General features: G+C 39.2%; 5 protein-coding genes across 7 annotated transcripts in view; 1 reads left to right on the top strand and 4 right to left on the bottom strand.

Moving 5' to 3' along the window:
* Positions 1–8,182, bottom strand: part of dlgap3 (discs, large (Drosophila) homolog-associated protein 3) — a 116,312-nt gene extending 108,130 nt beyond the window's left edge. The window contains exon 1 of the mRNA XM_067611363.1: positions 8,073–8,182. The gene's annotated coding sequence lies outside the window, so the exon portion shown is untranslated. The remainder of the gene's footprint in view (positions 1–8,072) is intronic.
* A 15,856-nt stretch (positions 8,183–24,038) lies between these two features.
* Positions 24,039–28,965, top strand: gja4 (gap junction protein alpha 4). Of its 2 annotated transcripts, XM_067611362.1 has the most exons (3): positions 24,039–24,444; positions 25,695–25,846; positions 26,724–28,965. In XM_067611362.1, exon 3 carries the CDS (start codon positions 26,730–26,732, stop codon positions 27,888–27,890), a length of 1,161 nt encoding a protein of 386 aa, XP_067467463.1. In that variant the 5' UTR covers positions 24,039–24,444; positions 25,695–25,846; positions 26,724–26,729; the 3' UTR covers positions 27,891–28,965. The 2 variants fall into 2 exon arrangements, with proteins under 2 accessions (XP_067467463.1, XP_067467462.1); XM_067611361.1 differs by lacking the exon at positions 25,695–25,846 and having other exon boundaries at positions 24,042–24,444.
* A 6,257-nt stretch (positions 28,966–35,222) lies between these two features.
* smim12 (small integral membrane protein 12) lies at positions 35,223–38,585 on the bottom strand. Of its 2 annotated transcripts, none has more exons than XM_067611359.1 (2): positions 38,495–38,585; positions 35,223–36,747 (listed from the first exon to the last, which is right to left on the bottom strand). In XM_067611359.1, exons 1-2 carry the CDS (start codon positions 38,577–38,579, stop codon positions 36,458–36,460), a joined length of 375 nt encoding a protein of 124 aa, XP_067467460.1. In that variant the 5' UTR covers positions 38,580–38,585; the 3' UTR covers positions 35,223–36,457. The 2 variants fall into 2 exon arrangements, with proteins under 2 accessions (XP_067467460.1, XP_067467461.1); XM_067611360.1 differs by having other exon boundaries at positions 38,501–38,525.
* Positions 38,586–41,038: 2,453 nt separating this feature from the next.
* On the bottom strand, positions 41,039–46,482 carry pef1 (penta-EF-hand domain containing 1). The gene is made up of 5 exons (XM_067611358.1): positions 46,381–46,482; positions 45,083–45,320; positions 43,378–43,533; positions 42,586–42,729; positions 41,039–42,359 (listed from the first exon to the last, which is right to left on the bottom strand). The coding sequence occupies exons 1-5, from the start codon at positions 46,399–46,401 to the stop codon at positions 42,130–42,132; spliced, it is 789 nt and encodes a 262-aa protein (XP_067467459.1). The 5' UTR covers positions 46,402–46,482; the 3' UTR covers positions 41,039–42,129.
* An 815-nt stretch (positions 46,483–47,297) lies between these two features.
* On the bottom strand, positions 47,298–52,877 carry gjb9b (gap junction protein beta 9b). The gene is made up of 3 exons (XM_067611992.1): positions 52,789–52,877; positions 48,901–49,391; positions 47,298–48,370 (listed from the first exon to the last, which is right to left on the bottom strand). Exons 2-3 carry the CDS (start codon positions 49,288–49,290, stop codon positions 47,942–47,944), a joined length of 819 nt encoding a protein of 272 aa, XP_067468093.1. The 5' UTR covers positions 49,291–49,391; positions 52,789–52,877; the 3' UTR covers positions 47,298–47,941.
* Positions 52,878–72,089: the final 19,212 nt, after the last annotated feature.

Here is a 72,089-nt window from a genome sequence, read left to right as displayed (position 1 = left end):
GTCGGCTTGAAATGAGAAGCCTGCTTTTGTTTACTCATTGTTTCAATTCAATTTTGAATGATAGATCAGTCAATGTTATTGTAATCTCCTATTTGAGAATGGAAAGCTCGCCAGGTGTAATAATAGTAAGGGAGCGGGGGTTAGTGAACAGCAAGGAGATAGCCTACATCTATTTAATTTTCTAATACTGACACAATAACACTTAACCATTTTATCACTAATTAAAAATACAAACTCATTAAAGACACTTAATTTCTGTCTTGATAAATAAGAGTCATTTCATAAAGAAATCGTGTGTCCTATTAATGCAATCATGCAGAAAAAGAATGTGTATTTCACAACTGGGTGCCAACTGCTTATTATATTTCTCCTTCACAGAACTGACATGGGAAACAGTGTACAGAGTGTGTGTAATCCCCTTGGCAATTACTTATATACAGTTATATGCTATAAAAACACATCTCCTGGGGTTTTCAAGCACATAACACAGCAGAAAGCATGTTGGATATATGCTATTGTACTTTTCTCAGGGTACAGGGGCTTACATACACACAAACACACAAAAAACCACACACAAGAATGGAGCTATATTTTTCATACTATATGACTTGTTGAACTCTAATGCTCCCCTGTGTAACGAATGGCTGTAAGTCATGGCCATCAATCATGTAATGTATCAATTCATCAATCATGAAAGGGGGCAATGTTGAAAATACACACCCTCCCACGCTAACAAACACATTCCTCTATCAATATATGAATGAACATGTTAATACAGTATGTTTTCCTTTCCAGAAGCACTTGAGCCTCCTAAAATCAGCTTCTCTCATAGTCTGTTTTTCACTCTCTCTCTCTCTCTCTCTCTGATTTTAGCGTGAAATGCTCAGTGATCATTCTGCCGCAGTTCTCCATGCAGCCCATAATCATTGCAGCGCTCGCTCACTTATTCTGTCAGTCAGAGAGGAATGGAGAGGGCCAGCTGACACCCAACACCCACCCATCCGCCGCTACCCCCACCCCTTCACAAACATACACACACACATCAACAAACATTCAAATAAACACTCACACACTCATGTGACCCAAGGCAACAGACAACCCCGGCGTGCAAAGACACACATATGCAGAAAGGCCAGCTCGCCTGGCTAGGGATGGGCGATGGACTTGGGTTTGGAGCTTGCTAGGGTGGAAAGGGGAACAATTTCATGCCCAAGTGCATCAGAGAAGAGTACACTGGGAACACGAGCAAACATTTTTCCACCCAGATAGGTTACAGCAATTACCCTCGCCTCTTTAACCTTGCCGCTTGCCTGCAAGCTCTGTTTCAGGTCCCCACGACAAGACGATTCAGACACAGAGTTTGTATTGGGAGTATTGGGGGTTGGGTGGGTATCTTTCTCTACATTACATCATTTTGAGTATGATGAGTGGTCCATAGATCTACTGTGAGTGTGTACTGTGTGAATAGTGATCATGAGTTTGGATCGACCCGTCATCCTACAGTAACAACAGCGAGTGTGATTTAATATTCATCATTCTATAAGAAATGTGTCAGAAAAAGGTGCTAACTATCCAGAAAGAGGGAACAATGAAGGTTATATGAGGGGGAGAGCTGAGAATGAAAAGAGAAGTGTGATGGATATGACAAAGCATCCATGTGACTGTGTGCATGTGGATGTGATGCCCCCACCCCACCTATCCTGGATTAACAATACGGGCCTCACTATTTTATTAGTGTTTGTCTTGTCGCCAGTACTCCAAGCCTGCCAACAGAGAGAGCGACAGAGAAAGCCCTTTTGACACAGGAGTAAAGATTGGTATTAATATTACTACAAACACACTTAGAAAATGTCAGGGTGGTATTAAGTGCAATTGGAACAGCCTTAACCTCTGCCTATAGGAATATTATATTGACCATACCAACGTGAATTATTTTACTTAATCACTGTATATGTAGTTTGCATAAATACCTCCAAAAGCCAATCATCTTCATAAGGATTTGCTTTTAATTTCAGATGTAATAAAGCTTAGTGAAAGTTCACTGTCTTTTTTTTTTTTTTTATCCTTTCCCGCTTCCAATTCTATCAGTGAATGTTTCCTTCACTTCAACTGATCAAATGTAACCTCGTCCTCTGTGAGCCATTCATCTTGTTGCTGTCAGAATTTTAAAACAGTCCCTTTATTTGCTGCTTTCAACTGCCAATTCAGTGTCTGATTGAAGTGACCCACCTCCAGTATTCATCAAAAACTGCCAATGGGCCCATCCATTAAGCTCATCAAAAATCTCACTCCAGATGATAGCTTATTTGTCATAACCACAATCTTTCCCTAACCTTAAGGGAATAGTTTGACATTTTGGGATATACGGTTATTCACTTTCTTGCCAGTTAGATGATAAGATTGCTTCCTCAGCCAGGCGCAGTCACTGCCTGAAGTCTTGTCACTTTTACACTTGAGTTTTTGTACGGATTAAACAAACGACTTGCTTTGTTAATTAGTGAGCTTTTGAAGTGCTGGTAAGCAGATTTTTTTTTTTTTTTTACCTTTGTACATAGCCAGACAAGCTGTTTCCAGTCTTCATGCTAAGCTAAGCTAAGCTAATTGTCTCCTGGCTGTAGCTATATATTTAGTGTACAAACATGAGAGTGGTATCCATCTTCTTATCTAACTCTTGACAAGAAAACAAATAAATAAATCACCAAAAATGTTGCACTGTAGCTTAAAGTGTACTGCGGTTGCTATGCAGAGATATTGTTGAAAGCAAGAATTCTAAAAATGTTGAATGTCATTCAGGCCTTAGCAGAGCTGACCAATGGCAATGGAGTTGCAGTTTTTCACCACCGACAGTATCTAAACTTCACCAGGGGATATCTCCATCGAGCAACTATCCTCGTGAAAGAAATGATGTTTCCACAGTCTCCTAAACACTGTGTACACTATGTTACACCATTGCAATTTTACATTATTGACATGATTCATTCCACCTTTAATAACTGCCATATAACAGTAATGCTCCTTCAGTTAACCTTTGTTAAAATGCAGCCATCACTGCATATATCATGTTCATGACTAATGTCTGTCTACAACAAGTCTGTGGATTGCAGATTTTTCATCCACTGCAACTAAATGTTGCAGTAATGAATAACTTTTTCCACTGTGTATTAGAGAAAAAAACTGTATGTACCTGATTATTTTAGCCTCAATAATGTCTGCAACACTTAATCATCTCATCTCTGCTGGCGTGTGTTTCATAACGACAGTAATCTCCCTCCTTCCTCTGTTTGGCTCCGTGAGGAAGATACAGCTGCAGGACAGGCAACATTCTAAATGACTAATGTAACATCCACTGATTAACTCAAAGGTAAATGTTATACTGTTAATTACCACAGGGGTATTAGCAAGTAAGTCAAATTAAACCATGAGTCAGTCATGGAAGTCTCTTCAGAACTTGTGCTGAATATTACACTAGAATAAAAAAAAATCTACATCTTAATCACTCAAATTGAGACTCATGACCATGCCTCCTGTGACTTCAAGCCGCAACTGAATTTCATCAGATTAGTATAGTTTACTTCACATCTGTCACTGTTATTGTACTTTGATTTGCTTCAAATCTAGTTACCATTATGGGTTTAGTGATATAGCTGCCAAACTGCTGCTCCCATATCCATAAAAGTTGACTGGTTGATCTACCAGACAACATCTTTAAACTAAACCTCCATAAAATGCATAGATGACAGAACATGGTATGCTTATATTGTGCATGCATGTCCTCTGATCTAAGTCTGTGAGAGCCCAATAAAGCTCGAGAGTTGACTGCTCTTTATTGATATGCAATATGCAAAATGGCCTCTTGATGGCTCAACATTGAGTGTGGTTTACAAGAGTCTGGGCTGAAGGGGAAAGAGAGGTAGAGAGATGAGCAGAAAGCATGCAGGGAGGGAAAGATGCTATCTGCGTAAGTACCTGTATATATGTGCATGTGTGTGTGCTCTTAAAGCTGCCCACTTCTTCATCATATCGTTCTCATCGGCAGCACCCATTCATCTAGATTTTAAATGAATGCACTATATCAACATGAAAAGCTTTTCTTTCGAACAACACCATCCTCTATGCTCTATGTTTCCATGCAGCATTCGGCTTTAGAGGCAACTGTAACAATATGAAAATTCTCAAAGCCCTTCCCCTGGTCATCCAGACTGCTATTGCTTTCCACTATACTGCAAGATTTCAGCATGGAGCTTTGATATACTGTAGAGATGATAATAAAGTGCTTTGTTGCAAAGGGATACTCTATCAGTGCCAGCATGCATTGGGGGAATGAAGTAATGGTGGATCTGAAAGGTTTGACTCTAAAGCAGCTATTAATGGTGAGGAAATCTGATATGTAATATTGTTCAACATTTCGAAGATGGTCCACGAGCCATTACCTTCCTCAATAATATTCTGTTTATTACATTAGGTATGAACTAATCTCATATCGAATCCAAATTAAGTTTTCCTTTTAAGTCTGGAATCATTTGATAACATTAGATGACACGTTAGCAAATCTCAGAACTCTCACTTACTGGCATCACTTGGGTGGTTGGGGGTCATTTATTGGACCCGTATGAGCAAAGATGAAATTAATTCGGAGCATTCACAATCAGCAATGTAAACAATTTCGTGAATTACATATGATTTGTTCAAATCATAATATTCCGTTAGATATTGGGCATTGCTCTACTTTGTACAAAGAAATAGTTTTTTCATTTCATTTCATACAGGAGACTTTAAAGTTATAATCATTGAGACTGTCATGAAACCAAACCTTGTTTTTGATACTATTTATGATTGGCTTTTTTTTTTTCAGAAATAGCCTTTCAGTGTATTTACATTGTTTAATACCTCACTATATAGTCATTATATAGTCATTTGTATTAGTGGCAGAGTCCACCATCCCCTGGATTCAAATTACCCTAACACGCATAAGGGGTTTACAGGAAATGATGCAGTGTGTAATCTTGTGTTACTGTTTTTAATTTTTCTCACTAATGTTAGCCTCACTGTTTACTGTTAACACTCTCACAGCCATATCAGAACTGTATTAAGTTACTTCTAATGCAAACCAAATATTTCCTCCTTCCTCTACTTCACATTAAAAGCATTAAATTAGTGAAACACATGGTGACTTTTATTGTGAAGCAGCCATGTGTAATGAAATAGATTTGTCACAGCGGTTAGCACTGACCGCAATTGTTCATCAAACAGTCATTTTTGGCATTTTTGTGTTAGCAGGTCATTCTACTTCACCTTCTCAGCAAGGTAACCAACTCTGTGCCCTGCCATTGTGTGGGAAATTATTCGCACTGTGCGCAGCATGAAATCAGATCATGGCTGTAATTATTATTGACCGGCTTCTTTATTTAAACAATGTGAGTTTGTTTAGCTGCACTGTAAACCGATAGTTATATTCCTGACAAAATAGCTGCTCAGAGTGTTTGCTGTTATTGAACCACACTTCCTAAGACCAGTAAACACAGGTGTCACCAAATCAACTGGGACTGAAATCTTACAGTAGGATTACTACAACTTTAATGTACTGATACCTGTCAACATCTGTCTTCTTTCTATCTACTATCATAGATCAGAAATGCTTTCCCCCACTCCCTGCATTGCTTATTCCTCCGAGAGAACGGGGTGTGCAGAAACCTTAAACAGACGCCAACATGACACTTAATCTTCATGCACCCATCGAGACAAAGCATCATTACCGAGCCTCGTATGTGATGGTGAAAAGAAATAATGGGATTTGTGCAATGTGTGCTGATGCACCAAAATGAGCCCTGGCAAATTCAACCCTACACACCGCAAAAAAATGTTCATCCCACTGAGCCCCCTTTTCTGTTGCAGTTTTTTTGGCTCGGTTCAAGAAAAGAAAATCAATTTTAAGGTTGAATGAGACTTGATAAGTCACAGTGAACCAGCATTTTGATACAATCTTTCTCTCTTAATATGCTGTATTTTCTGGTGAATGAAGATGACAAAGATTAGACAGAAGAGGTTTCAGATTGTTCCAAATCTGCACTCAACAATTTGCAGTGGTTTTGTTTGCTTTTTGGAGTTTTTATTTATGCCTACAGCACAGCAGTTGTAATTAAAAATGCATTGTTTTCCAGTAAATGGAATTTTAATATAAAAGTACTGTAATTTATTCAGTGTTTATGGCATATTCTGTAAATGTACTGTATACTGTGATAAGAGTATATTAGCTAACAAAGTTTATTTCAGTGGAACAATTTTTTTTCTGCGTAATTGTTTGCTGTCCTGTGTGACCCTCTTAACCATTTAAGGGACAAAACGAGCAACATGTCCTGCTGTATGACAGAACATGCTGTTTCAACACACCATTTTCACATCTGACAGATTCCGGGCAGAAAAGTGAAGTTGAATGAGGGTGTCTCCATTGGAAACCATCTCTTTCTGCAAACTGGGTGTGCAAGCAGGAAAGACTCAAGAGCAAAACCCAGAGGATGTGGGAGGGAGAAAGCTGGATATGGCACATTCACTCAACATATGGGTTCATGCTTTCAGGACCAATGTTCTATTTGAGGGTTTGATGCTCTATACTGTAGCATTAATAATTTATTACACTGACACTAATAACTACAGTATCTGGTCAGTCATTCAACACTCCATTTTGTTATCCAATGGTATTTATTTCATGCAACCAGGTTTTGGAGGCACATGAATTTGTATGCGAGGATGTTTAGGTAATGTACATCACACACAGCATCAAAGCCCTTTAAAGCATTAACTATATACTCCATAAAGGCAATCCCCCACCCACACACACAAAGGCACCAACAGACACATGCACACACACTGGATGCAGCCTGGAATCCCAGTCATCTGAGGCAAAAAAGCTCAGGTTGATTCAGTTATAGTCTGGGACAAAGATTAACACATTTTTAAGTCAAGCTTTCAAGTTTATATAGTCTCTAATTTACCCATAACCCACAATAATTCTTTATATCGAATGTCACATAACAGGCAGTAAACCACGCCTGCCTGGTGTGGATGAGCCATGCTCTATTCCTGATCCATCTGATCTTTTGACATTATCAGAATGATCCAACTAATATCATAAAATATAATAAGGCGGTGCCAAAAGAAGGACTGCACTGCACGGATGTGGGAAAAGGGGAATGGGGCGGCAACTGAGACAATTTATATGGAACCAGATGTTAAGAGGGAGATTTGTCACCATCTTTCAAAGGAGCGCAAAACGTGATATTAGAGCGTCACGGTTTCACTGTGATAGCTGTCCTCCTTTAGTCATCCAAGTGTACACAGGTAGAATAATAAATGTGCAGCATCCTAAACTACCCCCTCGCCATCAGCAGCACCCCTGGAGGATTCCTGGGACCGGGGTGGTCCTGAGGAATCATCTCCTCGCTGTCCCGCGCACCGTGCTCGTTGTGCGCGCTTCGCGTGTGATTAATTAAGCCGTTGTGCACCTCTACTTTGCAGTGTAAACGCGATACTTCTGCAACCAACGCGAATTCCTCTCCGGGACCCACACACACACACACACACACACATACACACGCATCACAAACACGCACAAGCGCGCTTTCACGGTCAGCGAACATTTACGCACGAATGAAACTCGGTGATCACCAACATCTCCCAGGGTTTTCCATACGTGAACTGCCTGCCAAAGACAATTTGGTGCTTATGTGTTTGGTTGTGTGTGCGTGTGTGCGTGTGTGTGTGTGAGTGAGTATGTATGTGTGTGTGTAGGGGGGTCGTCCTGCGTTCGCAAATGGCGCAACTTCTCTTCTTTTTTTCCCCCTGTCAAGTTGACACAGCTGGGAGCCCCACTGACAGCAAACCGACCAGTCCATGGTGTTTATTGAAGGGCTGCGCCAACAGAAACCAATATCTAGTCGTTATCTACACCGTACAGTAAAATGACAAAAGCCACATGACAGCCTACTTAGACTGCATGCACGGATGCTGTGCGTTCAAAGAATATTTGCACCTGCCCCCTTCAGCCCCCCATTAAACCGCTTCACGAGCCTCCTTACCTTGAAGTGGAGGTTTCTCTACGACGTTTTCACTGAACGTAATCTTCGTTGGAGTGACAGAAACACACGCCTATTCCGCAGCTCCCCGATCGCTGTGTGGAGGAGAACGGAGGATGGAGACACAGCAGTGAAAACCAGCGGTGCTCTCTCTCTCTCTCTCTCTCTCTCTCTCTCTCTCTCTCTCTCTCTCTCTCTCTCTCTCTCTCTCTCTCTCTCGCTCTCGCTCCCTGGTTAACAGGCAGGGCTCCCCACTGAAATATTACCAGCAACCGATTGGTCCACAGGGTTCCTCAGCGGCCCCTCTCCGCTGCTCGAGGAGGGGCAAATAAGCCAACACAGGCCTACACACTCGATTCAATCTTGCAGGCCTAATATAATTTTTTTGTGTTTGTGTGTCTGTCGATGTTTTATTCAAACTCAAATAGACAATACGCCACGTGTTTCCAATGTGGTTCCTTTGCTTCACGGACTTTCTGGAGTATATTGCAAAAATCCAATCCAAGTCATATGATAGTAAAACGATTTTCTTTTTTGCTCTAAAATGGCAGTTTATCTTTGAAAAAGCAATATTGGACCGTTCTTCGTTTATTTTCACATTAAATGCCCTTAACTCGAAAATACAAAAAAATGTTTGTTTCATCTTTTAGCGGCTGCAGAATAAGACAATAATATAAACTACAATGTTCAACATAAACACGTATATATCATTATACAACCAACATACTTGATATTAATGTAGATAGGATACTCATTACTGGATTCTGCAGATAGGTAGATAGTGTTTAGGGCAATGTGATACTTAGATAATATAATTTTAAAATATACTGGGACAAGAGACTGCTTCTCATTAAATGGTTCTGCACCAATCACCTGCTCAGGAATCAAATTAATTTCAACTTGAAATATGGGACATAGGCGCATGACATCACTGAAGGTCTGAGGCAAATAACTTACCCATGATGTTTTTAGCAGCGTAGCCGCCCATTCTGAATACGCCATCACTTCAAGCACTTAACTTAGACGCCACTGTAAATGGGTCAGAGCTGAGAGAGAGAGAGAGAGAGAGAGAGAGAGAGAGAGAGAGAGAGAGAGAGAGAGAGAGAGAGGGCGAAACAGTGGAAATAAAGACTCGTTTTCAATATGCCTTAAGGCCATTTCATGATTGCATGAGTGTTTTATTGCATGATTGAAAACTAGATGGGACTATACTTGCAAATAATAACCTAGATTTACTATTCCCTTTTTCACTGTTTGACAGGCCTTCCATACAATGAGAGATATCAGGCTACATTAAAGGACCAGTGTGTAGGATTTAATGGCATCTAGCGATAAGGTTGCAGATTGCAACCAACTGAATATCCCCTTCCCCTCCCCTTCCAAGCGTGTAGAAGAACATAAGGTGGCTGTGAAACTTGTGAAAAATATGATACGCTAATTAAAACATACTAATGAATATTATATTCCATTTCTTCCAAGTCCATTCTGCTAATTGCCACTAAATTCTACACATGGGACCTTTAAGCTCTTATCAAGCACCAGTCAACTACAAAATGTGCATGATCTGATATCGCCATGTTGGTGTTGTTCCTACAACATCATAATTAATGTTGCTCCAGGACCATCATTGCAACTGACAAATCATGTTGTTGTGATGTCATAGCTTTGTGACGCGGGGAAAAAGACTGGAAAAATACAAAAGCACGACTCCTTGCCCAGTATTAATTAGGGCTTTAAAAAAAATGTTTTTTTCCGATTCAAATTGATCTTCATTTGAATGATCCAATATTGATTCATAAAATCTCGAGATCCATCTTTTAGTATATGCCTTTTCCAGTGGATGCATAAGCTCCAACTTAACCCCATTAATCTTGGCCAGCCTTAAGACTGACTCATTTATCTTTATTTAACGATAATTTACCACATTGCTGTTCCTGCTGCTGTCAGACTGTTTGTTCCAGCAGTTTGAGCCGCTGACATCTGCCATGTGGACCAGGCCCCTAGGAATAGCACCAGGCTTTGAAGCCAATTTGACATGCTAGTGGGCCCAAAAAGACTTTTTCCCATAGACTTACACTGTGAATGAGATGTCTGTTAATCAGCAGATACATTTTTTTAAGCATTACAACCCCCACAAAATGACCCATTTAACTATCAGAATTTGATCCATTTGGTCCGATCACATTTTGAAAGTTTAGAAGAGCTGCACAATTGAATTGTTTTATCCCAATTCAAGTTAGCAGGAGGGCTAAACTGGAAGTTAGCAGTCTCGGCTGGCGGAAGTCTCTAGTAAGCATGTTCCATGGATGCATTGGGCCCATAGAGCATGTGCAATATGTTTTCATCAGGGTAATTTTTTACATTGGGAAGTGGCTTTTTTGGCTTCATGTGCACTGAGCAATTTTCATAGGAATGAACAGGGCCCTGCCTCCGACGCTGTATCCAGTTCTCTTTATACATCCATGGTGTGGACACCACAACACGGATTACAGAGCTAACAAATAAAAAGTACATTAATGTAACTGCTTTGGGGTCAATTCTCAATGTAAACATGAATATTTTTAATAATGCACCAGGTTAGAGGGTTCCTTGTACAATTTACAGTATTAGTTCTCTGAGAATCTCTTTCATATCCAAGCAAAATTGGTATTGTAAGTGAAATATCACTAATTGAATTGATACTGATTCAAATCGAATTGGAAATTGAATCGAATTGGGACATTGGGTTTTTTTAATGAAATTTGAGGAATTTCAAATGGTGACTATAATCTTAAACCTTTGCTCAGATATACAGTAAGGCTTAATATTGTTTCCAGAAGGATTACTCATTCAGGAAAAGATGTTTTTATTGATAATGTCAGGTATGTTATGAAGTGACCGACTAATACCAGCAATCTTACCCTGATTCTACAAGATTCATTACGGTAAGATGTTCAGGTAGAAGGTTAAGGCTGGAAATATTTAATTTACTAGAAGTGAAATGTGGCAAAAGAGCCCAAATTTGGACTTGCTTAACCCTATCTGGGTTTCACCAGACCAATATATACTGTCAAGAGAATTATTGTAAGTTCAAAGCCTTCCTAATGGAGCATGAGTAGCATTTAAGAAAACAAATTTAACAGACAGATCATACATTATTAAATGTATCATAGACCATAAAGCAGGCATCAAGTGTCACAAACATCCCTAATTTTCTAATGAATTCTTTCTCATCTCCTCTGCCCTACAGAGGATCAACAAGAAGGGACTAAGTATAATACAACTAGCCTAATGGTTCCCACGCTTATGTAAAAGTTTAAACCAGTTTGTCATATAAATCAATTAATCATCTTTTCTTACAAACTCTGTGATCAAAAATGATTTAAACTCATAATAGTGGAAGATCACATAGTTTCCAGTGATACATTCTACTGTATAACATGTTGGCTTTTTGTGTCATTTAAGTATCCGTGAAGTGTTGAAACAATTCAGTGTATATGTATATATTATACATACAGTAAGCAATACTATCATACAATTTGGATGTTTTTTTTTTCCTTAAATTGAAGTAAGGTTAAATGTCCCTGTCAGTCCTAACCTCACTGACCTGCACTGAGACACTCAGCTCGTTGCATCTTTGCAGTGAAATGTGATCAGCATAACTGCCTACTCCTTACTTGGCATACCAGACTCTCCAGGTCACACTGGACAGGCTGTGTAACTAACACATTGTTAAAATTCTTAGCATCTTATCAGTTATTGTAATACATTTAAAATACTTTAAATCTTACGTCTGGTAATTTGCATTGAGTTGTATTTATATACAACACAACTGATAACACCTAAACAATGTGATGACATTATGTGATACAAGGAATTCTGAAACAAGCCAACAATCTCACTATGACTGTACTAAACATTGAGGACCTGGATCTGGTTTTCATACTGTGAATGTAGTCATGCTTTATGTGCTGTGTTCAGAGGACTCACCTCAAACTGAAACATTAGAATGTAAATTGATAACCTACAGTTCCTTTACGAGACAGTTTCAAAATGCCTTAATGTGGTGATGAGTTAATTCAGTGAAAATTCAAAATTACAATAAATCATTTGTGTACTTACTGCAAATGTATTGAGTGGAAAAACATCATTCAACACATAATTATGTGAGTAAGTTAGCAGGTATTTATAAATCTCTCCACTTACTTAAGACATTTAGCATTTTAATAGGCTTTTAACAATGGCAAGAGGGGGCATAATACACAAGTAAAATTATTTTACTAACAGAATTAGACGATGTTGTGTACACCATCACTGATGAATATAAATACAACAAAACAATAACACAGTGATTTATAATGAAAAATTCGTTTAACCAGTATGAGCTACATATTTCATGTGTGCACTGTACAAAGATTAACAATCTCTTCTAATCATCCAGTAAATTAAAAGACAGTGCTTAAATCCAAAACTAAATCAATATATTCTTACACATTACAGCATCTGTACATGAAAAATGTATTTATTCCACTCAGGACTCAAATTGTCATGAATTTCTTACTTATTGTTCACAATTATTTGTACTGATATCACATATCTTCTCATACTTTGATAAGACACTTGGCATTAAGCTGTGTGGTTCCTCTCTGGATTGCTGCATTCTTTCTTACAGAAGAATGTAGCAGATGTCTTAAATAAATATGACAAACTTTCATATAATGTCCTTGGACAAACATGTAAGTTAAATCTGGGCAAATACAACTTGCTACATAGGTAATCGTTTATTTAAGCCAATTTCCACATCCATGGTCCAGTTCATTATATTCATGGTAATTATTTTCATTCTCTGAATCAACCCACAACATGGGTCCCAATGTGATTCGATTAAGATTTGATTAGATTCAATATCAATTTGGTTAGGGATATTTCAGCTACAATATCAATTTTGCTTGGATATGAAAGTGATTCTTAGAGAACTAATGCTGTAAATTATACAATGAACCTTCTAACCTGGTGCATTATTAAAAATATTAATGTTTAACTTTACATTAAGAATTAACCCCAAAACAATTACATGAATGTACTTTTTACATACATACATACTTTTTTCATTAGCTCGGTTATACGTTAGCTCTGTTAGCCATGTTGTAGTGTCCACACAGTGGCTGTTGGCGGTCAAACTGGTGGAACAATCAAACAGCATTGGGAGAAGCGACGCAGTAAATTACTGTTACATAAAGATAAATTAGTCGGTCTTACAAAGGTTGGCCATGCAAGACTAAGTTTGAGCTTCAGGCATCCACGAGAAAAGGCATATTAAAAGATTGATCTTGGGATTTTATGAATTGATATTGTCAATCATTCAATCAATCAAATGAAGATCAATTTCAATCGAAAAATTGATTTTTTAAACCCAGTCCTAATTAATTCTTATGTTCTCTTCCCCACTGCGTACATTATATGTGTTAGCGGGAAAGGAGTTGCACTTTTGTATTTTTCTACATAATAATATCCACAGGCCACCTAAATACTGTGCAAGCTTTTTTGATGACTTTGCTGAATTCCTGTCTATAATCTGAATTGACTTTGACTGTGTAGTTATTGTTGGTGATTTTAACATTCATGTTGACTACCCCTCAGGACAGAGGGACTAAAGAACTGTCTTGTGTTCTTGATAACTATGGACTGACTCAGCCTGTGATGGAGCCCACACACAATAAGGGACACACTCTGAACTTAATTATCTCCAAGGGTCTGAACATTTCTAAGGTTGTGGTGACTGATGTTGCTCTCTCTGATCATTCCTGTGTTTTCTTTGAGAGCGCTATCTCCGTGCACACCAATGTTCAAAGAGAGGTAATCACAAAACGGTATATCACTGAAAACACCAATGAAATATTTATTCAGGCTTTCTCTTCCACACCCGCCCTCTCTTGGGTCTCAGTCAATGAGCTTGTAGATAATTTCAATTCTAAAATTACAAATGTTATTGATGCCATTGCACCCACTAAGAGGGTCTCTGGTAAGAAAAGATCTCAAAGGAGAAATGCCACGCTAGTCAGAATAAAAAAAAGAGAGTTTAGCTGAATACAGCTGGTGAAAAACAAATCTCCAGGTTCATTATGAAATATACAAGAGAGACTTTGCATTTATAATTTAGAACTGAGAAATGCAAGGCAGTCCTTCTCTGACATCATCGCCAAAAACAATAATAATGCATGTGCCTTGTTTGCTACTGTCAACAGGCTAATAAACCCTCCTGTGTCAGTAGCCTCTGAACTTCTGTCCACCAGGGCCTGCAATGAGTTTACCTCCTTCTTCACTGACAAAATTCAGAAAATTAGACAAGCAGTCAGTGCCTCCATATCAGGTACAGGGTATGTGTCCCTGTGTCCCTTCAACAAATTCAAATATCATGACACAATTTTATCTGATCAACCATATAAACCCCAAGGACATTATACAACATCTGAAATCCTCCTCCTGCTGTCTTGATATTCTACCTACATGCTTTTTCAAAAATATCTCAAATTGCATGACCTCAGGTCTTCTACAAATTGTCAACACGTCTCTTCTCTCGGGTGTCTTCCCACAGGCCCAGGCCACAGAAAACTGCTGTCATCAAGCCGCTCCTAAAGAAAACAATCTAGACACATCATTAATGAACAATTATAGGTCCATTTCAAACCTCCTGTTTTTAAGTAAAAGCATTGAAAAGCTGTTTTTCAACAGCTGAACAACTTCTTGGCAGCTAACAACTGTTTTGATGTGTTCCAGTCAGGATTTCGACCACAACACAACACTGAGACTGCTCTTGTTAAGGTCTTCAATGACATACACTTAAACACTGACAGCGGCAGAATTTCAGTCTTACTGAATCTCAGTGCTGCGTTTGACACAGTCAACCAAAACATATCACTAGACAGACTGGAAAACTGGGTGGGATGTTCTAGCACAGTACTAAACTGGCTTGAATCCTACTTAAAGGACGGGGACTACATTGTGTCTGTAGGTGATTACAAATCTGAGCAGACAAAAATGAGTTCACCAGGGCTCCATTCTGGAGCCTCTTCCATTCAACATCTACATGCTTCCACTGGTTCAGATTATGGAAAACAACAAAATATGTTACCATAATTATGCAGATGTCACAAGAATTTACGTAACCATTTCACCAGGGGACTACGGTCCAATACAAGCACTGAGTAAGTGCATTGAACAAATCAACGATTGGATGTGCCAGAATTTTCTTCAACTGAATACACAAAGACAAAAAGAAGTAATTTTCTTTGGAGCGAGAGAAGAACGATTAAAAATCAGCACGCAACTTCAATCAGTAAACTGTAGGTCTGCTACAATTCTCAGTTCTTGTAAATCAGGGCTGAAGACTTTTCTGTTTGCTGCTGCCTTTGATTAAATCAAATAATTAATCATTTTTAACACTGCACTGTAACTTTTATTCTTGTATTTTATACATGTGCTTTTCTATTTTAGCTTATTTTTGTTTTCTGTCCTTTTCTCTCTTTAATGGCTTTTTGGTTTTCGGGTTTTATTTCAGCATGACATAGCCCATTCAATCAGAATCAGAATCATTTTTACTAGCCAGTGCATCATAAAAAGAATGTGTCTTGGCGTTTGCTCCCAAAAAAACGCAACTCAGAAGAATAAAAATAGCCAAAAGTAATTTACTATTATAAATGATGAAATAAAAAAAAGTAATATTAAAATTGAATTGAAATTTTAAAATCTATTTACAGAATGGAATAGTAATAGTTTTGAAATGGGATATAAAACTCAAAATTAAATGTTGACTGTACTAAGGAAATATGGACTGTGCTGTGGACAAAGAAATGAATATGCATAAATAATTAAATTATGTAACAGTGGAGGTTGAATGCAATGCACAATGTAAAGTCCAGTCTGATGAAATATATGAAAGTGACAAGTGCATGGATTAAATGAGAGATATTAACACACGCACGTGCACGCGCACACACAAACACACACACACACACACACACACACACACACACACACACACACACACACAAACAATGTTGGAGTGCTTTATTGGATGGCATGGCTCAATAGCTCAATATTAATTGAGGAAGACTATGTTTTAAGAAAGATATTTCATATTAAATATTAAATGAAATACCCTCAGACACATATATTTGGAAATATAAAATGAAATGAGCAACTTCCCATTTTACAATCACAGGCTATAAAATGCCTTTTCTTAACAGAGATTGTGGCGTTTGGATTGTTGTTGTTGTTGTGGCAGACAACCCAACCCAAAAATTGAACATGCCAGGTCTGCCCACAACACAATGCTCTTCCCTAGCCACCCACTAACAGAGACTGACAAAAAAAAACTTTCTCGAGGAGAAGTATTGTTGAGTTATCAAGGACACTTTTGTGTTTTTGTGTTGAGAAATGTTAAATATATCATTAAAAGAAAACCTTAACATGGTGAAAGTAGGAAAATACTTCCATGTGGTGGAGGGTCCTCCAGTACACTCAGACTGACACAGACTGATAAAAATAAATAAAGAAATAAAAACAAGGGTAAAATCTCATAATTAAATGTTGATTAATGTAGCAGTTATAGTTAAAAAAGGAATAACAAATGATCAAAACAATACAGCTTATGTGCTCCTGAGTCCCGACTGACAGAAAAAAAACAACAAAAAAAACGAAATTTACTTCGAATTGAAATACATTAGTTTGAAAGTCGGTTGTCTATGTACACAAATCTATACATTAGGGATGTATTTGTTGTATTTATATTTGTTGAGGCAGCAAAATTATTTGTATTTGTATTTGAATAAAAATGGAAATAGGTGTAAAAATAATTTTTTTGTTTTTATTACGCTTTTAATTTTAGAATATTAAAGTGTTAAAATAAGTGTTGATGAATAAACGATCTTACGAAGGAGGTCCCCACACCGGGTCTAGAACTGGAATCTCCCAGATCATAGACGACTGTGCTGACTACTGAGCTAAAACCAAATGCATCACAAATGCACAGCCAAAGCTCTACTTATTTATACACTCATAACAGAGACAGCACAGTGTGTAACATGTAGGGAACAAATTCTTGCTTTGCACTTTTCATCTATTGCCAATTTTTTACAACCTAACTTTTTGGAAAGGAGAAGGGGAACAACAGGTTATGGAAAGTCCCTTGAGAGCACTTCACGTGCGTCAGTAGCTCAGTTTTATCTCTAGGGAACACCCCCAACTCTGGGAGTGATGTCCACATAAGGAAATGTGCGTCATGTAGCAGGTGGATGTGACTCCCATCGTGGAGACTTGCTGATAGACATAACAGTGGAACAGAGGAGAGAGACTGAGATTGCGATGTAACCAACCTGTGCGCTGGTATTTAACAGTTTTTTTTTTCTTCCCAAAAACAAATAATTTTAAAATTTTTTGTATAAAATAAATGTTCGTAAAAAACCCACTGTTTTTGCTTTGCTGAATAATATATTTGTATTCAGGCACACCCTTACTATAGATTAAATTTCATGAATATTTCACAAACTACCGTGAGACTGGATTGACATGGCCCTCCAAACATCATTTTGCTGCAGGCGTCCATGTTTTTCTGAGCAGATGTATTGGGACACATTTAAATTGGAAGTCGGGAATACCGACTTGGAACTACTGACTTGCGACTTGTAATGGATTGCAGCATTTTTTCCCCGAGTCTCAAAGCTATGACATCACAACAACGTGATTGGTCAGATGGTCCTGGACCAACATTAATTATGATGTTGTAGGAATAACACCAACACAGCGATATAAGGTTCTGCTATGTTAAGTCAAATCTTGCCCCTGCAAAGGCTTGTTGTATCAGCTGAACTGCTGAATACGGGTGAACTTGACATGCCTGTGCCAACATATGTCTCATTATGCGTGTGAGAGTCAGAGAGAGAGAGAGAGAGAGAGAGAGAAAGTGGGCTATATTAATAGGTTTGTTTATGATATGTGCATATGTAACCAAAAGGGCGTGAGAGCCTCCAGGGGATTTTTTTTTTAGGTTCCTAACGGGGACCATTTTCACAGGATCTGCAGAGCCCCTTCAATGTTCATTTCTCATGATGCTGCGTGAATGAATTCAGCACTGCTGTGCCCACAGAGACTCCTCAGAAGTCAGTGCAGTAGGATCCACCTTAAGGTTTCTTTGCTTCACCAGTAAAGCTCTTTTTCAACTGCAGCCATTCTGTATATGTTTTGAGAGAGCCATTTGAACACATATAGGATTAGATGACAGCTTCCATATTATCCCCTCTCAGTACTGTGCAGCCACTGTAATACTATCCAGTGAGGGATGTACAGTGTAGACTATATGCTCACCCAAACTCAGCTCCCTCCTTGTCATTTGCAAAACAGTTTACCCTCTATCAGGGATGATAAATATTCATGATTTATTAAAGTGCTTTCATTTTGAAGATACTGTGTATGACCGTGGGGTCTAGTAAAAAAGCATTATTTTTCTGAAAATATAATAAAGTGTTCTATAGAACTTGTTGTTTGCCTCATGCCAGTGGTGATTATACAATAGTTCACCGACATTTTCAGATCACTGCTGCAGCATTTTTGATGACATTTCATCTTTTAATTGTTGAGAAAACTTTATAATTACGAGAATTGATGCACAAGCAGGTTATAGTTGTCACCAGTATGTTTAATGCATCATCATTTGCTATTTATTTATTGATAGCAGTAGTAGTTGTGGGACAGGAGCAGCTTGGCTACACTGGCAGCCTTTCTTTTCAGCACCATGGTCAGTGACACTAACACAGGCCACTGTGTGAGACTGTCTGTTTGAGTGTGTTAAATTTTTAACTGTTAACAAAAGACCACTGACAATAGAGATCAATGTGTTGACTGTCAGGATGAAAGTGGTGGAACTGGTAAGTCAACCTCAGATCAGAGTTGAGACATCAGTTTTTAACTTTTTACTCCATGACTTGGATATCACACCATCTGCCTTTTTGAACACAGTGATCTACCGATCATGAAGGTTACTGAGAATATCCTACATGGGAAGGATGTGCGCCTGCATACCATAATACACACATGCTCCCACACACCATCCCCAGTTGTCACAAAGTGATTGCTGAAGGAGATGGTTATGTTTATTAAACATGCCAATGCCAACATTGACGTTGTGTACTAACAACATGCGAGAGCAGGCCTTAATCTTTGCTATAGGCAAGTGTTTCATTCATATAGTGTTAATGCTCATGCAAAGTATAATGGAGAGTATATTAGCCGCATTATCTTTGTGTTGTCCCCATCTCTCCTCATCAGTTGCACTTGAGCTCAGCCATGGCACACCATTTACCAACATAACAAGGCCACTGAGATGTAACTGCACACTCTTTCGCCACCCCTCTCTCTCAATATAAGGCAGCCTAATGAATATTTATCGGTTCACTGGGTCAAGGTGTAATATCCGCATTTTCAAGACGACACAACACACGCCCTCACCTCTCATGTATGTGGCAGGGCATTCATCATGAGGGAATTGTTTACGGCTTGGCCTTGCTCCACCTGCTTCACACCCTGCCAGCAGATCTGTTTGTATCTTCATTAGCACTCGTCCGAACTACGCTAAAGCCAGATGTCAGAAGATGTCTCACTTCGAATACAGTCAACCCACTGGTTGCAATTTGCAATTTTTTTCTGGCAAAACCCGCTACTTTTCTGCTGCTCTTGTGATTGAAGTCCTGAATTGCTGTGGTCAGAAAATAAATGGGAAAGGCTATTTTCCGTTCCACAAACATTGTTATTTGAAAAACCTATGACCTCTCTTACATATTTTCACAGTTCAGGTGTCAGTAATGCAGGTATTTGCCATACGAATCAATCTCACAAAAACAAATGGAAGTCAATGACAAAAACACATACTAACCATTCTCTCTCACAGGTTCTCTGTGAGGAAATGCAAAGTAAATTTAACTTGGTGCAACCATTCCCACACATCCCATCAGCATATATAAATATACCAGCCTATGCATCACAGTGAATACAATAACTGGCATATATATATAGTTTTTCTTTGCAAAATTGCCATGTTTAAAGGTAAAAATTAAATCAGAATAATTACTAAACAAGTCAGTTTGAAATACTGCCAATTACAATATCACATAAATACCCAACATAGGGCTTTCCTTCTGCAATGACTTAGGTTTACCTGTGGTTGGAGTGCATTATCCCCACTGGACAAAACAAATTGATCACCTTCAAAAAACAGCCACTCAATTGATCCCCAAAACAAATGTGATGAGCTCTATCTGTGGTTCATCCCCTTTGGGCCTTTTGATGCGGGGAAACTTGCTGATCTGCGTGTCCTCCTTTTCTAATAAAGCTGTCATCAGCTGCCAATGTGCACTTTCATGGCGTCGCTCCAATCTGGCTGAGATCAATAGCGCCTGTCAGGGAGCGCTCCCTGCGAGTAATAAGGCTGGGAGACACATGGTAAGTAGACCACAGGGGGGATCTAAGCAACGCTCTGATTGGATATGAACCCTAATTTTTAACAGGCAGACATGGCACTGTGTCCCTGCGTGTGTGACTGTCACTGTTTAAGACTAACACTAACACTGTTTAAGACTAACACTTCAGCTAATTGCGAGCTAATGCAACTTCTGTTACACAGTCAAGAGCCAGTGGTGACATTGCACTGGCCACTAAAAGGGAAGAAACCTGATGTAGAATGTATAAGATACAATGTATAACTGCGTTTAGTTTCTGTAGGCACAGCCGTGATGTCACAAGCTGGTGTACTTATATATAATATAACATATATATTAGAATATCCCATTACCCATTGGTCTACTAAGCTGGAATACATACTACATACAATATATATATATCCATCACTTCAGAGGATCTACAGCTCTGCCAGTGTCATGCATATTTCATCAAAGAACATGCGAGACTGTGGAGCCCATAGCTCATGTAGGTTTGATGTCTTTACTAACCAGGCACCTCTGATAGACACACACTGCTCTCTGTGAAATGGGAAATTTACTGTTAACGTGCCAGACTGATAGAGTGAGAGCCATTCTTGTGCTGTCCCATGCAAACACACACACACACACACATACACACAATACAGTCACACAGTCATATATTGCGTGATGTAACAGCAGAAGATGTAGTGGTGTTTCTTCTTATAGATTAATTTTGCATGATATAACATGTCACAAGGACTTTTCTGATACTCAGAGACTCCCATGGATGGTTGTCAGCACAGTGTTGTTTGGATATATGTATCTTAATCTATTTTTGACCCGAAGACAAGTTCATTTTATGTAAGAAAGTGCATCACCCCATGCAGTGTTCATGTGAATGAAGCCTAACATAACTCTATTCCCCACGGATAATATAAGGAAGCCGATCATCTAGGGAACAGCAAGCTGAGATATCCGTTCATCAAACTACTGGTAAACAAGAGTCTCTAGCCAAATGTGAACCTCATGGTAATGCTGGAGGAAAACTCTGGATTTCAGCGATCATTGGATTCATCCTCTGGTGTCTGTACAGCATTTCATGGTAATCCATCCAGTAGTTGTTGAGATAGTTCAGTCTGGACCAAGGTGATGGACTGACCGATCACCAATCCTTGAACCACGGCGCTCGCATGACTAAAACACCATGGGTCTGTGACATAAAATTTCTGAAAAACTAATTTTCAACTCCATGAAACCACCTTCTGTCAGAAGCTAAAGAGAGATTGGGTAGAAGGTGTTCCAGCTTGTTTGTCTGCAGGCGATTGTTGCAGTTATTCATTTAGCAAAGCAAGCTAAGGTTGATTTAACACCCTCCCCCCCATTATTTATTCATGTAAAAAAACACATCCATAAGAATGATTTGTTGGCTATCAGTACTTTCTTTTTTCCTAAAGAGACCTCAGCTGTCAAGTAAATGGATCAGTTTATTCTGTTGTTTTAGCTTCTGTTTCATTCAAGCCTATGTGACTACACCTGTCTGTATGCTTTTACCATGTAGCCTTATCAGATGGAAACTGACAAGAAAGATTTTTCATCCCCGAACTCACAATTTGGCGTTTTAACTCTTCTCTGAATTAGTGTTCCTATTCCACATTCAGATCTCCATTATTGAGTTCACTGATGTACACTCAGGACTGAATCTGTCATAAAATACAATAGTGCATGTTAAAATGTACCCAGTGGTGAGGAATTGATTGAAGCTGAAGCTGGCAATTAGTTTCATTGATAACTGTTACGGCAGGGACGAACACACAGAACACAGCAAGGCATAACACATCTCCTGAATGAAAACAGTTCCATTACTGTCGGCTGTCCTAACTTCCCTCCTCGCCATTCATCTGCGGATGTAATGACCAAATGATTCACTGTCAATTTACTGGGCTTTTTATAAAGCTCAGCTCGTGCTGCAAACAGGTAGATGGAACCAGCCTCCTAACTCTTTTTATAATCTGCATATTGACACATATGATCTTCCAGCACTGATTGGGAATGACTGTGAGGAGATGACTTCTCAGCAAAGACTTTAATTTGACTGAGTGCGGTGTCAGAATGTGACAACTGGAGAGGCCATTAGTAGTTGGATTGGCATAGACTACATTATGACGTGATATGGTGATGAACAGTATTATGACTAGCGAGGTTATTTTCTAATTTGTGTTATCATGCAGTAAACGTATTTGAATAAAATGCTCGTTTACAATCATTCACAGTTTCAATTTCTTGGTGATATGAAAAAGCCACTGGGTTTAATGCTCATAGCAGTGAGCAGCGTAGCTTGTGCCAAAATTGATTTGAGATATGAAATCTAGGCTTCCAGCAACCTTTTACTTGTACACTCTGTTTGCATATTCCAAAGGAGCAAGGCACATTTTTGAAAATGCACACTTTCCTTTATCCGATATTGCAGAGAAGTGCCTCAAGGTTTTGCATTATCTCCATGGACTTCCAATGTGTGAACAGAAAAGCTGAATTACAGCAACATCTTGGGGTTGTTCAGGTTCACATCTCCAAACAAAACCTGTGTTCAGCAGACTGGCTGTCTGGGCCTTGACTAAAAAAAAAAAAAAAAAAAAAAAAAAAAAGACGTTCCTATGAGCATGACAACAACATCTTGTAACAAGACTGATTATTTTATTATTTGAATGGGTAGATCTGATACTATTAAAGCTGGTACACACTAAACCTATTTGTGCTTCCAGTATTACACAAAATACACTTATATGTGAACTCAGATCACTTGAATCTTGTATATATACAGTGGGCCTGTAAGTTTCACAATAGCCTATATATGTAAATATCTAATTGTAGGCCTAACATTGTAAACCTACTATATATGAGAGGCAAACTCAAATAAACACTCTATTTAATTGTCTCTGTGGCATCTTTGTATTGATTAAATTTCATCCTGGGTTTGACAATGATCTGAAAGAACTCAATTTGACCAAGATTGAAGACTTTGAAGTTTGACAGTAGCAGAAGTGATTATTGATGCAGCTATTGAGGATGATGTTACCTCAGCAACAAGCTGTGAATTTGGTCTAATCATGCAGGTGATACAAACCGTAAGAGGTCAACAAATCGATTCTACAACTCAAACAATAAGATACACATTCCTGGGTAATTACGGGGCGTCACTGGTCTGAGCATCACGCACTTCTCGGAAATAAGGTGACTGGCGCCATTGCGTGGCATAATGGAAAATTACAAGAGTCTACTAGACAGTCAGTCCCGTTAAGTATCAACTGATGAGGAAAAAAACCATGTGTGTGATTTGAAAGGAGGAAGATTACTGAATGGTCAAAAGAAAGTAATGTAGATAAATTCATATTGATTTTTTTTTTTATAGAGGATTGTGTAAGGGGATGAGCTATTTTTTTTACGGAAAAAACGGATATATATAACTTCCCAATGTCGTCACACTGTGAATCTTTTTTTCACTGTAAAAACATGACATTTTTTCTCTCTCTTTCCAGTCAATTGTTCATTCATGCCTCGTTTTCTTTACGAGTATTTTCACCTCTATAACCTTTAAATAACCGAAGGCAGGCGACATTCCCGTGTAATTAATGCAAATTGGACTTAAAACAAAGTTAAACCCGAGAGTAGTTAACCACATCAACTTCGAGTTCATTCATCCCATTTCCTGGACAGAGTTCCTGAGGGAGGGACAACAACACAAGCATGGGAAAAATTTTCCCCTAGTTTTTCCGATTACATCGGTTCTTTTTAAAGAAGGCACACATAAACCGACGGGAGCCTTTCAGACCACCACTGTGAGGAGCGGACGAAGTTGACTGTAAGTACACTGAGCGCCGCTGAGACTCGTGAGCCAATAAGGAGACAAACCCGCTTCACGAGAGAGAAAGGTAAGAATTCCCTTCAATTGGGAAAGTTGTCTTGTTAGCCTCTGACAAACAAAATTCACTTGTATTTGTGTAATAGCCATTCTTGTAGGGATATAATCTTATGTCCCCACAGTACTTAAACGTTCTCAACAAGTTACTGTAACTGTAGACTACTGTATTTTTTTTATTTTTTAAAGTTTTTAAACCCCCTATGTATCAGAATAACATTTCTATAAGGGGCTATTTCCTTTAGTTTATTATGCCTTTTAGTATCTGTACTTTTTTTCTACTTCCAGAGTTCTACAGTGAGTTGAGGTCTGGTGGAATTTCAGCTGTATTCTATTAGTATTTCAATAGAGATCATAGTGAATCTGTGGTCCTCAATATTCAGTTTATTATGATTATTTGTGTATTAGTGCAACCTGCTTGTCTTTTTAATCCCATAAGATCACTAAAAGAATTTATATTTCGCTAAATAGTAAACCTAGTGTGTTTGGAATAACTTAAAACATGAAAAAAAATCTCAGTTCTTTGAAAAAGCTTGTAGGATTTTTTTTTGTTTTGTAGATTTCCTATATTTCATGATGTCGTTGTTTGGTATGGACATAATCGTTCTTCTTTATGGTATTTTTCTTTGTAGACTATTGGTTTTCTGTGGTATGTTTTGAACAAATAAGATAGTACTCTAATCTCAAGATAGTACTCTAATTCAAGATCCAGAAGTGGATCAGCTCAGTTGTAATTTTTATTCTTGTTAAGCTGCCCAGAATGCCTGACAGTCCATTGTCCTGTCTCATCCTGTCACAGGAGTTTGTGTTTTCGCTATTAGGAAAAGTTATTTTTTCTCAGAGGGGAAGAAATAACAAAAAAACAGTCTAAACAAATAGACAAGACGTGTCACAGCAGTGTCTTAACCCCCCCTACACAGGATGTTTATTCAGATGTGTGTGTGTGTGTGCGTGCGCGCACGCTGAGCTCCCGACAAGCCACTGACTGTCATTTATCATTAACAACTTACAATTACCCCACTTCTCCCCAAGCCTCACGACAACACTTTAATGAAATCAATAACTTTGTATAAATTGAATCAGCTTTCACTGAGTCTCAAATCTGTCAAGAAAAAATAATGTACATGATGCCCCTGTACAATATAAAAGTTTGAGTGGCCTCTCTTGGACTCATACACTCCAGTTTTACTGTGAACAGTAAAAGTATACGCTATTTCCATTCATATTAAATGTTAACGTTGCTGCCATGTGTTTTTGTTTTAGTTCACTGTAGTGTATGGAGGCCTTGTTTTTCACATCTTGATGATGGAGAGTTGGAGCCCACCCTAACAACGTTGTGAGCTCATGGAAGAACTAATAGGGGGCTGCAGCCAGATATACATGCTCCCCAGTAAAAAAGACGCTATTATAATAAGGTTGGAGAAACATAACTCATTTCTTGCTTATAGAAATAATTAAACATGCATTAGCTTTGCATTTATGAAAACCCTCAAGAATTTTGTAGTGGAAATCAAATACACGAATTATGTGATAAGTGGTACATTCAAGCCAATCTGTTCAGAAATGCAGCAGTAAATGAAAATTTGGGCAAATTATATGAACTTATAATAAGTAAAACTAGACCAGCAGGCAGGTATCCAAGAATCTGATAAAAAAAAAATCTGATTTTGAACATGCAGAACAGGCTTTGAAAGGGTGATTTAAAGGTGTTATTTTACTAAAAGTTTTGCTCCATCTGGTCCATTCTGACACTAGTTCACACAAATACATTTGCATAGGATTGTAGGAAAAAAAACTGGTGAAAGAGTGCAGTTTATGAAATATTGTCTCTTCAAATCAATTTGTGGTTTGGAGTCAATGTGCAGGCGCTACTCTTTTCATCAAGGAAACAGTGGTGGACATGTGTAAGTGAGAAATATTTGAGGATTATTTGGTGAGCCAGAGTTTTTCAAAGTGATACTGTGAGAGTGAAGAATTAGATTTTAGTTTGAAAAAAAAAAAAACCTGTCTTGAATCTTGAAATGATTGTGGTGTATCAGGATATTTAACCCACTGTTTGAAACGGAGGCCTGTGAGGTTTTTGTAGGTTAGGATGTTACAAATGAGTGCAAAATTCACTTTTCTACCATGAACATGTTCTGCTGCAGAACCACTTGTAGAGGCAGAAAAATATAACTACTATAACAATTGCATTGATTTGTTCATCATCCTTAAAAGACCCCATCCTCATTTAATATCCTCAATTATTTCCTAAATAATAGCTTTTTTTCCTCTACCATCTCTCCGTCATAGGATCAGATGATGTCCAGAGCTGACTGGTCCTTTCTTGAGAACCTGCTGGAGGAGGGCCAGGAATATTCAACAGGAATTGGTCGTGTCTGGCTCACCGTACTCTTCTTGTTTCGCATACTGGTACTCGGAACAGCTGCGGAATCTGCTTGGGATGATGAGCAAGCTCAATTTGTCTGTAACACGGCACAACCTGGCTGCACTGCCGTATGTTACGACAAAGCCTTCCCCATCTCCCACTTCCGCTACTTTGTCCTCCAAATCATCTTTGTCTCCACGCCAACCATCTTCTATTTTGGATATGTGGCTATAAGGGCTGGGAAGGACAAAAGCAAAGAGGAGGAAAAGGTTGAGAAGCAGGCAGAAGAACGAGGTGGTGGAAGTAACAGAGGAGAAACTGTAACCGAAGGGAAGAATAACAATGCAGCAAAAGACAATGCACAAGAGAAGGGTAAAGAAGAGGATGTTGGAAAAGGTAGAAAAACTGACAAAGTTCTTCCTGAGGCTCCTAAACTGAAAGGCAGACTACTGTGTGCATATGCATTCAGTATCCTGTTGAAAATCTTCCTAGAAGTTGGCTTCATAGTGGGGCTGTGGATCCTTTATGATGGCTTCGTCATTACACCAAAATTTGAGTGCACAGCGACCCCATGCCCTCATACAGTGGACTGCTTTGTCTCTCGACCCACAGAGAAGACCATCTTCACCATCTACACTCAGGTGATCGCTGCCGTCTCTGTGCTCCTCAACCTTATGGAGCTCCTCCACCTCCTTCAGCTTGCCATCACTCATGGGCTGGAAAAACGCTACTGTGCCCAGCAGGTGGACTTCCTACCTCGATCAGAGCAGGTACCAGCCCTACAAGAGACTCCAGGACTCCAAGCAGAGACGCCACAGTCTTACAGAACTGGGAGCCATGTTAACCGCCCCGTGCAGAGTGAGGCTACAGGCTCCCACAACCCATGTGAGAGCTACAGGGATCTGGCAATAGAGGTGAATTGGGGACCTGTGGAGGCTGGGAATGACTTGCTCCCCAGTTATGTGAACTGTATGGAGGCTATGAGGACAACACATTCCCCTAGAGTCCATTATAAGAAACACGCACACCACACTGGGAAAAACACTAAGAGTGCCCATAAGGGACATTCAAAGCAGAAACATTATGTATGAAGAGGTTAGATAAGATGACATGTTGATTATGATTATGAATGCTTTGTTTGGTTTCAGAGCCTTAAAGTATTTTTTTTACAACTGCTACCCTGCACATGGGTATCAGGGGTGCACAGTGAGAGCTCAAATGAGGGAGAAATGAAGAACAACTATCGTACTGTGAACTCAATGCCTCAAAGGCAGGCAGACATTCAAACAAAGATTTACCAGATAAATGGACCTATTCAAAACAGAACATTTTGAGAACACTCCCCAAGGCAAAGAAAATGGACTCCACAATGAGAGAAGATTATAGTCATAAGATGCTTTCATGTTACATTTAATGGCTTTTAGTGCTGATGTGACAGTGGAAAAAAACACTGCAAGGGGGGTCCGCAGAGGGGATATTGTGTGAGTGTGTGTGTGTATGGGAGGGTTTGCAGTAGAACTAGATTTAAACCATTTCCCTTGAGATTTCCACCATAACCCCTGGAGTTCCAAAGCTTCTTCCTCTCCCAGTGGCTCTGTCCACACTGTGGAATGTACTGGTCTCTGGATCCTGCTCAGCTCCCAAGAGGATAATGACTGTGTGGATGCAGGCATGCATGCATGCACACACACAATGTATTTTTCCCCTTTCACCCAGTGAGTTTTGGTCACTCGAGTTGGGGTTATGGACTTGGAAGGCAGGGGTGAAGAGAAGGGGAGGCAAACCACTGGGAATTTTGGGGCTGTAAAGGACTTATCATTGCCAGTAACTATAGTACTCAGCTATGGAGAGAGAGGGAGAGGGGGAAAGAGAGGACCACTGCGTTATGAGTGATGAAAAATGGAGGAAAGACAAGCATCCAGTTTGAAAATCAAAACTTTTGTGGAGCTTGAAAGAAGAATGAAAAGATGCGCTGGTGATTGCACACTGAATGGACTGAAAGCGGTACAGAATGTGCAAATTCAATGAAAGAAAGTGACTAATTATGTGAAATCTGTATTTAATGTTAAAGTTATTCATAAAGAGATACCGGTGTTCATATTTATTATTTTGAGGAAAATAAAGTTTAAACTATCATAAATAAATGATGACACTGTCAATCCATTATGTAAATGTCACATGATCACTCAGCATCATCCACATACTATACACAATGTACTATAGAGGCTATACAGAGTCCATTGCAAGATGCAAGATACAAACTGTAATGTTTTTATTTCCTTTCTTTTCTGTCTCTAAAGTGTGTATTGCTTCCATGTCCAACCATACACTTTTCTCTATCCAGATACTTTCACAATACGGAGGCATTGAATCGCTCAAGAGAAAGAGCTTTGGGAATAGCAGAAAGACTGAGGTGTGGAGAGGTGGATGAGCCTTACAGGGTATCTAGAGCATAAACCCCTGAGGGGAAAAAATGGAGGGAAATAACTTTGATTTAATGACTGTTTTCAAATCCGTAGCGCTGACTGTACAGGGGAGAAAGACATCAATTATATACTAGTTCACACAAGGTGGAACAGCACTTTATGCTGGCTCTATTTAATATCCCCTTGGGAGTCCTCGCTGTTAACGCTGTTTTCGTGGAGGGCAATTGATAAATTCCAGCACCTTCAACAAAGGTGCTTGCCCAGGATCTGAACAAATGTACCCATATGTCTTCTAAGAACTGCCGCCGCAGCGCTCTGTGATATGGCAGTCATTTCCAGCAATTTACAGAACTGTCTGCATGATGATAAGCAGTTATCTATAGCAGGAAAGGGGGGTTTATGGGAAATTTAATTGAGACAGGTTCTCATAAAACAAACAGCTTGAACTGTGTGAGGCCAAACTAGAACTGTAATAAGCAGCTAAAAACAAAATGTAAAACGAATCTGCATTTTTTTCTTTTCTGGCAGTTTTATGGATATGTTTTATGATTTGATGATAATAGGAAGACTATTCCTCAGTCCTCAGAGTGGAATGTGTTTTTATTTTAACCGGCCTCTCCCTGTGTCAAGGATAAATTGGCAGATATTGTTGAGTGAACAATCTAAACAGCCTGCTGAAGCTGCCCAGTTCAAAGCCTGTTCAGAAGAACTTGGCTGGCATTCCTGTGCAGCCTTGTTATCTCAGTCCAGGTGGGTGGGTGCGTGAGTGTGGGCTCGTATGCATGTGTCCATGTGATTGCTAATGTGCGTGTTTTCACAAAGCCAGGGGGTCATGGAACAGATTGCATGGGGCGACCCGGATCGGCCCTCTGCTGCCAACCAAAGCTAGCAGCGGAACAGCGGAGCTCCCTGCATCCATCTTCCTTTTAGCTGATGAAGCCGGAGAAGTCCAAAGCCCTTTTCTATTTCCACAGAGTAAACTCTTACTTCCTGTTCAGTGAAGCCAATATAAACCTCCACAAAGAAAATAACAGTGCAGGTTATTTGCTGCTCCAAAAGACATTTTTTTCCTATGGTCAATATCTGCCTACCAGAGAAACTGCGGCCCTCCTATCCAGCCCCATAACAGCGCAGATGAAAGTGTTTTGGCTACATGTTCCAGGAGACACTCAGTCAGGACAATAGGACATTAATAAAGTGTTCTCCTATTCAATGGTTTGGACACCCATGATTTATGTCTAGACTATTTCCTATAATCAGTGCAATTATATCAGACACACCATGCTTTTAAAGGATAGTCCGATAAAAGGCTCAACAATGGGAATATTTGTTTGTGTAAAGGCTGTGCAAATAATATAAATGGTAGTGATTGGATGGGAAGACCCCTTCTGTGCAACAGGTCATCCTTAACGGTTATGTATGCAACCTTTGGGAACGACTGTGTCAGCGTTTCCTGACATTGTTGAAATCACTGCTGATGCATTTCCTCACTATTGGTGAAGCTGGGCGACGCCACATGCTCCTGATCATACACAGAAAGGCAATCATGCGTACAGTTTGCTGAATTAGTGTACACGTCTACAGATGTACACACATACACACCACCAAGCAGCTTAAAGTACACCAAGTCACCTCTGGGCTCCAGCGAGTCTTAAAAAAGAACAATTGTCATACCTCAAAATAACAGTCCCTTAGGTAAAGTCTTACAGCCATGTCAGGCACCAGGTTCTAAAGGGTTCTGAAAAGTCCCCCTACAAGTGCCTGGCCTAGAATGAGAGGGCTGATATGTTGTCATACTTCCTGCCAGCTGTACTGCCGACAGCCTTTCGTATCTCTAGGAAGCACCCTCACTAGACAGAGAAGGCCCTCACATACAGGGGCGGACTGGTCATCAGGAAGTTAGCGAATTTTCCCATTGGGCCAGTCTTGTGAGGGCCAGTTTTTTCTATTCCAACCCCGGCATTATATAGTCTATATACAGGCATTCAATAGGTTATCTTAGCTGCAGTGACATGGCTGGTGCAATCCGTAATAGCAGGTAGTACTGAAAGTATCTAGAACTCGGGCAGTTAGTATCAAGCACTCATTGCTGAAACCTTGATAGAAAAAGAAAACCTGTGCGTGGTGGTGCAGAGAAGGTGCGCAGAAAAAAGAAAAAGGTTTTTCTGGCTGACGCTGCAAAGTGTGCTAAGATAACAGATTTATTTGAGCAGTCTGCAGGTGATGATGAGGACATTGGTGAAGAGGCAGAAACATCAAAGGGGAGTGAGCAAGGAGCAGGTGCTTTGTCATGCTTACATGCTATGTGCTGTGAAATAGCTAAATGAACTAACTAAAGAACGAAATGTTTTTGTTAACCTTGGGCTTTCATTGCTAGAGTCCCTCTGCAGGTTTGACCATTTCCAAGGTTTAACTAGTCAGACTCAGTAGGCAAACATTTAGAGAAGATTATGCTAAATTTCACTGTAGTGTTTAAAAAAATGGTCATCAATTTCAACTGTAAATGGGTAAATAAACATGTAAATTTGATCATTTTCTTTTAGACTATTCAACAATTATAGCATTATAGCCTATAAGACATATACTATTTGATAGCCAGCCCAGCAATAAAAATGATTTGTTAAGTACTTACTCTACAGTCTAAACAAACAGGTGAATGTTATTGTGTGACTGAAGTAAATTAGAGCATAGATATTTTTTGCGCTCTTACTGATTGAATACAACTAATTACTGGTCATCTGGAAAATTCAGGTGCAGAGTCAGAAATGGAGAGGTTTGATACAAACATGTTGTGTCAGTTTGAATTTGGTGTATCAACTTGGTGCATGACAGCAAATTCCCAGGCTGCTTTTTGTTGCCAGTCTGCCCCTGCTAAAACACACATGAACACACACTCAAGAAGTTGAGGAATGACCAACGTGACCTTGCTTCACAAAACTCAGACTTTCACACACACACACACACACACATAAACAAGGGACCGGCAAGGCTGAAAATAGCACACTGCAGGGTGAATGAGGTCGTATATGTTATGCAATATCTCTTTATTTGGATGTAATTGAAAATAATGCCTTGCGAAGCAAAGACCACTTTTTAGGATTTCGTTTTTAAGTTATAGTGTGTGTGTACGGTAGGTGTGGAAGGAATATAGTGCTTTGCCTGCCAACTCCCTTTGTTTCTCTCAATGTGCACGCTCACAATACCGACACACGACTTTCTCTGCATCCATAACAATGTCACGTTCAAGCATCCAGTCTCCAATTTGGGCATTTTGCTACTTAATAAAACAATACAAAACTGCTTTGACCAGTACCTAAATTTAAACTCTGGACAGGAAGTGGGTCTGTATCTGTTTCCTGTTCCCATATTGTTTCTCCCCAGGGATTGGTCGTTGTGTTGGGGATTGTTCACCCTGACAATGGGGGCTGCAGTGGGCATTGTTGCATTGTTTTATCCCTGCTCCCCCGTGTTTTGTTGACCTAAAGTCACGGCCGCCCCATAAAAGGCAAGAGGAGGATAAGGGAAATGGGCAAAGCGCCTGCTGTGTGACTGGAGTCAATTAAGAGGGCTGGTACCACTTATGGCTCACAGAGATTTGTCTGAGCGTGTGTGTGTGTGTGTGTGTAGAGGGTGGGGTGCAAGGTTTGAATGTGCTTGTAGGGTTTTTTGATGGTCCCTTAAATATAGTGGTTGTGAAGCTGAGTGAGAATGGTAGGTTTAACGACTTGCAGTACCTCAATTATGATATGAGTGAGTAAAGAGTGGGTCATAACCTCACCAGTGTTTCATTTTTTTAAGCTGCACTTATTGATATTTTTATATTAACAATTGATTAAATTATTATGTGTAACATGAAAGATGTTGCTCATTGTAAAAACCCCACAGCAAACTATCACCTAACTCTACACTCCCCCTCTGCTCTATGGAGCATTTTAGCATTTCTCAGCTCATTGTTTCACAACCCACAACTTTACTGCTTTGGTTTCTCTCAGCACTTATCAACCTTGTTTTCATCTCAAAATCTCTGATAGACTCCACTGTACACCACCGGCCCAGTACCAGAAGGCAAAGAGACTAAGTTAGCACCGACTAGCTGGGTGGCATTTGACTGATAAAACCCAGACATTCCCTCAACAGAGGTAAAGCTAAAGATCTAAAAGGAGAGTGAATATTGCACTTTGGATTTGTCAGGTGGCCAGAAACACAACTCAAAATGAACGATAATCTGTGTCTGTGGCATGTGTAAATACGAAATACCATAATGATAATATGAGAGATGTTGTGTTTTCAGTTTGTTCTGCTGCCCAACCATATTATGCAGACAGCCAAGAGGAGTTAAAGTGACTTTTCTTCTACATACTTTAAACATCACTGTGAGACTATACTAAACTAAGTATTTTACTTTGACTTCCCCTACAGTTGTGAGATTCTTCATATGTTTATGTTCAGGCTTCTTGTCTGTGTATAAGTTTGATATACAGCAATACCTGTATTCCTGGACTCTGTGTTTGTGTGGATGTTTAATAGGGGATGTGGTGCCCTTCCAGCAGGCAGACAGCTCTATTGTTCTTACAGCAGTGGGAACACCGTCTCTGCCTGTCCACTCAGGATGTTGGATTGAACCTCCTTTAAAAAAAAAAAGGAACAGCCAGCATCACCCTCACAAATTATCCCCATCATCCAGCAAGAACAATGGAGACCCTCCCTACATCCCCCTTCTTTCCCAGGAGCCTCAGAGCTCGGTTCCCACAATACTGTCCAGTTGTGAGGAGGAGCTGGGCCATTGTTAGACGGTCAACCTGTCCTTTGATTGTTCCCAGGAGGACACACACAGCTTTCACACACCTAAACACACCGTGCTCCTTCTTAATTCTCTCTCAGCATGATTCAGCCGCAACCTCACCTCCACCTCCACCTCTCCATCCTTACTGGTTTCAAATGGAAAACTTCCAACAGCTTGAAGTAATTGCTGCTCTGAACATGCAGAACCGAGGTCACTGGATTGGAGAATGTCATTTCACCGATAGCAAACTTAAGAGGGGAGTAGAAGCCGATGAATGCCGCCGATAGCACAGCTTTTACCACTCTGGTGCCAATGTAAATCTGGGCCTCATAATCTTTCCCATTTCACTAGCTGGCAGGGTACCGTAGCGGAACTTTTTCTGGCAAACTGGGAAAGGTTATCAACCATTAAGACAGCTCCTGGGGTGTGGGCAAGATGGACCTTTCTGTTTCATTATTCAATACAGGAAAGCCCGCAGGACTAGAATAAAAGTGTCAATAAAATAATTATTGCAGGTCAAAGTACACGTGAGTTATCGCACATTTAATTTAAAAAAGCTTCATAAAGTTTTCTCATTTTGGAGCATTTACAACAGCAGTAACTTCTGTGCCTTCAATCCATCTTGAATTCTTATTCAAGTTGGTTTCCTGACCACACCACTCCTCTTGCTTTAATTAGAGAGTAATGAAGACTTTATTGAAGAACTGTGTGGAAGCGTTCCCTCTTATTAAAACGACAGTCGTCCTATATGCTCTGTCAGCACTGTATCATTCCAAAAAATGCACATTTTAGTTTCATGACCAAACCAAATTATCAAACAAGACCTCATCTCAAGCTGGGCAATGAAGGTGAATCAATGTTTTTGTTGGACTACAATATAAATCTTTCACAATGAATTGTGAGATAAAGAGAAGAAACCCACCCTTAAAAGGACATGCTAAATTTTAACTCGTGTTATTCTAGTAATGTCTGTACCAAAAGGAATGCTTTCACACTGTGATCTATGTTTCTGTGGTGGTATCATGCACGTGACAGTTGATGGCAATGTCCAGGCATGAAAACAATGTAGTCTGTATTTGAAAGCATTAATACTGGATAAACATACATCAGCAATAATAGCTTGAACATTATGCTTGTCAATGACTGTTTCATCCAAGACTATCACAAAAGCACATTTGCGTGTGATTCACTGTTTTAGCCCACAAAATAACATGTTTATCATTTGGATTTTAACTTTTAGTCTTTAATGAACTTTGTGCCACACAGAAAATGAAACAGACAATAGGTCACATTTCTAAAGTTGAATGAGGTTGTGATTTCCCTCCTTAGGACTGCTTTGTCTACCGTGTTCCCTCGAAAATAATTTCCTCCCTGAAGCTGAATGAGCAGAGTCATTACGTCCTTCCTTTGACTTTGATGTTATTTTTTTGTCCTTGGCAACAGTCGTTCATAATCTGGTGGGATCAGATATTTCTTGAGACTTGAATGTGAAACAATACAGCAGTAACACAAGTGACCAAAAATAAAACAGAAACAGAAGCTTTTGTTTTATTACTTAGTCAGAATGAATCAGTAGATGAACTGCTTATGTCAAAAATACTGTGAGATGCCGATTACCTAAGGTGTCAGTAGGGCAGACTTGTTCAGCAATCAGCCTTTATTTGTCATATACAGCTACATCAACCACAATTAAAACATTTAGTTCGCAAACCTTCACAACTTTCTAAAATGAAAGCAGTGTGTAGATGTTCCAGACAATAGGACTAAGCAGCTTTTACTTCCAGAGAGACCTCCCACAACGTTGGCTTATTTTGTCACATACCATGAAAGGTTACATGAGATAAAAAGAGCTACAACAACAACCTGTCTTTCCTCCTGCGCTTTTATGTTCACAATCACAAGTCCTTTCTTGTAACATACACAAAAGATTAAAGGAGAAATACTTTGTGACAGGCTTCTTGCATTAAAAAAAAAAAAAAAAATCAGAATCAAAAAGAAAATGAACATTTGTGACATTTGTGTGTTTTATAGTAAAGACACAATACAATTTGTGTCATGGAACGACGACTAGGTTTAAATAAAACAGAAAATGTTCTTTTCTTTGAGCCAGAGGACAAAAGGAAGACCAAACCGCATCAAACCTTGTCATCAGAGACAGCTGAAGGTTTCATTTGAAGTCACATAGGGTTTTAAGGTGTTTTAACCACATACAGCACATATAAGCTATATTTGACTCAACAGAGTGGTATGTATTTACTCTCTAACTGTCCTTTAGCTTCCACAAAGTGTCTGATATTTACACAGGCATGCTGATGCTTTTAGGTGGCCAGGAGTGAGGGTGTGTTGCCATGTTGAACTGGAAGAACGGGTGTTTTGGCCCTCTGGTTGTCCCCTTTGCTCCCAATGCACTATCCTCCTACTGGACATGAGTCACTCACAGCAGGACAGGTTAGCTCTTTTCCGGTCGGTTCCTGTTTAGAGCCGCTTTGGGTGCGAACTCCAATTTCTCTTTGAGGCTAAGCACCTGTGTGCTGTCCATCCCCACTTGTTCCTGCAGCTTCCTCTCCTCCCTCAGTTCCAGGATGCTCTTCTCCTCCTCTCGAGGTTTGGGGGTCCCCCTGATGAACCACTCCAGGTGGTAGCCCACTGCTCCGACCACAAAAGCCACCGGGAAGGTGACGTAAGGGGCGTAGGTCCGCATCGCTGTCCAAACTACTGGCCACATGACTGCACACCGCTCTGGCTCCCAGGGGGGGAAATCAGAATAAAGGGTAAGTGGATTTCAGCTTACATTAAAGGATAATTACAGTATTACAGTTGGAAGAAAAAGTTAAGTGTCATTCACACATAAAAAAAGAGGATTTAGAAATATGACTATACCTCACTAGTTCTGATAAAGATTTGATGATTTGATGATGAGATGATGAGAATAATAATAAAATGATTCTAATGGCATTATTTATGCCTTTATTTGATAGTAACAGTTGAGAGATTAGAGGAAATAAGGGGAGACAGAGATGGGGAATGGCATGTAACAAAGACCCCCAGTCAGACACAACCTGGCAATGCTGCGGTACTTTAACCACTTGACCACCCCTGATTTGATGACTGATATTCTGACAAACATTTCTTCCCAGCTGGTAAATGTACCTACAACATGTAGGCTATCTAAATTCAATCACCAAACAGACTATCACCAGAATTAAAATCATATTTTCTGCTGTGTGAGGCTGCAAACCATGCAGGAGAGCCAGGTGAGTAAAAGTGTTTTTCACATTTTGAATCACACACATATTATATATATATATATATATATATATATATATATATATATATATATCATTGAAATGGCAATATGGCCTACTGCCATTTTCAAATGGCAGGAGGCACAATATTTGATAAAGGTGAAATGTGTGTTAAAATACCATTTTAACTTAAATATGTCCTGGAATACACATCATATTCTACAGGCTTAAGAAACCATGTTTAGTACAGATCATCATCATCATCACAAGTGCCATCATCATTTCAATATGTTTTTCAATTTAAATAAGAATAATGATGTAAAAATGATCTTTTCTACTAATACTGCCAATTATATTGCAATTGCAATATCAGTCAAAATAATTACAATTGGATATTTTTTCAAAATTGTTCAGCCCTTATATATTTAGTTATTTATCTAAAATGTGCAAATAGACTGTATTCATACAGGTATTGTGTTTGTATACCATGTTCAACAGGGAGACGTCAGGCAGACACCTGTCAGTGACATAACACCTTAATGTCCTTCTGATGTCATGCTCACCTTCTCACCGACTAGCTACAAGCAACAACAGAAATAGCACACAAACAAATAGCTGGGGGACAATCGAGAGAACCAGTAGCAGAGAAACAATAGTTTTCTCTCTAATGTCAACATCTCGGTTATGTCAACGTTTCTGTTAAACTAATGCTACGTCCTTAAATGTCAAAAATAACCTTTAACCGTACGCACAAGTTTACATTTGTAGGATGATTTGCGTTTGTTTGTGAATTGCATGCTCGCCGAAGTGAAAAGCGGTTCCTCTAGATAAACAAATGTTACTTATTTATGTTCGACACCGTTTATGTTACTTCTCACATAAGCAAAACAAATGAAATTGCAACTTTCTTATGGAGTTCTGCATTGCCTCGGTTCAAAACACAGCACAGAATGTCTCACGGAACAGGGCTCAAACAAACTTGAAACTGCATCTGAAATGTGAGCTTATAGCTAAAATTTCATAAAGATAAATGTGTTTTTAAAGTACTGAATCATGCACTGCGCGGAAGTCATTTTACGAAACCGCTTGTAAATGCGGGATTGTTAACCGGCAATTTATGGCAACTCTAACGCCAAACCTGAACCTGCTACGTTTGCAAAAAAAATAGTCCGAATGGTAGTTACCTCCCTATCTGTATATTTTATGTCTGTGTAACTATGACATTAGGTTATTTCACTCACCTTTACCGTTGGCACGTTGGTGCAGCAGTGGATCAACGCAACTTCCGTGTCTGTTTGTAGACTTCCTGGTGGCGAGTTTTCTCATTGGCTGCAGAGACTCACTTTGCTGTAACCAAGTCGCTGCGTCTTCCTCGGTGTTTTAGCACCGCCTAGTGGTAGAAATGTTACACTGCTTAGAAGTGAGGAAGCTAAACTGTGTTTACTGTACATGTTTCATGAAACACAAAGGGAATGATACTGGTACAGATAGTTATTGGTACCAGTAAATTGTGTAATACATTAAAAAATAATTACTTTGTTGGCCATGACTAAACAATAAATACATGCGGTTAGGACAACCTTTCAAATATAGACAATTGTTAATTAAAATTGAATAATTAAACAGAAAATGAAACTAGAATAGTAATCCACCAACCACGCTGCATATTATGTCAACTTCAATAAATACAATTTAATTCATTTGTTTGTATATCCTTTGATAACTGAAACAAAACAATGTCCCCACAGAAATCAATTTCATCTCATTTAAATATATATTCTCACAACGTTGAACTTGTCGTATTCTAAATAACCTGAAAAACCACGTAACAACAACACACCATCTCTGTCTTCAAACATTCAATGGCATTCTTGCACAAAATCCCTCTGTCAAGGAACACTTGTGAAAAGGCTGACAGATCTGTCATTGTGTCATACACTGACAAGATGTGAGGTACTCCGCTTGGATGACAACCCCCTCAAGTGCTAAGATAGCTTTTTTTGTTGTTGTTGTTGTTTAAAGCACAGTTTGGCATATAAAGACAGAGCCAATATCACAGGCTCTGTATATAAAGAAACAGTTTTAGAGGCTTTGCTTTTGTTTACTTTTAACTTATGAGGAATTCAGAGAAATTGAATAAATTCCAGTCATCTAGTGGGAAACCATAAATTGCAGAGCTGAATATAGCAGGAAGAAAATATTCCTCTATGCTACTGTAGTGTCTCGGTAGCAAATCAGTAAGTGTTCTTTGGAAACCCATGTATGATTGATGACACTGATATTTCAGTTCCCAGGCCCAAACGTTTGCCATAAAACTGTACTCGTGCAATGTGCTGGGCAGAGAGGTGATCTATGGTGACTGGAATGCAGCCTGTCATCAAACGATGACCAATTCTGACTCACTGGTCATTTGTGCAGAGGGGGATGGTTAAAAAAAGGTGCTATATCCAAATTTTTTATGTTGTCACTACTTCAAATGACTGCTGAAATTATTGTGATTGACTAGATTCTGTGTGGGTGATTATGCTTTGTGTTTGAAAATGCTTCTTTTAAGCAGTTCTTCTCTCTGTGCTGTCCATCTCGTAGTTGCCAGAACTGGCATTTGATCAGTCCTGTCAGATAAAGTGAAATGTGCTCATTCCCCTGCAGGGAACAACATTACTAGTGCCAGTTCTGCTTTACCAGCAACCCCAGCAGTGCCAGGATTATTTCATCAGATCCTGTTTATTAGTAAATGAGATTTAAAGCTGCACTAGCCAAGATTTTTATGTAAAAATACAACTGCCTTATCAATCCAAATCACAAATTGAGGCTGACACAGTGGAGCATCCCATCCCCACTAACTGAAGCTCCGTAGACCTGCTCTATTTGCCCAAGTTAATTACAGATGTCAGGCATGGTCAGTGGTGGAAAATTTCCTCATTACACAGGAAATGACAATCAGGACTTAACTTAAATCACTGCTGAATCACACAAGCCAGAAAAAGACTGCTGCATTCCTCTCCATGGGCTGAAACCTTCAAGCATGGCACACTTTTGGCCATACTGGTAAATCTCCAAACTTCATCTTTTTGAAGGCAGTCCAGACACAAAACCACAGGCATGTTCAGGTAACGTGTCAACAGTACAGGGGAGGTGGCAGGGAGAATATGGCACAAAGTGTGCTTAAGGACCTGGGACAGCTAAGTTTAGCTCAGATTAAGACTGAGAGAGAGGGGTAAGGAGGAGATGGATGTGAGATATGACCAAAAAAGATGCACAAGAGAATTTGATGGATTGCCTTTGATTTGAAATGAGACGGGGAGAAGCAGGAGGACTTTTGACACAGACTGTGATCAAGCAGGGTAACAGATGGTGAGGGAAAGAAGTACCAGATGTGGAAAGGAAAGACAGAAACTCTTTTGCTCTTTTGTGTGACCAATCTGCCCTACAGAGAGAGAAATGAGCAACTGATTTTGGGCATTTTGAGGCTACAGGTCAGCCATAACTGCTGTTAAAGAAACCACATTAGCAACTGCACTTTTGCTGGGATATATCAATTCTGAAAGTATTTTCCTAAATTTATGTACTCACAATTATTGTTCTCTTGCTTTTTAGACAGTAAAAACCTCAAGCCAAGCTCACATGTATGTGCGCTTTACTGTAAGCAACTACTTATACTAAAAACAACTCACCAGCTTTTGCCAAATTTTTCATATTGACCGTAAAGTGGTATTAAAACGTAGCTAGTTGTGTTCTTGCATTATTGTGAATAGTTCTCAGTCAAGAATATCAATACATCAAAATATGATACAAAAGCATTTATTTGTCTTTGGCATGACGAACAATTTTGGCATGTTTAATGATTTCAGGATACATATGTCAGTGGGGTGTATAATCAGTAAATACAGATACTAAATGTACTGGCCTAACAATCACTGAATTTTCTTAGAGGTGACACTTGCAAACATAAGTGGGGACACTTTTCATTTAGTGCTTCGTGTCTCTTTTCGTCACAGATCCATTTTGCGAATATTATAATAAACGTGTTCCTTATTTTTAATATGCTAACTCTAAATCAATTAGTAACAAAGCTTTAACAAAATCCCACTGCACATGAGAGTATGAGAATAATTCTAGTATAAAAAAATCTGGTCTTTTTTTGTTTCAAATACACACATTGCAATACACACAAATGTTCAAGCATTGCATAGAGGTATCTTTAGGAACTGCTGAATACCCCTGATACACATACAGTTCAAAAAGTATGGTCGTTTAAATGGCACATGAACATGTTAATGTCATATAATATAGTTAATACAGTTCAGCATAGTAAAGGAAATGCAGTCTAATGCATTTCATTTATTACTACTGATCTTATTATTTCATTTATTTCCTGTTACCTCCTCTAGTCAAGACTTTACACTGTTTCAGTCCTGATAGATATGTGGTCAGTGGGGCTCTCAGGTCTACTTTCAGTTAATTAAACGTGTAAACAAGTGCCAAGTTAAATGTAATTTTATCAGTATTATAACTGAGAAATACTGGTACTAATAAAAAAAAAACTTGCTAATGGTTAATATCACCAAGGCATCTGTGGTAAAATTATGATTGTTAAGAAGAAAGTACAGCATGCGGTGACTTATGTTATGAAGCCACAGTCACTTTCCTGATGGCCTCTGGTGAAGCTATCCAGAACCTTTAAGATCGCCACTGAAGGTCCATGGTGTTAGGCTTTGTCTATTTACAGCAACAAGCCACGGAATAATGTGTACTTGTTGATATCCTGTATGCAAACAAACAGGTGGGAGCACTTTGAAAACTGAACAAAATATGACCTGAACATGGAATGACTCTGTGCAACCACAGTGCAGAGGCATTGTCAGTGGAATGAGGCTCACATGAGCCTGGTGATGGCACAAGAAAGGAACTCTTCATAGTTGAGGCGGACGTTGCCCGTCATGGCTGTGTCTCTCTCCCTGAAGGCCTGCGTCATGCTCTGGAGTTGGGTGCACACCTGGATGAAGCGGTCCAGCTGGATGCCATGCGGCCCGCCTCGCACGATGTAGCGACGCACCAACTGCTCAGAAAACTGGGGACTCAGGTTGTAGCCCATCTGTGCGAGGGCTGAGAGGGACAGGCGTGAGGAGGAAAGGAGTTAAGAGAAACGAGAAAGGAATGAATCAGTCTTTTTCCGGTAAAGGTCTTAGATCTTATTTTGCTCTTAATTTTTTTTAAAATGTTGTGAGATAGAAAAACATGAATTATCTCAATCATGGTTTTTATTTGCAAAAGTTATGAGACATATCCCAATTAATGAAACCATCTTTAACACCAACACAATCAGGGATACCTTGGTGCAGCTCTGGGCCACTGATACATCCTGAGCGGTCTCTGTCATATTGCTGAAACAGAGCTCTCCACCTCTGCATGTAGTCCCACAGGGCTGAGAAGCCAAACAGGTCCATACGGCCTGTCCGCGTCTTGTCAAACATGTCTAACAGGAAATACAAAACACATCATGTGAAGTCAAACAACCGTGTTTTTTTTTTTTTTAAGTTTTTTTTTTAGGTTCCACGTTCTTTCCCAAGGAAGTATAAATGTGAAGTGCATTTTTGGCATGTTTCCAGTAAGTTCGTCATCTATCATTGTGGATCTTCTCCTCATTTTATCTACTAGTAACACACAGAATCACACATTTCTCATTATGGTAATGGAGCATATTAGTCATCGCCTGGCAAATGCAACTGGAATGTAGGGATACTTGCACAACTAACAGGCACCGAGACAATTGTGAATCAGTAATTTTCTAGGCTTACTGACTCCTGGCTGTCGAAATGTATCCTTTTAAAAACAGATACGATTTCTCTTTAGCTGTATGGGAGATTTAGCGTGCTAATCACATAAAAAACTAGCCTACGTTCTTTTCCCCACTGCTCCTTAAGTCCTTCGTTTTTCCTTAATAATGTCATCTCCTTCTTGCTGTAGCTATTCAGGTCTCTGAAGGTATTTTACGTAGTTAAGATTTGTGTCATTACGCTTCAAGAGACACTGTCAAAGCATTTATAATCAACTTGTACACACGGAGTGACCACACACTCACACTCTGTTGAGCATGTCGTTTGGCTGCAACTGTATGACTTACTGATCATCATGAGGCAGGTCTCGTCATTGAAGGCAGACCAGTTGGAGTTGACAAGTGCCTGCTTCAGCTCCTTAAGGTTGATGAAGCCGCTGTGGTCCGTGTCAACACTCTGGAACCACTGGTACGCCTCAAGGTTAACACCAGGGGGGATGTTACCTACAGAGAGGGAAAATAAGAGTAGTAATAGGGTGAAGGAGGAAAGACGGGGGGTTCAGATGGACTTTGAAAATGTCCAACGGCAGAAGATTGTTTTCTTAGCATGCCCTCGTTTCCAACACTGTTTTCCTCTTCTTCTTCTTCTCTCCCAGACAACTAGTTTGATTTATTCTCTTTATTATTTCCCATCCTTATATTTTCTACCAGTTATTACTTCAGTGAATCTCTCAGCTCTTTGAGGAGTAACGGAAATGAGTGGAGAAATAAAAAAGAAATAGTACAAGAGAGAAAAGTGATGTTTCTTGGAAATGAAGCAACTGCCTTGCTCCAGTGCAAAATAATTATTCATTTATTGGGAGATGAAGAAATGTGGTTCTACTGTCTTACAGTTGCAACTGTGCTGACTCTATCAAGCAGAAAGTTGATCATAAAAAATAATACATCTGTGCTTAGCTCAGTCTTTGCCTTTGATGTTTAGAAGGAGCTGGTTTAGAGCAGAGTTTGGTATATAAGGACCATAACACGGAATATACTCTTTATGTAATTGACATGTCAAATACAAGTCCTACAACTAGGCTAATTTCAAATGTGGTTGAGTTAGTTAGTTAGTAGATGTTAGGTAAAAAGGTAAAAAAAACATTACAATTGTAAGAGAATAGTGACAAAAACATTAAACATCAGATTTGTATACTGGTTAGTGACAGGTGTAAATGCTATCTAATAATTCCACTATTCAGTTCATTTTATGATAACTGAAGTATCATCTTAAAGTAAGGGGCAGTGGCTAAATTCAGGAATAATTAATCTCCCTACAGTTATGAAACCAGATGATGTTCCTGCCGAGTAATACTTCCCCAACCTTAGTTATAAATGCTCTGTGTTTCATAAGACACCGGTTGTGGAAAAAAAAAGTTGCTAGAGGCAGGGTCAAGGGTTGAGGAAAAGTCATCTCAGTGGGATGGAGATAGTGTTGGGGCAAGAAGCCATTACCTGAATACATGGAGGAAGAGAAAGGGAGTGTTGGAAAATATGGTGTGAGACGAGGGGAGGAGTGGAGGGAGGGCTGATTGTCAGAAAAATGAATGGGAAGAGTGGGACAGGTGACACTTCAGGCCAGACCCTGATGGATTCTGTCCCTGTAGGGAGTGATAGCAACACAGGCTATCAGGTTCTGACTTGGGTTAAGCTGCTACAGGAAACAGAGTAATCACACACACACACACATACACGCAGAACACACTCTTTACCCATCTGTCTCTTACTCTGTTTAGCCCTCACTCAGTATTACAGGAGTCATCACTCCAGTCGTGTAATCCTGCTGAGGGGCACAAACTGAACCCTGTCTCTACATGACTGTCTGGGAGCGCAAGTCATTTTCTATCCATCATGCCACCAGAGAGGAAGGGAGGAAGAAAACGAGAGACAAGCAATGAAGAAGGGGAATCAAAAGCTATCTGCAGTGTCCTCGCGTTCAGAATATACCTGTTCAACTCCAAGAGGCAATGGTACAGCAGATGCTTACACAGCTCAATTCTCAGCCTGTAGTTACCTGCTGGAGCGTGGTGTCCATAAGGTGTTCCATGAGACTGTCCCCCATAACCTCCATAAGGCCCACCGGGAGCACCCCCTGGTGCATGCCCATACTGCCCTCCATGTCCTGGGGTTCCATAACCACCATAAGGACCTCCTGGTTGACGTGCTGCACCTCCGTATGGAGCTGAGGGGTGAGGACCACCACCTCCCATGTATGGAGCACCTGGTGGTGGGTGACCTCCTCCTGGATAGCCCTACAGTCAGAGAAAAGAGTAAAGTTCACTAAGACTGTATAAATCCAAGGAATAATGAGCTGTCTGCTGCTAGATGGAGCCTCTTATAGCCTCTCTTGTGAAATTAAAAAAACACGAGTTAAAAGTATTAAATTCTGAGATATGCTACTTTCTGTAATATTTATAAAAGTACTCAATGGTGGAAAGTCAAGTTCTGTGCTTCAGTACAATTTTGAGGCACATGTCTTCTACTTTGTACTTCTCTACAACATTTCTTAGGGAAATGCTTTTTACTTTTACTATACTACATTTATCTCACATTACAGTTATTCTGCAAAGTAACATTTTACGTACAAAACACGTAAACAGCTTGTAAAATATAATGCGTTGTCATAGATTAAACAACCCTGGATACAAAGTATAGGTAAAATGATCCACCTGGCCCAGCTACAGTGTTAAAATGCTGCTTTGCAATAGCAATAATGACCAGTAGTTCAATATAGTTACATAATAATGTAACATTCTGAGTACTTTTACTTCTCAACTATAACTACATTTCGCTGATAATGCCCCTGTGCCTCTACTGAATGCAGGGTTTTACTTTTACTTTTTCTGGTAGTGGAATATTTTATCAGTGAGGTATTATTACTACATTTAAGCAAGAAAGTTGTTAACGCTACCTAGCTAGATGCTAACGTTGTATTGCTCTGACGTTACACTGTATGTCAGATAACATAAACCAGAAGTTATCAGGACTGCATCTGGTCAGTTACAGCAGAAATGAGATAACAGTTACATGGGTTAATGTTGAACAACTCCAGCAAATGTTGGCACAGTTTGACTCAAGAAAGCACAACACTATAAATATTACCAACAAACACCAACAACTTAACGCTACACTGTAACATCCTGCATCTACAGTATAGCAGGGAAATGAATGGCTAACGTTACTTGTGTTTTCATGACATGAACCATAAGTTACGTTATGTTAAGATTATATCACGGATAATACAGTTATTCTACAATATTAACATGTTATTATAATTAACATAGATATAAGAAAAAAGCAGTATTTCGATACCTGGCCGTAGTGGAAACTCATGTTTGACAGACTTCACTTCCTTCAACAAGCTATCCGTAAAGGCGGATACAGAACCGTTTGAGCTCTGGGTTTTTATTGGTGCATTATCAGATCCGTCAAAACCGCACCCGCATCCTGTGCTTCTGATTGGACGGCAGAGTGAAAAACTGATGACGACAGAATGATGAATAGCATGCTGCTGACTGGCGTACTTATTCACTGCATAAGCATGTAATATAGGGTTTACTGTGTGAGTCTGTCATTTTTATAATATGCTTGTACGGGACCGTATTGTAAAACTTCACACGAGTTGTTTCAATGTATTTTATGGTATCTTCTCACTTTCTTTTTTCCCTGTTTCCCCTCATTGTATCAAGTCAGGCATAAATTCTTTTTTTGTGACCAACTTTTTTTTTATTGCTTTAAAAAAAAAAAAAAAATCTTTATATAACTTTTTTATGTGTAGTTGGTAAGGGTACAGGACACATAACACAAAAGAAACTGTCATGCAAAAAGTATGAACTCCGTGTGGAAAAAAAACAAAACAAAAACATGTATCAACGTTTCTGTCCAGGATCTTTGCATTACCAAAACAACTCAACAAACAAAAGCAGCCTGTACCCTCCTACCCTTTATACACTATACCCCTTGGCCACAAAGAGTAAAAGAAAAGGGGCAAAAAAGCCATAAAAAAAGACTTTTTTTTTTCTAATATAATTTTCTATGTATGATAACTGTGAAAAGTTTCTCAGACAGAACAAAAGACACACACACTGAAATATTTTAACAGTGAAATAGCTTTATACATCACAACAATAAATACAGCATGTAAAACAAAAAACAATATTAAGATAAAGGATAGTAGTTCAAGAGACTTAATTTATTCACTTTTAAAAATATAACCTACAAATCTTTTGTATAATTTTGTATAAGTGGTATGATTGTGTTCATACATGTATCATTTTTTAAAGTAATTGTGATTTAATAGTGTGAGAACACAAAATGTCAACATGAGTCAAAGTAACTTGAATGATAAAGAGCATTGCACATTTGTGGACAAAATCCCATTCAGTGTTATTTTTGTGGGCTACCACTATAGGTAAGTGCTTTATTTTGCTTAGTCATTAGGGGGCAGTGTGCATGTTCAGGGAAATTATTCACTGTTTGTGTTTCCATCACTTGGGTCCCTTTTATACTTAGTTTCATTTACAAAGTACTTCATAGAACAGCTTAAACCTATTACTGGCCAGTAAAACATGTACAAAAAAACAGATTCACGCACACACATAAACCATTTCCAAAAAAATAGTCTAATCCCTTTGATTTACTTTGTAATCCTTCTTATTCATGAGTTTACTTGCATGGATAAGGTGTGTGTTCCAGCACAAAGTCATTCAACATGATAATATTTACAAAACTCTGTCTCAGAAGTCCCTGAATTGATGGATATCTTTTTGGTAGTGAGCAGCAGTTCTCCACAGAGTCTGAACTGTATTGTACTTGCAGTGACACCATAACTACTTTGTACAGTCTCTCCACATGGCCACTGTCATATTGTGCATTATTTTTTCTCAGATGCCTCTTTCTCAGTGTTGATATTACTGAGGTTGTGCATAGAAACTGTGGGATCCACTCTCATTGATGATTTGGATTTGAACTCTGATCTGGGCGCTGCCATTGGTGTCATCTCGTGACTCTCTGCGAACATCCTCCTGTCTGCCTCAATCTTCCTCCTAACAACTTTCTGGATACGTTTGCAGATTAAGTACACCATCTCGCAGATGCACATGAAGATACAGACAGCAGAGGAAACCACCATGAAGAGGGTAAAGATCTTCTTCTCGGTAGGACGGGATATGTAGCAGTCCACTGTGTTGGGGCACGGCTCTAGGGAGCACTTGGACAGGCGGGGCATATCAAAACCTTCATAGACGTGGTGCAGGATGTAGAGGAAGCCGGCGTCGAAGCCTGCCTTGAAAATTAGACTCGCCTAAGGGAGGATAAATGAGGGTTAAATTGGGTGACACATTGTACAGGAAGTTTAATATAAGAGACGCAAAGATCGATTTGTCTATGCATCCATTAAACATCATTCAAGTGATTTCTCAGTCATTACTGGTGTGACTTTGATGATAATTGGAGACATTGTGCATTTTGGAAGTAAAATTTAAAAAAAACAAAAAAACACTGATTGACCTAATGCAGAATCTATAACAAAGATATCAAAATTGAAAACTCAGAAAGCATTCCTTCAATTTTAATTTAGCTAGGAGGGATAGTTAAACATTTCAATAGTTATTGTTATTGTATTGTTATCAGGCGAAAACAAAACATATTTAGTTCCACAAATGTCTTCTGTACGTAGCCACTCATCCATGGCAATTATTTTTGACATTTCTAAAGATGACTAACTTCAGTTTGGTCAAAGCTGAAGCCCTACTCTGTCTTTTCTTTTTTGTCATATGTGGCATCTATTGTACAGCAAAGCCAAAAACAAACTTCCATAGCCTTTGTACTTACCAGGTATGTCCACCACAGCCCTCCACGTTTCTTTCCAGGGTTGGCATACAGATGGGCACCCTTGTGTGAGGCCGTGTACTGCAGGTCCTTCTTCTCGCGATACTTGACGTGCCCCACCACCATCAGGGACGGACAGGTGACGAAGATGAGCTGCAGGGCCCACAGGCGGATGTGGGAGATGGGGAAGATGTGGTCGTAGCAAACGTTGTTGCAGCCAGGTTGGGCAGTGTTGCAGAGAAAGTCCTTGCTGTCATCACCCCACACCCGCTGGGCTGCCACCACAAACACCATCACCCGGAAGACGAAAACCATGGAGAGCCAGACACGACCGAACACGGTTGAGTATTTATTGACCCCGCTGAGGAGGGCCTGTAGTCCACCCCAGTTCATGGTTGCTGTCTCAGGGGTGAAAGGAAGAGGCTGAGAGAGATGAAAGAGCTCCTCAGGAGACCAGGTGGGATTTGTGAGATGAAGTTCTTGATAAATTGACCCTGAGGTACAAAAAAGTAAAAAAAAGTAGATAAGTCAAAGGATAGTAGTTCAAGCATTTCAAATGGAAAAAATATATTTTTCCATTCATTTGATAAAGAGCACTGCACATTCTTTTCATTTATTTAATATCATAATTATACACTACACTGTACTATTATGCAGCAAGGTTTAAAGGGTTACTCCAGCAATTTAGTATAGCACTTGTTGGGGCACTTGAGAGAGAGACAGTTTTAAAAAAACAAGGGTCAAAACTGATGTCAAGACCCAAAAACCCTAGACCCCATATTTGCCATAATGCAACTGGATAATGTCTTTTGTCAGACCTTCCCTGCCTCGTAAACACCTAAATCTTTCAAACTCCATATCACCACTTTGTAATGCAGACTTTTTGCTATTCATTTATATATAAATGTTCATTTGTTATGAACTGAGTCTCCAAATCTATCCTCTGATGACATCATTAGGGGTTATTTTTTCAGATGTGATGAAGCTCCCTCCAGAGAAGACTTGAAGACATTACAAAACTGTTTTCACAGTAGTACTGAATAGTACTCCTCTTGATGGGTAAACTGAACATTATGCATAAAATAGCCCCTTTAAAGATTTACACATTTGCAGTTACCTCATTAAAAATATTATTATCAGTTTCACAGTTTCAAATTAGATGAAAAGGACCAAATGAAAGATACTGAGGTAGAAAAAAGAAAAAAAGTTTATATAAAAGACATATCTCTGAAAATTCAATACTTTTTGAATATTATAGTTAACACATTTTAGATGTGATACAGTTAAATTTTACAATTGCAGGCCTTCTGCATTGATATGTATGATACTAATAGCAATGCTATGCAAAGCCATTACAATTTTTCATTTGTGTCATTGCACAACCCTCAAAAGCTAAACAAACAACCACAAACATAAAACAACTTTGAAATGCTAATCAGCTGTGAAGAAACAACAACTAGACATCATTTGCACAGACATATTCCCTGTCATCTAGCCATAGCTGATCCGTATTTACACAGAACTACCTTTTCAATGCTGAGTCATTACACATCAATGAGTGAGTCATCATCGGAGCCTGCCTTTGCTGAAAAGACAAAACCAATACTTTCAACTCTATCAGTCAGCTATTTGAACAGTGTGGCTGAGCAGGCAGATACAGTCATCTCTGTAATCCCAAATGCCTACTGCAGTCTTGGTTCTTTAAAGGACTGCTAAGGGATAGCATTTGTGAATGCTAAACATGCCATTACTGTACCATGGGACCTGTGCTCTGAGAGAGACAGGTATTTCAGTTAAAATATTACTATGTGGATTTAATGGTCTGATCGTGTTTAGAATTTAAAGATGGAACTGTTACGGATCACCTGTTTTCTTTGTGCTTCTCTTTGTGTGAGTGTGTATGTGCGTTCAGATTTCTCGAATGTCCTCTTTTCAATTTCCTCTCTCTCTCTGGGGTTTGGTGGATGATTATGTGCATGCATGTACATATAGAGAATGTGTGTGTTTTCTGGGGCACCAAAATCTAATAGTTTGGGATGGTAGTTCTAGAGCGACAGGTGTGAATGTTGAGCGAAGGGTGCAAACATCTTGAAATATGCTTTTGGTTTTGTTATGCAAATGTGGACATAAGGAGGATCTGCTTTCGCTTTTACATTTACATCTCATTCTGATGAATGCTCACAGCCTGAGTGGGAACAAGTTGGATAACAGCCTCGCTGTCCACTGTTCCATTACAATTCTGTCTCCTCTAATCCCAAGTATTTGAATTCAGAAACACTTTCCCTCAGTATTTTAGCATCACTGTAGACATATTGAGCTGTCAAATCAGTTGCTATTTTCTCTCTCATCCACTATTCCTGACTATTAAATTACACAGCATAAAAAGACTTGACTCAATGAATGCCTCCAGAATCACAACATAGGCTACTAAAGCCAGACACATTCAATCACTGCTGATGTTACCTACACTTTACCTCTCTTTCTAAGTGGATAATACAACCAGTGGCATTAATCTTAAAAAGTGTCTAAGCCTGTGCTTTTGGGACTCTGATGTTCCTGACTTTTACTTTGTTCCAGCATGTAAGAACAGGCTGTAAAGCGTATGTTTGTTTTGTTGAATGTTTGTTGAATCTTCAAGTATGTCTTTTTTGCCTTTTTTATGCAACCAAGCCATGATAAAATCACAAATTACATGTTCAGACACAAACACGCTCGCCCTTACACAAATGCATGCGCAGTATGATTCATTGCTTTTGCACATAGAGCATATGATTTGTCAGTTGGATTTTTCTCTCTCTCCCACACACACACACATACACAAACCTTGACATTCAGCCTGGATAGGAAAGAAAACCTCAGAGACAACACTATATCTTGTCTCAGGGAGATGGCAAAGCTGGACCACAATTTGTTTTCCTATTTGTTCTAGATTGTGATGTTGCCTTCCCTGCCGACAGCAGTCAGCCTCATCTATCTCTTTGCTGTGTGTTTGTCTTTCTCTTTGTTGTGACAGACGAGACATATCATGCTTTCTCAGCTGAGAAACCTCAGGTTATGTGATGCATTTGATTCCAATATTTCCACTCATGCGATGCAGATACTGCTCGAGTGCATGCTCCTGGTTTTATTACTGTCTTACAAGGGCTTTGATTCTCATGAGAGAAATCAATGACGATAAACATTCCTATCATCAGACGAACAGGTAAGACATTAGGCAGGGATGTCCAAATGTACCAATATAATTCTTAGTCAGAGAAGACCCCTTTATACATGTATAAATTACTTTGATCCTGAGTGGAGGTCTCTATTATGTTTTCAGCTCTGACACCGTGATAAATGCTCGACCGTGACTTGCTCTACAGGTTGAGCTAGTTACAAATACTTTTCTATCCACCAAGTCTACAATGTCTGTATGAGTCAATGCTTGTTGCTAACAAGGCGGGGTTGTTCTCTTGTGTGGCTTTTTTTTTCTTCCAAGCCCTATTCTTTCTTTTTCTGTCATTCACACATCTTACCTTTTTACCTTCAACCTGACTTTCTTCCATTTTTCAAGGTAACACATATCAGCCAGAGGACTACAGCACCAGACATGTACAGTTTTATTCGCACTGCTTCCAGTTATCTGTCTTTACAAATCTCATTCCTTTGTACGTGCTAGGGCTGACTCCTTCCCGTGACATACAAGATCTTTCTAGTTGTATGATAGAAAGGAAGCAGGATGAACAATATCCTTGCCCTTTTATTTTACACCATTTCTGTCTGCTTGAATCCTTTCTAGTATATCTTTTTAGTATCTAAAATTGAACAGAAATTCAGAAACCTCATTATACCTTATTATCTTTTCTTTATCTACCAACTCTTGTAAATAGAGACAAAGATAAAGCACCTTACCTTAGACACAGGGAAGCAGTGTAAAAGAGATGTTTCCTGACTGACTTCCAGCTGGCCCTTTGTCGTTGCTGAGTGACTTGGCCTCACCTGGATATTTTCAGTAGGTTTGCTTTGAGGTGTGGGGCTTCAGAAGATTTCAAGAATGGGAGGATGGGTGGAGCTTTACATACAGACAAATACTCTCACACACCGACAATTCCAATCTGGACTTGTTTTGCATAAGTAGACCTGCCTCAGGGCATACTCAGGGACTATAGAGAAGTCACAGTGAAACGCCAGAGAAAGGAAAAAGATACAGGGACAGACAGTTGGAGGTGGGAATGGAAAATCATAATGGCAGTTAGACTTAAGGCATCTGGTAGGAAGGTAAGCAACAGACAGGTGGCGAAGCAGACAGGTGAAGGATCTGCATGGTATTGTATATGATATGAAGAGCCTGTCCTCCCAAAAAAACCCAACACTATAGGTCATAAAGTCAGTCGTCAAAAACGACGTATAATTACGTTTGGGTGACAGACGCCATCTGGTGGCCATAGTTATTATTATCTGGAGAAGCGGTGCAGTTCAGATGACATCTATATAAGGTGACAAATTTCCAATATTCAGAGATGGTGGGTTGGGTGGCTGGTTAGATCCTAATTTGCAAAAAGTGGACTTTGGACAGCAGGAGACCACTGCTCACTTCCTTATTCCAACTGTGAGTTGGGACAGTTTTTTAAAAACCGTAACTATGAAAAAGGTTTAACCCACACCATGTTTCAAGTGATCATTTTAATCCAACCCATGATCTTTCTCTAACCCTAGCCAAGTGTTTTTTGTGTCTGAACCTAACCAGACCTTAACCATGGCATTATCACACCATAAAACATAGTTATTTTTAACAGTGATTTGACAAATGATGTTGTCCTGCCAATTAATGCTGATGGAGGCACCTGATTAGAAACACGCCTAGGATGGTTTGTTCTGAAAACGCTTATATGAGTCGTTCTGGAGTGCATAGTGAAACGACCTTTGTGGCTGTTAAATTTGGAGGACTTGTTGGATATCAAACTGATGCAAATCAGCACATTAAGATGCAAAGTTTAATCTGCGAGCCAGTGCGAGCACTTGGGTCTTTGCTGTTTTTAGGTGTTTAACCTTTAGATCCCACTTAGAGTCTGCTTCATCAACTTGCATTTACTACCCCACTACTGTGCACTTTGATGATTGTAAATGCACAAAAAGAAAAAAGGGAATTTACAGCACTCCTTCTTAGCCATTTTAAAATGAAAGTATGATAAATATTGAAACAATATTCCGTAATGAAAAGTGAAAGAAAATGCTGGGGAAAGTACAGTAGTTTAGAAAGTTATCAAAGAAATCAACAACTTGTAATGGGCCTACTGATGTCAGCAAACACAAACATGAAACAAAAACACACCTACAAAAAACCCCTATGGTGTCATATTCACATTCCACAAACTAGCTCTTATTCATCACATGTCCTCTTTTCAGTCCTTATACACAATGAAATCAAAAATGAACAAACACATTACAGCTTTTCCACAGTCATGTGGCAGATGTGGCAAATAATATAATACAATGCATAGAAGGGAGCGATTTCCCTCAATAGTGCCAGAACTGTTGGTTGTTTTTATGTTTGTTTGTTTATTTATTTATTTTTTTGGTTACCATGTGATGTGCTGACACACCCATTCACTAAATCAGCAAAAAGAGGTACTGGTGCACTTTAACAACATAAACATGTACTATAAGTGGAACATGAAATTTAACATAGAGTAATGTCAAAATTGTTTGTATGATTTGTATAATGTTGTTACTCTGTGAGCAAAGGAAAAAGAAAGAATAACAGACCTAAGGGTAATTACTAAGTTCAGTTAGGGAGTGCCAAAGTAATATCAACCTTACATGTTACTTCCTTGCAAGTCACAAAGCAGGTTTTTCACATGTGGTTACTGTGTCAGTCTTTTTTTTAATGTCAGATTGTACCTTGCTCAGAAGAGCACAGTCTGCACAAGGCTGGATTCTGCAATAAATATTATACCATCTTGCATTGAGAGGAAGCAGACAGGAGATAGATCAGACAGAGAAAAAAGATGAATGCCTTTTTACAATGAATATGTTATGCCCTCTATTGGCCTCTAGAGAATGCTGATGCTCCATGGTTTTATTACACTTTTTTCCGCGCGGCAGGGGGAGAAAGAGAGGAGAAGAAATGTTAAATAAGAAGACAGAGAAACAGAGGATCTCATCTCCCTTCTTAAAGCTAAGCAGCCACATCATCTGTGAATAAGAAAGAGGCAGCATCTGAGAAAAGCCACAAAGTTGGTTGTCAATTGTGATATTACTGTCTAAAAACAAACCATTTCAGATGATTTAAATGTACTGACCAATAGATTCATTACTTAAGAAACCAGCAGCATTTTGGTGAAACTAAAAGGCTGTCACAGTAGAGAAATACCTCCCCTCATCCTCTGAGTGTTAATTAGCTCAGAAAGGCCGTTATGCGTCAACATGTTAAGGTGAACCTGTGATTGCAGTATGAGTCATGGCTGGTCACAACAGTGTCACAGCATTTACGTTGGGTTTCTTTGAGTCTGAACCTGATTTTAACTCTTTCATCTGCCTCTAACCCTACTGATCTGCTTTCTCTACTGCTCCTGCAATGCTATGTTTGCATAAAATTCATCATCACCATAGGGCTCACTGCAGTTGCTTGGAAATTATGATGGTTGCCCATTTTGCACAGAAAAAATGTACCAGGTTGAGCTTGAAATAAGTTAAAAACTTTTCCACTACCCTCCCAAGAAAAAAAATATCATGTGACATCATAATATCTTGATAATGATAGCTTGAATGTTATCTCTCCCCTCTTCATACCTCTCTCCCTCCATTTTTTTTGCAAAGATGCTAATGACGTTAACATGACAAGCACACATGAATTTTCTTCTGATAGGAGTAGGTGTTGCATTCTGATAGCACACAAACCCTATCACAATATAACTGGACCTGATCTCTGACTACCTTCTTCATTTGGACATGGGTACTTGACTTTTTTCTTGGCTTGTAAAAACTGTGTTTTACCGAATTTTTAGGCAAACTGCTCTTGGATTTGGACTATACCAGTGTAAAAGGGCTCTAATACTGCTGGATTATAAGTCCTGTATCACAATGTATAAACATGTCCAAAAATTTCATTAATAAACAAGATATCATGGCTCATCAAAGCTGTGAAACTATACAGATGTTTACAGTGCTCACAAATATCTATGGAAGGGTTCATGCCTGCCAACACACAGGCATGTGATGTACTGTGTTGAAAACTCATCATCAGCTCTATTTCTATTGTGCAGTATGTGCCTTCACGTAGCCATGTATTCCTTGTAATATGCTTCTCTATGCGGAGGAAGGTAGAAGACATCCGGTTGATTCATTGTTGACTGGAATGAACTCTAAATATTTTAGGAGCAGAGTGCAGATTTTGCCATTCAGTCTTTCAGTCCTTAGTCCTTTTTATTAACAGATGCTGTATCTGGAATAGACTAACTCTTGTGAGTCAGCAGCACAGACTTAGCATTAACAATTTAAGAGAAACCTGCCTAATACTATAGGTTGAATGCTTAGGGCCTGAAGAATGAAAAGCAACCTATGCTGCGGGGTAAAGGAATATATCACAGGGTGTTTTCTTCCTAAGCAGAAAACATTTTAGAGAAGGCTGGCCAAAAAGCAACTTATCTCCAAACCCCTCAGGAAAGTGCAGACGTTGTAGAAATGAGAGAATTGAACCAAATGAGCAAATCACTGGATCAACACCTTTATCCTCACATTGCTTTTGGAAAGCACCATTTAGTTCTATAAACTTGAAATGGAAGATTACACCTCTGCACCCTAGATAGTTGAAACTCTGTTGGCCGGAAATCATGGATACATAGAAAACTACAGACTTTTTATAGGGTAGAGCTCCCAAAGATTAAAAAGGCTCAGAGTGATTGGCTGAGCATGCACATGCATATTCTTATAATGTAAAGCTACTAGATAAGTAGCCCAATTAGACATAATTAATTTAATTTAACTTAATTTGACGATGATATACTGATGTTTAAAAATGCTACACATAGCTTGTCACTTGTCAGGTCTGCTTCAAATATCCAAACATCGCTGTAACCATCCATGCTGACACAGTCATCCTGTCTACTCTTTTGCCTTGTCTCTCTGATCATCCTCAACAAACCGCGTTCCCACCACTCACCCCTCCACCTTCTCTTCTGTTTTTATCCTTCCCACACCCCACCCATCCCTTTTCTGGAGACCTGTCCTATTACTGTCACAGTCATTGCTCAAGCTTGGGTCATTCCCCAGTGTGTCAGAGCTGGTGACACCGAGCCAGACCCCCTCGCTGTGTGTTGTGACAGCACCATGTCTCCACCGCCACTGTGGATGATGTCAGGATGCCCCTTGAGGAGGTCACCATCTTCTTTCTCTCTGGTTTTGTCTCTCTCTGTCCATTAGACTGACTTCACGGGATGCTGGTCTGTGGAAAGAAAGGTTTGTCAATCTGTCAGGGGATGTAAGTTCTGGAAAAACACACAACTTACTGTGAGCTGATTTATGTTGAGAGCCACTGATTACAAATAACTTCTAATTACGCTTAATGTGTTCCACATAAAATGTTTGAAATGAGTTAGTTACAGTTGTACTTTAAAATGTATGTGATTGGTTGCTTTACTCCATATGTACATGGTGTACCAGTATTTTTCACTAAGACGAACATCTTTTTTGCTCAACTGCATGACCACACTTCATGAAACCCATGTTTTACAAAAACATTCAGAGGGTTTTACGAAGATAACACAACGTATCCCATGTTAGCCATGAGATATCAGTATTTGAACCATGCACTTACTGTTGACATGTCCAATGGATCTGCATTCTGGAGTATTCTGTCAATTGATCATTTGGTAAAACCCCACTCCTGAGCAGCAATTGTCCAGTCATAGTTAAGCATCTGTTAAGTAGGTATGGCTGGCCTGCCGAGTTTGGATTTCTCAACATACTAAAGCGCTGTGCATAGTTTTCTGGTAAAACTGATAATCAGAACTTCAAATGTTTGAAGGGTGGTGTCTTTTTAAGCCTTTACAAATCAAAAAATACAACAGTAAAAGTGTAAGGAATGGATTAACTTGTGAGCTGTTAATCTGCTCTAACGTAAACTGCTAATGTTTCCATGCTAACTAGCTTGCTACTTACAGTAGAAACATAGCATTATTTCCAAAGGCAAGGGACATGTTATTAGCTAACTACATTATCTTGTGGGGTCACAGGTTTCATTGAATACATGTTCAGGACAAATTTCATCCTTTTAGTATATCCAAGTAACAAGTGGCTCTATCTTAGGGAAGTTTATAATTCCAGCAAAACTTTGTTTGTTAGATAGCATTGTGTTTGCCTAGCTCACCAGTTATTCCCATCCTCAAATCCTTTTCTCTTATAAAAGTGTAGCAAAATGTTTGAAAATGTGAATATTAAATCATAAATCTAACCACTAACACAGTATTTGCTACAGTGTTTTAATGCTCATACTGTATGTCAACGTTTTTTTTTCTTTAGTAAGCACTTTTTTTCAAAAATGACTAGGCAGTTCCACTGGTAATTAACTATTATCATTTTAAACTGTATATTTGCCATGTGAGAACAGAAAGCTTACCAACTTACATGTAGCAACCGCAACAATAGGGGTCTTATCAAATCAGTCAATTAGTCAATTCCAGATTGACCAGAGGCTGATTTAGGTGGGTGGAACTGGACTGAAGCAGAGTGACCAATCCCTTGACCTGAGCCTGTCTAAATTTAGTTGATGTGAAGTGGTGTCACCCATCACAAATACATGTGTTTAGATTTAGAGAAAGCTTCTATGTTCTATTGTAGCACATGGCATTTATTGTCTTCTTTGCTACTTTGAGGAGGTCAGGATTTGCTATTCCAGAGAGCAACTGTTCCTTTTTGTATGTGGGTCTGGCAGTGATCGTGGTGTTTGAGGGAGCAGTGAGCTGCATGTAAAACTACACTACATTGTTTTGTTGTGTGTTAGAGCAGAAAATGTGGCTTTTTGTGATTAAACAATGAATAGACTATGATGTCTATTGTCTATTAATAAGTGGAGGACTATTAACTGACTGTTCATAATATAATTGTTGACCTTGTTAATGTAGGTTCAAACTGAAATTGGTTTTGTGAATTATATTTTAGATCTGTGAAAACTGAATTACATAAAGAGCACCTTTCATTTAAAACCCCCTTTTTTTTTATTACCAAACCCCTCCTGTTATAAATAATGCATGATGATAATCAGAAATTATCTTCAATTGTCTTGGAGATGCCTTTAGCCTGTGCCTGCATAACAATGCAGCATAGGATTATGCCAAGTGATGGGACTGCATGCATGCCAAGTGGTATTGTGTGTAGATCTCCTTGTGCAGATTGGTTGCCACTCCTTTGGGGGTTTCTTCTTCCAATCTGTGGACCACTTCCTGCAAGAAGACACATTCATCATCATTCAACGAACATTCACTTATTAATCTCTAACATTAGAGGCCAACTGCTGCCCTGCATGACAACTATGAAATCTTGTGATGTCTAAGGTGCAAGTGTTATGTCTTTGAAGTTAATGGATAATTCCCATTTATTTAAAACTTGGGTCAAACCTGTCACCATGTTCCCTGATCCCAGCAGTATTTTAGTGAGTGCATTGTAATATTACCAATAGAATTTATGACCAAAACTACAATAGATCCAAGTTGTAATGAACCGAAATCATCCTTTAAATAGGTGTGATGTGATTATAAATGAGGTTTTTGTGGGCAATTAGTCTAAATATGCTTTTGTGGCTATAATCTCTAAGGGTGGCTATTTTTATGAATCTATTTGTTAGCTGTTTGGAAAGCTTACCAATTAGTCATTGAGGCTCAAGCCAAGTTTGTACCTCAATAGACTCCTGCTCAGCATGTAAAATATTTCAAGCTATTTTTTAGAAATTTGCAGATTCTACAGGAGCTAATGTATTTGTAAGCTCTTCAAATTTTATGTATTAGTTTCTAGAAAAGTGCAACCACTTTAAAAACAATGACTTGGCTCGTAATGACCCAGCAAAGAGGCAAAGGTGGTTGATAATGAAATTTTGCTCCACTACATCTGTTACAACCAGTATTATGCATGGAAGAGCTTTGCCATTTGTCTTGATTTTAGCTGTGGTTCTTGTCTGCAGTAATAGTGTGTGCACGTAGACATACACAAGCATGCATACTACTGTGTCAGTCAGAGCGGTCAGGCTTTCTAATAACCATGGCAATTGGAATGACATGCTCAATGAAGTTAGGTGATTATACTGTCTACAAAAGACTGTACTACTAATGGTGTATGAGTATGTGAACCTGATTGGTGAGGGTCAAGAAGAGTTGCGATAATGTATATATATGAAGAAGAGAAACCAAAACACATTTCTGTTCAACCCAGCCCACATACAGTATGAAATTAAAAATATATCCATGGTCCATGGATAGTTTCACAAAGAGAACACTGCATTACTCACTCCAGCCTATTCAGAGGACTATTAAACGTGTCAGTGATTTGAGTCATGAGATTGACCTTTTCAGTTTCTAACAAGAGCGATGTAGTCAAAAAGAGAAAGCTCGAAATATTCATCAATCCAGCATGGATGTTAAAAACGAAACTTTGAGGCTGACATGGATGTGGATTCTTTAGCAGCAGCCAATATGCTACAGAAATCTACCTTGACAAATGCAGTGAGTTCACCAACCATTTGGACAGTGATACACTCCCAAATGCGTTGGCTTCATATAGTGCTCTTATTAATGCGGATGTGAAGCGACTAGATGAAAAATTTGAGCTTTAATTTGAGTGAATTTTGGTCACATAGAAGTCAGAATACATTTAGCAAGGACGACATTTTTCATTTTTTGCTAAAACTTTGCAATGACTTTTAAAACTTTGCTGCTAATGAACAACTGCCACTCTCTTCATATCTTTTGTCAGCCTCTCTTTTTCTCGTCTTTTTTTATAATGAGTTTTCAGCTGTGATTCTGTTGGGCTCTAAATGACTCAGCAAGATGCCATACGTGCAACGAAGCGGCGTGGAGAGAACATAACTGGGAGAACAAGTAAACAGGGATTGGAGCTTTCAACCCAGTTTGAAATCACCAAGCTACAGAACTTTATGATAGACATATGCTATGTGACAGATTTTCTTGTTGAATCTTAAACAAAAAAACACTTGCCAAAAGGTCCTGCGAATTAGGCAAAGAATGTACACAGCAGTATCCCATACTGTACATATTTTATAGGTTTTTTAGGTTTATTATTTTTGACAATGTCACTTCCATCCCACTCCCCGATCTTTTCAACTAGCAGAAATCATTTTCATCAGTCTTTAACTGATTGAAGAAACTGCTCACAGAGCTGCTGTTTATAACTCCACTTCTTTGCTCCTTGATCAGTTACAGCTCAAAAACTTTTTATGCAGCGTCACCAATGGAATGTCTAAGAAACTGTGGCAGCACACCTTAAACTGGATTTAGAAAAGTATGCAGGGCTATTTTTGGCTCTTTGGTGCCATGAAATGCTATGAAAAGCATTTTTTATCCCCATATTTGAAACCCCCCAAATCGCCCATCCCATACCTGGTGGCAACAATCACAGGTCAATGCTAAAAACAATGTTGAAACACCTTAGCTGTAGTTTGTATTGTGGCCACTAGATGCTGAATCCAAGATAATTGCAATTGTGGTGAAGTAAGTAAACACCCGACTTCTCCCTAGAAACGAAAAGTCAATATTTTATACTACTGCTTCTTGTGTTGTGTGCTTGTTAGTGATTTGGTGGATTGATATCATTATCTTAAAGCAGGATATGTTTTTTTGATTGCCAAGACACAATCAGCAGTGGTAATTACCATTTTTCATCCTTCCAAAAAGTTCCAAACCATTTTGCAAAATTAGTTTTTCCTGGCTGCAGTAACTGAGAAAGAAGGCCCCTGATAGCACCCCTCCATCCTCCAATTTACAACTAAAACCCAGTGTTTATGTTTGGAAATTTAACTATGAGCAGACAGGTCAGAGGGACTCTGGGAATTGGTGTGCTGGTGGATACAGTAACAGAATCAGGGAGAGTATTTTTTAAAAATAAACCCTTAACTTATCTATCTTAACAATATCCAGATCAAGATGGACTGAGGAAAACTAAAAAACTGTACCCATAGGAGCATATGACAAGGTGTGCCTTGGTTTGCAATCAGCAATGATTTAAAATATGTGGTGTCCAAAGATTATAGTTCAAAATGAGTCAGTGAAAAAAATAAAATAGAGAATAAATGTTCAAGACTTGCTCAAGCAGTTCTTTTAACCTTGATGGCAAGTGCCTAGGTGTGCTCATTTTGTTCTTGAATGTGCTCCTCAGGGATGACCAACACAGACCCTCATGGCCACACAGGGTTCCTGTAACATTATTTTTAATGGAATTTACCAGGCCAGGTAAAATTAGTGTTATGAACAGCTTACGTCAAGCTTTGTGGTCCTCTACGGTTGGCGTTCAGGCATGGTGCCTTTCAGCGATGTCTCAGCAATAATTGCGGCTATTTTGTCATCGCTGGATGACAGTGAAGTAGTACTCTGCCCACCTCGTGTGGCACTGACATCTCTATTGTGTGCCGCAATCCCATTTTTTGCAATCACTTTCAGGTCAATCCATTTTTTCTTTACCTGTACTACACTTTTGTTACAGGTGACAAAATGTTCACTGCATTTGTCTCCTACCCCCACGCTCGATCCAGTTTTTTGTCTTGGACAAGCTGCTTGTGAACGTGCTAGAAAAAGTGTTTTGGTTTAAAAGAATCTCATTTAGAAGTGCATCGACCTCATTTAAAGGGATGCTGTTACCAAATCTGAAAAGTTGGGAGTGTTTTGTTATGTTCAAAATTGGTTTGTGTTTTAGCGGATGGATGTAGAATATGCGGTATTTATCACTGTTTATAGCATACAGGTGTCCATATGTATAATACCAACTTTCCTTTTCACTTTTTTATTTTCTTTGCACACAATTTGATAAAGACAACAATAAGACAGCCAGTCTTTATGAATAACAAGGCACAGCTGAGGCTTAACTACTAGTTAAGTATTAACTTAAGAAAATAATGAAGAATTTCACTATATCACACCATGACAACACATTGACAGTGTCTGAGTGTGTGAGAACAGTCTAATTGACCTGTTTAAGACACTTAATTAAATATTCATCTGTTTATGTGTTCAACCAAAGAATGCTCTTTGTTTTTCATGCAATTTTATCCCCTTATCTGTAATTACTTTGTGCTTCTTTAGTGCTTTGTGTGCACATACCTTGCAAGTGCAGATGAAAGCAGTGCACAGACGCTTCTTCATCGTAATAGGTGCAAACATGCACATATACACGCACATCCATCCCAAAAGTGATTACCAAAGGTGGGAGAGGTGGAGAAAATAAGTGTCTTGTCTCTCTTCCAACTTCTTTCCGGGCAAACAATCAATGATGGCCCAGCAACAATTGAGTTACAATCATTTAGTGTTTTCCGGCTTGGCTTTGATGCCGTCTACTTCTAGGCGAGGCTTGATGGGACAGAAGGGAGAATTGAATTAACTCAAGTCACAAGGGGAGAATGGCACCTGAGAGCTTTGGTTATTCAATAAACCACCTTTCATTCACTCACACTCTTTCCTTGTTTTTCCTCCTCCTTTTTAACTCACTTTCCCTAACGTGCATTAAATGCCTGGCTTCTTAGAGACAAGGTGAAGCGAGACACACTAGCAATGCATAAACAAAGTCTCTAATCCAGGCGCCAGACCTGGCGCCTTCACCAGCTGTTTTGACTTCTTTGCTTTTGTCGACTGTAAATTGCCTTGGATTGGGAGTGTTTAAAAATCTTTAAAGGATTACATGGGTATTTCAAGCAATTTTCCTGACTAAAAACAGCTTTTGCTTGCTTGTTTGTTATTGCCATTGTCAAGGACATTCTGTTCAATAATTGAATTTAATCAATTAATTATACTACTCTTTTCAAATAGACAAAACCACCGGCAGCTTACTGTAGTTGAAAATTGGAGCTTGACTATAAGGACTAAAATGTGTTTATATTAAATTTTATTGTTGTTGTTTATGGAAGTAATAAAGTAGAAAAGGTTCCTGCTCGGGGCACACTTTTATATACAAACAGACAATACTCCATAAACAGCTTTTTTTTAACATTGTGAATCTTATTAAACCTTTATTTTATGGGCTGTTGAGATCAGGATATCTCTATTTTGAAAGAGAACTACTGGATAAATGGCATCCAAATTGGCTCAGGTAACTGTAAGCAGGTCCAAAGAAGATTTTCTGCTAACTGGAAATCCTGTGATACTCCAAATAAAAAAAGAAATTTGTGTGCCAACAAAACATTACCTAATCAACAGCGTCTCTTACCGTAACCAAATAACTTTTATTGTTTTTCCGTTAAAGTGTGTTACTGTTTAATAGTTTGTGATTGCATGGCTATATTTCTTTACTTGTGTTTCAAATTCAGACATTATTCCATGTTTCATATAGCTCATTTAAATAGACATGATTTATATAAATAATTAAACATGTTTGTTAAAATGTGTCAAATGACTTTTCTGCATACTGCTCAACACTGCTGTTTTGACAGATATACATTAAGAACTGTCCTACAGTGCTTCCCTTTGGCTGTCTAAGACAAGAAGTCATGGTTCAGAAGCTTTAATCCAGTGAATGATGGGAAGTGGAGGTGGAGGAGTTGTTGTTTTTTTTTTGACTCACAATAAATGATGATGTACGTTATATGATATGTCACACAAGTGTTTTCTATAACCATGATTACTTTTCCATAGTTCTATGGACAAATGATACAATAAAAATTCAATTAAAAGGAAAACAGGCATCATACTGTTTTAGCCTCCTTATGTTTTACACTACATACAAACATTTTTTTAAATTATAATAATGGTCTTTAATTTAATAGTAGCCTATAGTCATTGTGTAGTAGCTTAATATGGCAGACACTGGCTGTGAATTTCTTTTTACATGATAAAGGCATAGCCTTAGACTGACATTACCTTTGCAAATAGACAAATTCAAATGAGCTTTTACTAATTAGGTTTCATATATTCCTACACTAAAAATTAATCTTATCCAGGTTTGTGGGGGATGGAGTGAAATTAAACTTCAAATACTGACAGCCACAAAACACCCAGTATAGTCTGATTATATTTTGTGAAACGATGACATTACCGGTTGTGGATTACATTCCTGACCATGGTTGTGTGTTATGAACTGGACTTTAGTTTAACCTGTTTGTGATGTGATTACATAAGTTTAGGCAAGTAAACAACATTGTTTATGGGTAATGTTAAGGCTAAGACATCAAAAAAATGTGATATAACTTGCATGGAAGTGCGTAACTGGAGGACTTGAATTTATTAAGACATCGTGCTTATTTTATAACATTTTGAGAGACAGTGGTCAAAAGTTGTAAATAAATATATTTTCATAGACGCCGCAGAGATTTTGGCCTTTGCCTGATGTAACATGAGCTTCCTCCATGCAACATGCTCTTTATTTTGAATTTGGATGTAATGATGAGTGGTTGGAGTATAAAACTATAAGGTGTGCGCGTCTTGCCTCAGTTCAGTTTACATCCCTACAAAGTCAGGAAGATTACTGTGACTGTGGGTGACTATACAATCTGTGTGTGCATGAGTGTATGTGTGCGTTTGTGTAAGTGTATACGGTATGTGTTCCTGTGTGTATGGGCCACTGCGTCCAGCTCCTTCTTGCTCGAGCTCCAGTCTGTGGAGGTAATGAAGATCAATGAGAGGAAAGGTGGAGGCCGGCTGAAATTCAGGTACTGTCTCCCTGTTTCAGGCCAAAGCTCTATCGATCCTCCTGTGCTCCACTCTGCCAGCATCTGATAAAGGGCTTCTGTACACACACACACACACACACACACACATGCACGCACGCGCACACACACACAAACACACATGCACACACGCAAACACAAACACACACATGTGCAAGAATCACTTGTGCGCTACCAAACAAGCACACCAAGTTGCTGGACTTAGTCCATAATGCTGGGGAAGGAGTTAAGCCTCCATCACCCTTTTACAGTTTTCTGCAGTGTCTCAAACACCTGAAGGAAAATGTAGAGCTCACATTTCATCATTGTCAAATAATGCTAGCTGAGTACAGTTATTTTTCACACTGCAAATTGCCTTGTGGTCGTGCTGCCTTCAAGTACACTTTGTAAGCTGCTACTTCAGAATGCAGATGATGAAAACACAAGTATATCATGCATTCAAGTGCTGTTTTTGTTGGCAATAATGAGAGAATGGATCCTGCAATAACAGCAGTCAATTTTTAGAGGCTGTTATATTACTTTCGAGATCAGTGGCGCCTGCAGCTTTCTATCATGTAGAATGTAAAGGAAAGGTATCACGAACACCATCACTTTCACACGGATTCATATGTACAAAACAAAAGGCAATTTTGTGTTTTTGCACTGCATTAAATGGCAAAAATATACTAATAATTGCAGAAATATGTAATATTTATGGACAAAATTGCCATTTCTGAGCTCTCCAACCTTTAAACATCACTTGGGTCATTTTTTTACTACAGAATTTAATTTAATTTCAGGTTGTCCATTTTTGCCAATACTGTATATTTCTAACAGTACTTGATGCACTGTGACCTTCATGTCAAATCATAAAGTACTGAAGATGGCTTTGATACATTGCCAAACCCATTAACAGGTTAGCATTAAAATAATTTGGATCGAAATTTAGCTTTTCTGGCTCATATTGGAGCAATTTGTCACTTAGGGAATATGTGTACTGTAGTATGTGTGCATGTGGTCTCGTCCACTTTGAATAGATGTAGTTTTAACTGCTGCTATATGGCCTTCACTGTAGCTACTTAAAGATATTCAGACTGAAACAAAATTTGTACTTCCCGCATGAAAGGATGCCCCTATTGTAATCTCATTCTTCAGATGTTGCGAAAGGATCTCGCTATCTTTAACAGCAGTGCCAAGTTCCAACTCAAAATCCTCATGATCACATCATCCCCGAATGCCTTTTGAAATTTGCCCAAGATCCATCTCAATATGTTCTAAAAGGTGCTAATTGTCTCAGCTTTCCCAGAGCTGTATTTCCAAGTGAAATAGTTCAAGAGAGATTAGATAAGCGTACTTCTCAGACAAATAGCTCTTTTTCTAGCTTTATAGTGTTTCAAGCAATTAAAAGACTCTGTGAATGCCAGACCCTGGCTCGGTACCGCTATTTCATTTAAATGAGCGAGCCAGAGAAGCCTTTCCCTCAAATGGGTGGTGGCTGGTACGAGGCCAGTTTTGCATGTCTCCCTCTGATGAGAAAGGTAAGGCCATGCAGGATGCTAAGCTGCGCCCTATGTCTGAGCCAAATGGTAGTGTCTAAGCAGAAATTTGCTACAGATTCGCAATTAGCATGACATCGCCGTTAATGCTCTGTGAACTGCGCTCGCTGCTCCATGATGCCAAACATGTATTGGATTAAATGACCTAATTAGCATAGCTATGAGAAAATAGAGCAGGCTTGTTTTCTACATGGTGGTGTGCTGCTTCTTATTCTCATCTCTTTTTTGCGTAATGTGTTTTATATGCATGTGTGTGTGTGTGTGTGTGTAGGGTTGAGACAGAGAGAAAGAAAGATGAGATATACAAAAAGTTCAATCAAGCAGTCGTTAGCTCTGGGCAAATGTTAGCCTAAGCCACCCTGTGTTTGCATCTCCCTTTGCCAGAGTCTATTTCTCTGTCACAGCAGACATTTCATTTTTGTGCTTTCTCTTTATGAGCGAATGAGACAAGAAACTTAAAGACTCGTGGGCATCTCCTGGCTCAGAGGCATCCAGTTTTTATTTCCCCATCCTTCCCTTCTTGCTCTCTCCTGTCGATCTCTCCATCTTCTTATCATCTTCTCTTCCCAGTCTCCTCGGGCTAAGCTTAGGGAGGCAGGCTCTTGGACATGGATGGATGGTGGGCGGGTGGGTGGACAGACAGGAAACACTTGTCACCCATTACGACAGAGGAGAATCACATTATTTGATTCGCATGGCATTTTTCCTGAGGGTGCCTGATATGCCCATCATACAGCTCAATCCACTTAGTGATGAAGAGGGGCCACTTGTCACATTCACGTCATTGTGTGGGGAAAAAAATCCCACGGGAAAAAGGCACACACGCACGCTGTGGATATATTGAAGCGCATCCGCAGCGTTTAAATGCACGCATTCATGCACACTCACACACTACGTCTCTCCTTCTTCTCAAGGTTATAAACAATGCAATTAAAGTTACTTTTAGCACGTAAAAGCAAAAGGAAAAAAAAAAAAGAAAAAAGCAGCAGCAAGCATGACAACGCTGGAGTCTCTTTGCTTTCCCCAATAGACTTTATCTGCTCAACTACACACTGAAGTTTAACACACTTCTGTTGCATTATCATAAAGCACACATGTACACACACAGACATAGCAAGCTCAGTCCTGGTGTCATACCTCTCAGCGCGCTGATGGTGTTATGCATTTTTATGTTGGGCCGAGGCCTCTCTCTAAATAGGGGTGTCACGGGTGCGAGGTTCGGTAACCTTGTGCTTTATTGTCTCGGGGCTGGAAAATGGGTTTTATTCCAGGCTGAAGATGAGATAAGGCTCTGTCAGGAATACTGGCCTCTCTGCCTCTTACCCTCACCGCTGGAGGCTTATTGCAGAAGAGAGGACTAACATTCCATCTCTCCCTCGCTCCTTCTTGTATAGATTTTCCCTACTGCCACTTTCATTACATCTGGCGCTTTCTTTTCTGCTTTGACTTTCATGTTCTCTAACTCTTTCCTCACACCCTCAATTTCACCCATCTTCATTATGCTGTCATTAAACCAGTTCTGATTTCGTTGCGATCATTTATCATTCTGTTGCATGGATTCATTATCGGGATCTTTTATTGCTTTTCTTCTCCTCCGCTTCTGTCTTTTTTCCCCAGTTTGACCCTGCAGTGAGATGGCCCCAGTGCATTGAGATTTTACTATACTGTGTGTGTATGTGTACGTCTGTGTGTGCAAGTGAGAGAAAGACAAAAAGATACAGATAGAAAGAAAGCAAGACTGTGCATATTTCCCACCATCCAGACATTTATCCTCTAGACTTTCCCTTTCACAAGGAGTAGCACTCCACTGACCATCACTACCTCTGTTACCCCACATCCTCTCCATGCTGTCCTCTTGCTGTCTTCCCCAGCTGAGGCTGTGTCCTATGAGGTCACATCTGGTGACAGACCTCCCTCCCCATAAATTGCCACTGCTGGATAAATATGTGTGCAGCTGTTGTGTCCCCTGTTGCCCAGGATTGGCTGGCCATAAATTGTACTGGGCTGAGAGGTAAAAAGCTGGAGAGCAGCTTGGTAATTGTGTGATGCTTTTCAGTGTTTCATGCACTGGTGAAGATTTTTTTTAGATCCTTTACTTAAGAAAACTTGTCAGTGTCACATTAAAGTGTCACTGATAAGTCCTGCATTCAAAATTTTTACTTCAAAGGCCCATAGTTCACCCATGTCCCTGTAAAGCTCCACCTTCATCTGCTCCAACATCAACCTGAGCAGAGGTCTAATCAGCCAGAAGAGGAAACACCTGTGAGGGTGTGCAGGGCCTTTAAGTAAATGTACTATAAAAGTTTTATCAGTGAAATGTACGCAGATTTGCCCATTTGATACTGTTATATTATTATTCATATTAAATTATTGTATGCTTTCATGTGCAAGCAGCAGCTAAATGTTGCAGATGGCTCCAGATGGAACTAATTTAAACTGAATATGTATGTAAAATATAGCTGTCAAAAAAGTATTAGGATACAAAAGTCCATATTTCCACAATATTTCATGTACTTAAGTACACTACTTAAGAAAATATCACCCAGTTACTTTCCATCATGCTTTCATTTTCATTGTGGACCCACCTGCATGACCAAATAAGAATTATAAGAGCAATCTATATGCATTATATATGTAGCAATTTATACAAGACCCATGACAAATTAATTGGATATGGTGATATTGCCTTGAAACCCGTGAGCTATGAGGAGATCATTGTTATGCTGCTCCATTCACACATGACGTACTCTTCTCCCTGTAACATATATCCAACGCACCCTTTCCATTAGGCCACCTCCCTCTCCTTTCCCCAACACCTGCTGCTGCTGCACTGCTAATTAGCTAACTTGGCTGAAACTTGCTGCTACTTTAACATTCCTGTGGTTCATATGTTACAAGCAAGATATCCTGCTAACAGACCAATTCTGTCCCTTCAAAAAGGCTTTGTGGAGAAATAACTTTGTTTCCCCACTCCTGCCAGACAGAGTTTTTGTTTTTTGGCTGTTCCTCCTGTCAGCTGTCTATCTTAACCTCCCACTTAAACCTGAAATTGAGTTTTCTGTCCTGCACCCTTCACCACAGGACACAAGCAGTTCTTTCCTAGGGGATTTCTTTCTGCTGACATGCTGGAGAACACAGTTTCGCTTTCCCAAGGTAAGTTCTAGTGCTGGCATGGTGAGTGTTAAGATTTTGGCACTGTCCAATTGGTGTTTGTTTGTTTGGCAATATTCTAAAAGGTTGCTGAAGCTGCTGGCTGCTCCTCTGCTGTCCCAGATCTTTGCCCGAGCCATGTCATGCTGTCTGCAAGCTGCTAATTTCTGCTGTTCTGCCGCCTGCTGCTGTCTACCTGTGTGAATCCTTGCTGAGCTTATTTTGCTTTGGTTGTTGTTTGGCACTTGTATTGTACTTTCATGTTGTTAATTTATGGAGAAGTGCAGCATGAATATTCATGTTTTGGTATTAATGAGTACATATTTCCAAGTCACATTAGGTTGTTATGGTTGTTTCAGAGGTGTCCTAGTAGCTTAATGCAAACTCTGGCTTTAGGGTTGTTAACATGACTTTTATCTTGTGCGCAGCTCATTCACATTTCCCTGTAATGTTGGCTTCACAGGAAACTCAACATGGCCTTGGCCGCACATAAGTAGTCACATTCACAGTTTCTCCACATACTAAATACTTTATATTCAGCTAATATTAGGCATTAAAGAAATATTTCAACTCAGAGCAATGGGTTTACATGTCAGCTTGCTTTACTATTTGTCATATCATAATTACATCTAAACTGCTGAGCTCCCCTCCTACGGTTTCCGTGGCTGCTACACTCAGCTGTACTTGTTGCCAACCTTAAGCTTATATCCATGTGCTGATGTTTATCAGTGCAACACAACATTCAATATGAAAAGACTTTCTGCTCACTCCGAGCCATAACATTTTATCTTTATTATGCTTAAGTTAATTATTCTATGCTGCATAATCGACGTAACTTAACCTGCTGCTACTTTGTCGAGGAGTCGCCACAAGGTGTCTGCATTTGCACCGTGTTTTGATTCATTAAGAAGTACAATCATGTTGGAAGGTTTTTTTGTTTTTTTTCTTTTAAATCAGTCTTTCATCCATCCCACCATATTGACAGATACTCTGCAAGCTCTATCTCTGTTCGTGTTGGAAGAACGCCGCTCTCTTCCTGCTTTGTGCCATAAAGCAAAATCTGTTTTTCCTGCAAAATCCAACCTCCTGGAACAGAATGTAAAACACAGTGTAGAGGCTGACGATAAGTAATTAATGTCGTAAGCATATTTAGTGTGTATTTATATCATACACCTGATTCAGACATTGAAGTATTCATGCCAGTTAAATAAAACAAAACCAGTCTACATGAAGAAAGCTGTTTGCTGTGAGGTAACCTCCCTAACCTCTCTGTTTTAGCAGCGAGATCCAAAAAAATGTCTATAACACCAAAGGATTTGATTTAATTGGTGTCATCACCTCTCTCAAAGTACAAAAATCAAATGCACCTGTTTTTATTAAATAGCCAACTTAATTAAAATCATACTCCGTTTTTCTTTTCTTTCTGTGGGGAATTAGAATGTGACATGGCTTGCACTACAAGTAGCGCACAATGAAGCACAGCGCACGAACATGATATATGTGTGAAGACTGCGAGATGTTATCTATCAGAAATATCAAAGGCGATTATGTCTTGGCTTCCTGTGATGCGTTTTGGGTTATTCTCTATGCTTGCGGGTATCACTAGTGGCTCGGCTAAAGGGTGCATAAGTGAGTAGGGCTGGTGCAATAAATCA

Source organism: Thunnus thynnus, chromosome 15 (genome assembly GCF_963924715.1).
Source record: "Thunnus thynnus chromosome 15, fThuThy2.1, whole genome shotgun sequence".
Lineage (NCBI taxonomy): Eukaryota > Metazoa > Chordata > Actinopteri > Scombriformes > Scombridae > Thunnus > Thunnus thynnus.
This window is presented reverse-complemented; position numbering and strand designations above follow the sequence as displayed.

Bases quoted from the DNA above. Each gene is read 5' to 3' on its own strand.
- gjb9b (XM_067611992.1), bottom strand. From the start codon at position 49,290: ATGAACTGGGGTGGACTACAGGCCCTCCTCAGCGGGGTCAATAAATAC. The intron at 48,371-48,900 runs GTAAGTACAAAG...ATCCTCCCTTAG, and splicing joins GGCTGTGGTGGACATACCTG to GCGAGTCTAATTTTCAAGGC.
- smim12 (XM_067611359.1), bottom strand. From the start codon at position 38,579: ATGAGAAAACTCGCCACCAGGAAGTCTACAAACAGACACGGAAGTTGC. The intron at 36,748-38,494 runs GTGAGTGAAATA...CCTGGGAGCCAG, and splicing joins CCAACGTGCCAACGGTAAAG to AGCGGTGTGCAGTCATGTGG.
- gja4 (XM_067611362.1), top strand. From the start codon at position 26,730: ATGATGTCCAGAGCTGACTGGTCCTTTCTTGAGAACCTGCTGGAGGAG.
- pef1 (XM_067611358.1), bottom strand. From the start codon at position 46,401: ATGAGTTTCCACTACGGCCAG. The intron at 45,321-46,380 runs GTATCGAAATAC...CTCTGACTGTAG, and splicing joins TGAGTTTCCACTACGGCCAG to GGCTATCCAGGAGGAGGTCA. The intron at 43,534-45,082 runs GTAACTACAGGC...CCCTCTCTGTAG, and splicing joins TGGACACCACGCTCCAGCAG to GTAACATCCCCCCTGGTGTT.